Here is a 72,089-nt window from a genome sequence, read left to right as displayed (position 1 = left end):
AAATTTTCTCTGCTTTTTTTTTGTATTGGTAAAATTTCACTTGAAATATAAATATCAGACAACCATTGAATATTTTGCATATGTGCAGTCTATTGAGAAAGTTTGAGACCAGGCACATTCTTGATCTGAGTTTACTGGAGTTTCCATCTTTCATAAATGAAACTGTATGGACTCTTTCTGCACATCACTGAGTGTCTTGGTGCTTATTTAATCTTGAAAGGATTGAAATCATTCAGAGTAGGTAACTGGATCAAGTTAATCATTAAACTGGTCATCTCTAATCTCCAGGGTATTTTTGAGCTAATAGTTTGACTCAGGACTATGGGAGAGAAGAAAAGCTAATAACTTGATAAGTTAAGGGTCAAAGGTATCAGCCTGCATAAATATCGGATGGATTTCCTATGTATTGTGAAGTTGTTTAAACTAACTTTCAAGTTAAATATGGAAAAATGGCCTAAGCAGATTCCTGAAGTATAATAATAAAGTGCAGAAGTTAAAAAAGAAAAACATTTTACATCACTATTGGCACTTAGTAACCTTGATTAAAGAAGACTCCTTGACTGAGAAAAACGTTTGGGTTTGATTTAGAGAAGTCTCATTGCCTAATGGACTCATTATTTCTTTGCCCCAAAATGAGGGGGATCTATGTTTCTTTGTCAGTGTTCTGTGCATTTAAGAAACATGTTGTTCGTTGTCCCCTGTAAGGTAGGTACAAGATCCAATCAGCATCCTGCTTTTTCCACAATGTCATCTTTGATTGCACCTCAGTCTGTGGTCAAAGCTTCTATTTTGGAGATTTTAGCCGAATGCAGTTTTGACACTGTTTGCACTTGCTTAGACCTAGCAGCCTGTATTTCCTGGTCAGAGTGTTTCTGCGATTTTTCCAGGTATCTTTGTCTCCCTTATTAGCATTTTGCATCAGGCTATAGTAAAGATCTCACTAATATCTGACTTATAGTCAAGTCACAGCATTTTAGGCTTGGATATAATGAACCTGGTAAGCTTAGCCCAGCATGTTGCTATAAATTCTACCAAAGACATAGCTTTTTCCCTTTTGTACTTATTATGAAACAATCTGAGAACAGAAATTGCAGCCCAGATATCACAAGGGCATCACCCTATGTAATTTTTTCTTTCCTTCTTTCTTTCATTTTTTTGTTAGTTTATGGTAGAGTAATAAATGATACAAACTCAGGAGTGTACAATCGTGTAGTTACACAACTTACACAGAAATTTAATGCTCAAAAGCTGCAGTCTTTGTATAGTCTATGACTTTCAGCTGGAGACATCATTGAGAAAATTACTGACGATGCTCCTTTCCCTCACATTCAGCGTTACTGTTATCTAACAAGGCATGGGTGAGTTCTGTTGTAAGGTGTCTATTCTGCTGATTGAGTGAATGCCTCACTATGTGTGCTGTACTGACAGCCTGCCATCAAAACCACTAAGGGCCCAAAGCCTTGCTGCTGTGGTGAAAATTCTTTTAAGTGTTTATTTTTCTCCTAATCATCTTAATTGTATTGATACTTGCTTCTAACATTCAATTTAACCATAACGACACCCAATTATATGAAAAATGACTAGTTTTATTACACTGGCTTTTTAACTTTGGCTCTCTTTCATAACTCTTTTCTTAATAATACAGACCACAAAAAGATATGTCTGTATAAAGGCTTCACGGTGATATTGGCAAAGATAGTTGGATTTTTGTGAAAATTTTTATACTGACAACAGACATGCATTAAATGAGAGAACAAGCATTAGGGGCTTGGATACAATGGGCCCTGAAAGAGTGGTGACACTTATGTTTCATAGGTACTCAGAGCAACATATAGTGTATGCAGGAAATTTATTCTATGCCGCTATGTCATGGGGTAATATGACCAAACTGAAAACTGGAGGATTGCTTGGAATTGTCTAGAATGGTCAAAACCTGTCATTTAAAAGACCACAATGTAACACCAAATACATTAAATCTATTAGAACAGAAAGTAGGGAAAAGCCTTGAACACAATGCCACAGGACAAAACATTAACTGCTCAGGCTCTAAGATCAACAATTAATAAATAGGACCTCTTAAAATTGAAGTTTCTGTAAGGCAAAGAACACTGTCAATCCAAAAAAAAAAAAAACAGTCTACAGACTGGGAAAATGGGAAAAGATCTTCACCAATCTGACATTTGATAAAGGGCCAATATCCAAAATATATAATGAACTCAAGAAAACAAACACCAATAAACAACTAACCCAATTTAAAAATGGGGCCATCCAGAACTAAACAGAGTTCGCAACAGAGGATTCTTTTTTTCTTAATAAATGTAAAAAGAAATTTATTTTTAATACAGAATAAAAATATGGTTAATAAATGTGTCAAGTATTTCAGTGTGCAGCTAGGGATTAACCAACCATCAATGCCATACAAAAGTAAGCACCCTTCATAAGATTTCCTGAACTCTGCCCAACAGTTGGCCATAAGTCTCAGCATCTGCTTTGATAGTCTGCAGGACAGAGCCTTTCAGAAGCCCTCTGTTTCCGGTTTTCTTCTTCTTCTTCTTCTGATGTCCATCCTCTTTGCCTTTTGGGATGGGGATTGAGCAACAGAGGATTCTTAATTGGCAGAGAAGCACTTAAAGAAATGTTCAACTTTCTTAGTCTTCAGGCAAATGCAAATCAAAAGGACTCTGAGAGTCTGTCTCACACCAGTCAGAATGGCTAAGATCAAAACCACAAGTGACAGCACATGCTGAGGAGGATGTGGAGAAAGGAGAACAATCCTCCATTGCTGGGGGGAGTATAAACTTATACAATTTATTGTATAAGTTTATTTTGGAAATCAATTATTTATTTATTTTGGAAATCAATCTGGCACTTTCTCAGAAATTTGGGGATAGCTTTATCTCTAGACCCAGCTATACCACTCCTGGATATATACCCAAAAGACATGCTACCATACAACAAGGACACTTGGTTAGCTATGTTCATAGCAACTTTATTCATAACAGCCAGAAGCTGGAAACAACCCAGATGTTCCTCAACCCAAGAATGAATACAGAAAATGTGGTACATTTACACAATGTAATACTACTCAGCTATTTAAAACAAAGAAATCATGAAATTTTCAGGCAAATAAATGGAACTAGAAAATATCCTGAGGTAACCCAGTCTCAGAAAAACACACATGGTATATACTCACTTATAAGGGGATTTTAGCAATATAGTACAGGCTAAACATACTGTGAGGCATAGACCCAAAGAACATACATAACAAGGAGGATCCAAGGGAGGATGCATAAATTTCAATTGGAAAGGGAGAAAGAATATACAGAGGTAGTGGCTGAAGAGAGGGAAATAAGTAGGAGACAGGGCACAGAGAGTTAAGAGGGTGGAGAAAAGATATGGTGAGAGAGAGGACAAGAGGACATAAGGTCTGCAGAGAAAAGAAAAATGGAGGGTGGGGTCATCTCTGTGACAAGCTGGAGACCTAAGTCAGGGTAGGTCCCTGGGAGGATATGAGCGGTATTCAAACAGAGACTCCTAGTAGCAGAGGCCACAGAGACTGAAGAGGACACCTTCTAACTAGATTAGCCTCCTAGTAGAAGGAGGAGAACGCCAACCCACCACAAAACTTCAGCCCAAATTTACCCTGCCTAGAAGATGTGCAGGGATAAACATAGGGCAAATAGAGCAGAGACTGAGGGAATGCCCTACCAATAATTAGCACAACCAGTGACCTACCATATGAGAGAGTGCTAACCCCTGACACTATGAATGATACTCTGCTTTGCATGCAGAGAGGAACCTGACAGAGTTGTCCTCTACCCAGCAGCACCTCAAAACAGATGCTGAGAATCACAGTCAATCGCTGGGAGATGCTTAAGGAGTCTTGTGGAAAAGTGGAAGGAAAGAGATAAGGACCTGGAGGTGACAGGAGCTCCCCAAGAAAAACAACAGAACCAACTAACCAGGGCCCAGAGCGGATGGCTGAGACTGAGGCATCAACCAAGAACCATGCGTGAACTGGACCTAGGCTCCCTACAAAGATGTTGCATATTGACAGCTTGTGGGGACTGCACTGGATCAGACTCACTTGCCAGCTTTTTGATCACTGCCCCCTGGCAGGACTGCCTTGCCAGGCCACCGGCGAACATGACATGCTCAGTCTTGATGCATGGGAAAGGGGGCTCCCCTTTTCTGAGGAAGAGAAGGGTCAAGGAGGAAGAGGAGAGGGAGAGTGGGTATGAGAGGGGAGGAGGGGTGGGAAGACAACAAGGATGTAAAGTGAATAAAAAATACATAGTAATTGGAAGAGGGACGGCCTCTGACATAATCTGATTGGCCTGCTCTTTGATCACCTCCCCCTGAGGGGGGAGCAGCCTTAACAGGCCACAGAAAATGACAATGCAGCCACTTCTGATGAAAACTTATAGTCTAAGATCAGAAAGAAGGAGAGGAAGACCTCCCCTATCAGTGGACTTGGGGGGAGGAGGGAGGGGCTTATGGGGGGATGGAGAATGAATAAAGTGTAATTAATAATAAAAATAATAAATAATAATTTTTGAAAAACACACTAAAATATATTTTATTTCATTAGACAACTGACAATTAGATATTAGAAAAAACTGAGAAAAGCTTTGTATTCATTATGTCATTTATTTATTTTGCACTATTATTCTATAGCTAAGTAAGACATTAAAAAAGCTAATGATGCTTCATGATTATTGTATTGTTATCAATACCCACTTTCTTATCAATTACCCAATAAAGAAGATGAAAAGAAAGAGATAAGGAAAAAATTGCTGAAATGTTGCTATTTTCCTGACTAAAATCAGGTTCACAGGAAATCTTATTTATACACAGTAAGTTTTGTACTGGTCTCTTTCAAGGAAACATCATCATATAGCAGTTATTAAAATATCAGGAGTTTTGCTACATTAGTTAATAGAGGAAATTGGCTAAATTATGTAAGCAGGTTTTATTTGTGTAGAGAAAAAAACTAAGAAAATAGATATATTGCCATTATTAGAAACTCATTAATAATTGATTGTTTCAATGACTAGCAAAAAAATGCAAAATTTGTTTGAAAGTGTAAGGATGAAAAGAGTATTTATTTGATATAGCTGTATTGTCACCACAGTAAATTTCACTAAGAATAATGAAAATTATAACAACTGGATAACAGAAAACATGCTCAAAAAAAAGAAAGATAAATTTTCTAGTAATAATATGTCATGCACACCATGACACTAGGAGAAGCACATGCCCTAATGAGGAGAAAACATCAAACTGTCACAAAGTAAGGCAATTTTATAGAGTACATGTCCATTTCAATAGACATGTCCTGACTTATAAGAAATGAATGAGAAAATGCCCCAGATTGAAAGGGGTAAAGGAAAACATGATGACAAAATGAAATGGGAGATACTGTGTTCTTGAGGTAGGAAAAGCCTGAGTCTCGAGGCTGCTACATGAGAATTCATATCCTGACAGGTAAATGCATACTTCATAGCTTATGTGGCATCCAGCACTGCTTTCTTCCATGTTCCTACCTGAGTGGTCTGTTAAGTCCTTTTATAGTGTTGAATCTCTTTCATAGTCCAAAGTACTAATATCTTCCAAATTCCTCAGGAAAACAGCATGGTCAGACCTCATAGCAACAGATCATTCTCATATATACATCTGTGTATATACGTCTGTATCTCCTAGTCCACCCCTGGTGACATACGTTCCCGAATAAGGTCACACTTCCTAATGTTTCCCACGCAGTTCCACCAAATGGAAACCAAGTATTCAAACATTTAAATCCATGGAGACCATTCTCAATTAAACTACCACAATTATTGAGTAACTAATTTTGGCTTTTTTTTATTTTTTCTACAACTATTTGACAAGTATATATGTGAAAAATCATTTAACAAAATTTCAACATATCCGCATCCATTTATAAATTTTTAAAGGAATGAGACAGAAAAGCTGTACCTTGCAAGATATTCAACAGTAAGTTTTTGAATAAGATTGAAAAATTTGGAGGAAAGCCTATGTTCCCAGTAGGCAAAACATTACTGACATATTTAATAATAATGAAATACAAGCCTCAAGTAGGGTAAAACAAAAATGCATTTTGTATGACAAAGACATATATGAAACAAACTTGTTTATGTTAGTTAGGTGTTTGTGTCTGGGAGAAATTTAGAAGCTGGAAAAGACATATCTGTGAATGATCTTGTGGAAGCCAATATTTCTGCCCACCCCTATTCTGAAAGATTGCAATTGTTCTCTTCTCCATCAGGAGTGTGCTTACTTCCTTGTTTACTTTAAAGGCAAAACCGTTCAGTTTGCTTTTACATAATCTCGTCTTCCAGTTTTGCCTACGTTTCTAGAGACAGACTCTCATTATGAGTTTCCCATTTGACACATAATTGACCATTCCTTAGGAAACTTAAACAGTAATTTAAGAAACTTAATATTGAATGTATGGTAATTTAATAAAAAGCTACTAAACTCTCCCACTTAGGAAATAGATAAAGAAAGGCTTAACACAAAATAGATTTTTTCAGGTCAGGGATTATAGTTGAAAAACACATTAATTGTGTTTTAGTTGGCTTGTGATCATATAATTTAAAGGTATTTTTAAGTATGATGAAATATTAATCTTTATACATATTTCTGAGTATTTAATACAAATTATAATACTTGAATCTCTTCTGAAAAAATATAAAATAGAGAAAAATATTTTCAATGCTTTCTCTTAATTTCTTTTTTTCTTTATTAATTACACTTTATTCACTTTGTATCCCCCCCTGTGGTTCTCTCCCTCCTCCTGTCCCAATCCCTCCCTTCCTCCACCCTCTGCATGCATGCCCTTCCCCAAGTCCACTGATAGGGGAGGACTTCTTTTCCTTCCTTCTGATCCTAGTCAATTAGGTCTCATCAGGAGTGGCTGCATTGTCTTCTTCTGTGTCCTGCTAAGGTTGCTTTCCCCTCAGAAGGAGGTAATTAAAGAGCAGGCCAATCAGTTCATGTCAGAGACAGTCCCTGTTCCTATTACAATGGAACCCACTTGGATACTGAACTGCCATGAGCTACATCTGTGCAGGGGTCTTAGGTTATCTCCATGCATAGTCCTTGGTTGGAATATCAGTCTTGGAAAGACCCCTGTGCTCAGACTTTTTGGTTCTGTTGCTCTCCTTGTGGAGTTCCTGTCCTCTCCAGATCTTACTGTTTTCCACTTATTTCCTAAGATTCCCTGCTTTCTGCCCAAAGGTTGCCCCTAAGACTCAGCATCTACATTGATAGTCTGCAGGGCAGCTTTTCAGAGGTCCTCTGTGTCAGGCTCCTGACTTGTTCCCTCTTTTCTCCTTCTTCTGATGTAATACTCTTTGCCTTTCTGGATAGGAATTGAGCATTTTAGCAAGATTCCTCCCTCTTGATTAGTTTCTTTAGGTGTACAGATTTTAGTAGGTTTATCCTATTAGCCATCAGGGAAATGCAAATCAAATGGACCCTAAGATTTTGCCTTATACCCATCAGAATGGCTAAGATCAAAAACTCAAGAGACAACACATGCTGGAGAGGTTGTGGAGAAAGGGGAACCCTCCTCCACTGCTGGTGGGAATGTAAATTTGTACAACCACTCTGCAAATCAATCTGGTGCTTTCTAAGACAACTAGAAATAGCGCTTCCTCAAGATCCAGCTATACCACTCCTAGGCATATATCCAAAAGATTCTCAAGTACACAATAAGGACATTTGCTCAACCATGTTTGTATCAGCGTTATTTGTAATATCCAGAAGCTGGAAACATCCCAGATGCCCCTCAGTGTAGGAATGGATGCACAAATTGTGGTATATCTACACAATGGAATATTACTCAGAAATAAAAAACAAGGAATTCATGAAATTTGCAGGTAAATGGTGGGATCTGGAAAAGATCATCCTGAATGAGCTATCCCACAAGCAGAAAGATGTATATACTCACTCATATAGACATATAGTATAGGATAAACCTGCTTTCTCTTAATTTCAATTTAAAGATATTTGAGTGAAATATAAATGATTTTAAAATATCATTTCTATTAATAAGAAAGTTTTGGTTCCTTTAAGAAAATAATTCAATTAGCTGTGATATCCATAAGAAGAGAAAACTGATTTTCATGAGCATGTACCTCAAAATTTAATCTCTACAAATTGATTATATAAACAGCCATGTCCACAAATCAGAAAAATCACTCAATAAGTCCATGTCACATAATGTTTAAAATCACTATATCCCTGAAAATCAACCTATGTTTTGATTGTGTATATCTTAAACCTGGGATTGCAGCATATATTTTTATTGACTCATGACTGAGTTCATTTAAAATGGTGATATAGTAGTAAATTTTCTCATAGTAAATTCAGATAAGATTTAAGTTCATATTTTTTTCATTTACAGCGTTTCTGTATCTTTTATAAAACTCTGTTTTACAATTTCTATTCCCCACTTCTGTCTTCTGTCTGGGTCCTAGCTGTGTTTTTGCCTTCAGTAACTTACCTCAGGGAAATATCTGACCTACTAATATAAAAAGAGAGAATATCTTGGCTCAAACTTAAGCAATCAAACTGAATAACTACTCCAAGAGCTTCACTTAAAGAGAGGTATAGACTAACTTTCCAGCTGTTGCAAATCTTTTCTGAAATGTGCTTCTGTAGGAAGAATTAGGGTGTAGGTAACCTAATGCTAAACATAAGTTCTTCAGGAGATAAAATGGCACACTCTATGCGCACTTATTCTTTTTAACTCTTTTGTTGGATATAAAAACATCTTAATTTTTAGTGGACTTATGAGATCACTTTCATTTGCATAGTGCTTTTTGTAATTTGAATTTTGGACAGAGCAATATATGAGGCCACACATTTTGTTTTATTTGATCACTAGAGCACTGGAAAATGAAAAAGAAAGATAATGCTCTAAAAAATAATTACAAAAAAAGCTCATAGAATAAAACAAAACTAGAAAAAAAAAGACTTCTATTAATCCAAGCCTAAGTCACTGTTAGTTATCATATTTACTGAACAGAAAAATTTAAAAGCCCTTATAGAATTTCAGTAGAATTATTATATAATTAAAGAGTCAAGGTTTGTCTCAGATTTAGAATAGCTTCAGTATTGCCTGAAGTGTCCAATATACATTAAAAGGAAGATTAGTAACACTAAATATGAAATGAGATGAAATGATTAAATATTAAAGTTTGGATTTACTTTAAAATTTGAAATTAATGTGTGACAAATGACTCACAATTTTCTATGTTCTTACATATGCCTCCTGCCTAGAATTTAATATATACCCAAAAATACAAGAAAGAATAAATACAGATTACTCAACTTCATATCGTCAGAAAAAACTAGCATGAGATGATGGCTAGCTAAATCGAGTATGTAATTGAGTATAAAATTGCTCTCAATTATTTTCAGAAAGCACGTGAAGTACAAAAGCAGTGCACTTTGAAGATTAGATATTTGCATAGAATGATTGAGTTATATGCTACTGTAATGCTGAAGTATTTTCTGGTTTAATATAATTACTAAATTCTTTTTTTTTAATTTTTCATCAATTACACTTTATTCATTCTGCATCCCCCCATAATCCCCTCCCTCCTCCCCTCCCAATCCCACCCTCCCTCCTCCCCTCCCAATCCCACCCTCCCTTTATAGTTTATAGATTTGAATAATAGTCTCTTCACATGTTACAGGTAGTGGTGTGTTTAAAACTGAGGTGTTCAAAGAAAGCTGGTAGCACTCTGGCCCTTTTCACTGGCCCCATTCTATCTATTATGCTCACTCCCAGAATGTTGCCCATTATAAAACCATGTTTCTTACCAGCCCTGCTGTTCTTTCTTCTTTCACAGATAGCCCTAGCTATGCCCACTCTACTTCTTTTTCTTTCTGCTCTTGACTCTTCTAGATGCCTGTGACTGCTCTCTCTCTAATACACAATAAAATGCCTACCTCCCCAATCATGGGACAACTGTTTTGGTAATTTCTTTACTGGCGCCTTGCACGTATCTGGTGCTGAGAACCTAGGAAGAGGACAAATGGGCCCACATTCCCAGGCCCAGCCAGTCCTGACTAACCAAATTGATTATTTGACCCTCCTAAAGTATAGATTAGTTGTTTCTGATGGCTTCTGCCATCTATGATATTAGTCTCCAAATTTTAGAGTCTGTCTCTACAACTGTTTCTCCACCACCTGCTCAAAATGCCAGAAATCATGTAGTCCAGCTTGAGCTAAGCTCTGTCTGTCATTTCTGGAAATATGAACTTCCTAAAACCTAGTACTATTGATTTAACAATCAATCCATAAAGCCATTGACGGTTGGGATCATACAATATACTATTTCAGGTAAATAAATGCATTGCATTATATTAATTTTGTTTTAAGTAGCAATTGGAGGTATTTCCATACAGTCTTTCAAAGATTTGCACTATCTGATATGATAACAGAGGGATTTAGGTTTTTTAGAAGCAGACGCTATGGAGAGTTGTTACAGTTAGATGTAGGACATATAGGATACTCAAAATTATATACTAAGTAAATTAAGGAATGAATGAACTTAGTGCTTTTAATATGAAAAAAATGGGATACCTCAAACAATAGATAACTTTGTCAAATATATAAATTTTATTCTCAAGAATACCAATTAAATTTGAGGTGTTAGCAACTATGGCATAAAACAGAAAAACGTGTGTAGAAATCATAAGCAATAAACATGGAAATAAGGATGAGTATTTTAGTTTTATTGCTGCTTAATATTATTATTAACTTCTTAGCTCTTTATGTTGTGGATCAATAGAAGACATACGCAATTACAAAACTCTTCCTTCTGTGCAAAATGAAGAAATGAGTAATTATTTACTGAATAATAATCTACTGTCTTCAGCAGGTTGCACATGAATGCAAATCTTCAAGGAACCCATTATATTTGATATAGTTTTCTCTATGCAGTAATGCATCTTTGCATAGATATAAAGAAGTTTTTTTCTGCTGAAATCTATAAGGAAATTAGAAAAAAATTCATGTCTTTTTGAATAATGCCTTGTTCCTATAATCAGAATAAGAAACTAGGGATTTCTAAAATCTGAAGAATTATGTATTCATTTAGTTTTCAAAATTAGCCTTCTCTTCACTTTCCCCATTTTCACTTAACTTAAAGCTGCAATTTCTCATTGTCTGTGGTTAGATACCTTCCCTGTAGAAACACTGATCAATGAGCTGTTGCTACTGGATTGTAAGCATTATAAACTATTTAGATAGTATATCAGAAGGCTCAGTACATTTATCAGTAGATTTTAAGTTAATGTGGAAGCAATGCTATGGTGGGTTTAGTTGTCAACCTTATGCATCTGTGAATCTCATGGAAAGAATACCCCAATGAGAGACTGTCTGGATAATCTGGCCTGTGGGTGTGTTTGTAGGGTATTGTCTTAGAGGCATTTACTGAGATGAAAACGTTTGCTATTGATTGTAGCACCATGGTTGGTCCTGAAGTGCAGAAGTATAGGGAGAAGGCTTGTGCACATTCCAGTAGTTTGGCTGTGAGACAAAATTATATCATCTTGATTGTCCAGTGGGACCAAACAGTTTCTCCATTTTATACCTACATATACCATTCAGCCTTGGCTTTTGAAAATGAGATGTGAGTGAGCAGAGTCATTATCAGTGCATATCGAAGAATGTTAATCCAGCAATATGGCTACACTGTCAAGGAATCACATTCAAAGACCTAGGTCTGTGTAATGCAGACATACCATTGCTAGATACCTCTAATTCCTCTGGATGGAGTACAGACACACCTTTAGTATACATTCTTAATTCCAAACAATGTCTAACTGGAAGATGAACAAAGTGATGGATCAGAAAAAGATTTGACAGAATGAGTCAGAGATAGGATATGTCCAACTCTCACAAAAACAGACAGGAAAGAGAAACTGCTAAAGAGCAGCTCAGAGAAAGAGAGTTAATGGAGACAGTGCAGTAAAGTTTGGGAATACAGAAAAATTTGGTACAGTTCATGATTTCAGTTGAGTGCAATTAAGTTCATGCAGTTCAGTTTGCAGCCTTCAGAGGCAGTTTTTCCAAGCAGAACAATGCAGTCAGAAGTTTGAATCAGGCAGCTTGGGAAGAAATTGAGCCATAACAACTGAGTTGAACCAGCCAGACAAAGTTCAGAAAGAACTAGACATGTTGATCTTATTCAGCAGCTAAGTCTAGGAGGCTGAAAACATTCTAGAACTAGGTTAACAAATGGAAGCTGGAAGCTGAGGTCTTCAAAGTCTGGCCTTGCAAAAAAGTACAGAAGCTTCCAGGCCTACGCCAGGGATATTTTAGACAGAAACACTCTAAGCTCAGCCCAAGACATGTATTAGTAAAGCCTGGGTAAGGCTCTCATCTAATTCCCTCATCTGAGGAAGAAAAACTATATTTACAAGTGAACATGATAATTATATTGGTTTCTGTCCTTTTTAAGTCATATACTATAAAATATAGAAATATATGTAAAGTGTTGAAAGTGTACACTTTCATAGAAATCATATTCCAGAAAATGAATATTTCCTTCACCTTACAAAGTTTTATTGTACCAATTTAATATTCATATCCATGTACCCAGAGGCAAACATAGTTGGCTTCACTCACTTTACATTAATTTTGTAAGTTCTTCAAATTCCTTCACACACAAATTGAGAATTTCTTTATGAACACGTTTGAGAATTTTTTTTTTACTGTAGTGATTTGACATGCAAAAATAAGTTTGTTTGCTCATCTTTTGAGGCATTTGGATATTAAAGTGTGTGATGATTTTTTTAAAATTGAAAGCTGTCATGCACATCTTTTAAACACCATAAACTGTCATTTATCTGTACTAAACTAATAAAGGTCACAAAAAGAGTTATAATTAAAATAAGGAAAAAGATGAAAAATAATCTAAAGGTGTTTTAATATTTTATATACAGCCTCACTAGCTCCACGTACTAATGAACCAGCCAGACAAAGCTTTGGTCAAGTTAATTTCCTCATGTGAAATCATCTCTCTTGAATTTGGGGAATATCATTAATTGGATTTGGCATTTTATTTTTAGTCTATAAGTATTTCACAAATTCTATTCATAAGGTTTTAAACAGGTACATGCATTATAAGAAATTTCCAATAATGTATCTTAATTTTTTATTTACTATTTTTTAAATATTTATTTTAATTTTATTGATTGTTTTGCCTACATGCATGGACCTGTGCACCTGGTGCCTAAAGAGCCCTGGTCCCTTAGAGCTTGTGTGACAAATGAATGAAAGTCAGAAAGTGAATGCTGGGAATCTAACCCAGATTCTGCAAGAGCAGAATTGAGCCATCTCTTCAGCCTCTAAAGCTGAGGAAGCCTGTGGAAGAGAGGTAGGGAGATTGTAGGGGCAGAGGGGATGGAGGACACCAGGATAACATGGCCTGCTGAATCAGCTAAGCAGGGCTCATGTGGGCTCAGAGAGACTGAAGTGGAAACCACGCCTCCTGAAGGGTTTCTGCCATATTTTATGGCTGTTAGCTCAGTGTTTGCAGGGGGAGGACTTCTAACAATAGGAACTTGTGTATCTCTGACTCTTCTGCATGTTCTTGGGACTCTTTTCCCCCTATTGGGTTGCCTTGTCTAGTTTTGATACGAAGGCTTTTGCCTAGTCCTACTGTTATCTTCTATTGTCCTGTTTGTTTGTAGTCTCTTGGTGGCCTGCTCTTTTCTGAAGGGTAACAGTGAATCTAGGAGAGAGAGGAGTAGAAGGAAACTGGGAGAAGTGGAAGGGAAACTCTGGTCTGGATGTATTCTATGAGAGAAGAAACTATTTTAAGTTTAAAAAAAGTATTTTTTCTCACATAATATATTCTGATTAATGTCTGTTCTCCTCTAAGTTCCTCCTGTCCCCCAGCCCATCTAGATTCACTATCTTTATCTGTCATTAGAAAACAGGCTTCTGGGGGATAACAATAGAAAGAAAAGAAGAAAAGAAAAGAAAAGAAAAGAAAAGAAAAGAAAAGAAAAGAAAAGAAAAGAAAAGAAAAGAAAAGAAAAGCAATACTAACACATGTGATTTGGACAAAACAAACAAAGAAGGCACAAGAAACCAAAACCCACTCTTCACACACTGAGGAATCCCACAAAAGTACTAAGCTGGAATCTTAACAGATACAGAAAGGACCTCGTGAGACACATGCAGGCTGTTCATGCTGCCTCGGTCTGTCTCTGTGAGTTCAAACATGGATTGATGCTGTTGCTTTGGAGGGGTCTGTTGTTGACAAGGTGTTCTTCCTTACTCTTTGGCTTTTACAATTTTTCTGACTTCACTTTTGAGGTCTTCACTGAACTCCAGGGGTCAGGGTGTTTACAGTGTTCCAAGATCTCCAAAACTTTATGTAATGTTTGGCTGTGGGTCATTGTATTTTTTTTTCCAGTAGGCTGCAGGAGGGAGTTTTTTTTTTTTTTTTTGGATGGTTAAATAAGGCACCAATCTATGAGTACAGCAGAATATCATTAGGAGTCACATTAATTGCTGTGATTTGTTGTTCTGTCTTGTTTCTAGAACAGTAGTATTTGGTTTTACTTAGTTGTCTGGGCTGTTTAGGCTCAGGTTCTTGGTGACCTGAGAAGTATCCAGTGGGGCTCCATCAAGCAGAATGGGCCTTGAGATATTGGTTGGTTACTCATACAAGCTCTGTCACACCATTACAGGAACATATCTTTCAGGCAGGAAATCATTGCAAATCAAAGCCTTTTGTGGCTTGGTGGAGTCTATATTTTACTTTTGGTAGTGTGTCTGATACCTTCTGGTACCAAAGATACTAGAACATAGTGGTGAAAGCCCTAGGTTTTTGGAAATAAATGGTGTCATGCTAAATATATTTATTATTGGCCCCATGATTATCATGGCAGTTTTATTTAACCTGCTATCATAATCAAAATGACACAGACACCTGTTAGATTTCATAATTGCCTTATTTATTATGGGCTGGGTATATAGTTGCAACTTTCCTATTTAAATAACCTCACTATCCACCTCCCAGTCCCCATCCAGTGTCATCTGCCTTAACCCTTCTTATCTGGGCTACCTTCTACCCCTAAACTTGTAAATACTTGCTTATCCTTCATCTGGATAAATCCTTTCCACACTGCTTTTGGAGTCCTTTATCCCAACCAATGTGGTTCCTTTTCCAGGCTAACCCATGCTGATTTCCTCCTTTCTCCTCTTTTTTCATCTCTCTTTAAATCCTGTCAGCTGGTTTCTGCTCTGCCTCTTGACCTATGGTTAACTTTGTTAAATCCTATGTACAGAAATCTCTTGGATAAAAGCTGTGTGCTAGAGTTGTGAACCATATCATAATCACCTGTTTACAAAGAAACAAACAAAACAGAAAGTTCTTAGATTAAAGGTGTGGGATAAGGCTCAACCACATCAAGAAACAGTGTTTTCTGTTCATAATTTGGGGTTCACAAAGGGATCAACTCTCCTGCAACATTAGGTAGGTGACAGTGTACTCTTCCCTATTCAATGAGATGCATATGTGTTATTTTCACAGTAAGGTTTGCTGCCAGCCTGTGAAGAGCAACCTTTAGCCTTTGCAGTAGACTGGGTTGTTTGTTCCTGCAGGATGCCTTTGCTCAACAACTCAATTAGATGTAACCCACTGCTGGCACTAGAAGCTCTTTTTGGAGAAAAGAGATGTCTAGTTCACTCTTCTTCGTTATTTGGTGCTCACATTTAGATCACATTGATATATGTTTATTATTTTAAGAAGCTGCTAATGTATTGGGTTTCCATACAACCTCTTAAATGGATCTTAATGTTAGCAGTCTTTCCTTGTATCACCTTTCTTGTCCCCCTGTACTTCTTCTGTCCTATTAAGGCTTCTCTCTATCTATCCTGTTGTAGTCTATTTCCTTTTCCTAGGGAGGACTATCTGTCTACCCTAGTACCCTACTCTACACCTAACCTCTAATTTCTAGGGATTGTAGTTTGGTTATTACTGATTTAACAGCTAGTACCTACATCTAAGAAAATTAACCTTTGTGGCTATTCTGGCTTACCTCATTCAAGATATTTTTTTCTATTTCTCCCCATTTGCCTGTGAATTTCAGGATGTTATTTATTTATTTGTTTATTTGTTTGTTTTCACTTTACATCCCGGTCACACTAACCTTACTCCTCAGTAAAGGAGAGCCCCTGCTACACACAAACCAACCCACCCAAGTTCATCAAGTTGTACTAGGACTGAGCACATCCTCTTCTTCTGTTGTCAGGAATGGCAGCCCTGTCAGGGAGAAATGATCAAAAAGCAGGCAACAGAGTTCATGTCAGAGACACTCCCTGATCTCCTTACTAGGGAACCCAAATGAAGCCAAAGCTGCCCATCAGCCTCATCTGTGCAGAGGCCTAGGTCCAATCCATGCATTGTCCTTGGTTAGTGCTTCAGTCTCTATATGCCCTCCTGGGCCCTGGATAGTTTGCTCTGTTGGTCTTCTTGTGGAGCTTCTTTCCCCTCCCTTCTGCCCAGTGTTTGGCTGTGAGTCTCAGCATCTGCTTCAATTGCTGCTGGGTGTAGCCTCTCAGGGGACAGTTATGCTAGGCTCCTATCTACAAGCATAGCAGAGTATCATTAATAGTGTCAGAAGGTGGTTATCTCCCATGGGGTGGGTCTTGAGTGGGGCCAGTCATTGGTTGGATATTTCCTCAATCTCTGTTTTTTTTTAATTTATTGTTATTATTTTTTTATCTTTGCACATTTTGTAGGCAGCATAAATTTTGAGTCAAAGTTTTTGTGGATGGGTTGATGTTCCCCTCCCTCCATTAGGAGTCCTGTCTAGTCAGAGGGTGGACTCTACATGAATGGTATACACTTACTTATAAGAGGTTTTTAGCCATATAGTACAGAATAAACATAATAAAATTCACAGACCCAAAGACAGTAAGTAACAAGGAGGACCCAAGCAAGGATGCTTAAATCTCACTCAAGAGGAGAAATAGAGTAGACTATAGCAGAAGTGGCAGAACAGAAGGAAGTGGGTAGGAGAGAGAGTGATGAGAAAATGGAGGCTAGAATTCAGACCTGGATAGAGAGAAGGCCATATGACTGAGGCTGGCAGAGAGAAGAAAAAATGTGAGTGGGGTCATATCTGTGACAAGCTGGAGAGCAAAGACAGGGTAAGTTCCTCAGAAGATATAGGGGTGAATGTAGCTATAAATTCTAGTAGGAGGGGTCATGAAGACTGAAGACTTAATTTATTTCAATGGCTGAGTGATGCTCTGTTGTACAACTATACCACATTTTCTTTATCCATTCTGTTGAATGACATCTAGGTTGTTTCCAATTTGTAGATATTATGAATGGAGCAGCAATGAACATGGTTGATCAAGTGTCTCTCTTGTAAGAAGAATCACCCTTTGGGATAAGCCCAATAGTGCTATAGCTGGATCTTGAGGTGTATCATAATTCTAGCGTTGATATCTGGTCTTGTCTTTGTTTGGGTGTGTGTTTTGGGCCTTGGTTTCTGTTTCCTTCTCTGGTTTTTAGAAAAACGTAGTGGCTGTGTTTTCTGATAGGAAATTGGGGGCTCCTGATTGATAGTTGTGGCTGCTGGAGTCTTCTGGTAAACGTGTCTCTAGGTGAATCTAAGGAATGGGATAAGGTAAAAAAAAGTGTTGTGGTGTCAACAGGAGGAAGGGGAGCAGGGGCTTCCACCAGGATGTGCTTAGTGCCTTGGAAATGGGGGCAGAGAGTGGGGAGATGTTGTAACATGTTTGCTACAAATCTCCAAAGGAAACTAAGACACTGACTTTGGAGAAATGGAGGGAAAGGTGAAGATCTGCAAAACTATCTACTTTGGGGCCAGAGTGGCCAGACTCCCCAGGGAGTACCTAGTGGAGCTGGAGGCTGGGATACTGAGATGTTGGGGGAAGGGAAGTTAGGAGGGGATTTTCCCTGTGATCCAGAGAGGGGAGGGACAGCAACAGGTGTCTGCTCCATTGCTAAGGATGAGTCTCAGGGATTGGTCTTGTTGAAGGTCTGTAGCTAACTAACTAGCTCCCTGCTAGAGTCACCTGAGTCTATTGTTTTAATTAAGTTATTTATTTACTTTACAGATCACAGCTTCCCCTCCTTCCTTTACTCCCAGTCTTTTCCTCTCAACTCCCCTTCCCCCATCCACCTGTTCTTTCCTTCTCTTCAGAAAAGGGGAGACCTCCAATGGATATCAACCAGCCTTGACACATCAAGTTGCAGTAAGATTAAGTGTGTCTTCGATTGAGGGTAGAGAAGGCAGTCCAGTTAAGGGAAAGTGTAGTCGGAGATAGCCCCTGTGTCTGTGTTAGGAGTCAGACATGAAGATTCAGCTGCACAACTATTGCATGTGTGCAGAGGGCCTAGGTCTGTCCCATGCAGGATCTCTGATTGGCAGTTCAGTCTCTATGAGCCTTTATGGACCCAGTTATTTGTTTCTGTAGGTTTTCTTGTGGTGACCTTTGAAAAATATGAACAGGTATGTTGTGTAATGTAGTCTTTCTTACAATGATCTCATATTTTTTATTGTTATCTCTCTAATCAATCTATCATCTGTCTACCTATCTATCTATCATCTGTTTATCATGTATCTGTAAGCATGTTTTCATTATACACCCTTCACTGATCTGGAGCTCACTATGTAGATCATGTTGGCCTGGAATTCACAGAGATCTACCTGTTCTGCCTCCTAAGTGCTGGCATTAACAAGTACCCTCACACACACTTACCAATATTCTCTTTTGGAGTGGATATTTTGTGTTTAGACATTATTTTCTATAGTGATCTCTGCCCTAAGACACAGTGCTTTACCGTAGCATTTCTAGCCCCTGAACCAACTGTGTGCTCTATCTGCCGTGGACATCTCCATTATTCCATCAGTAAAATTTCTCCAAGAGTTGCATAGACTTTAATGTCATTAACCAGGTTTCAGTCTCTGTCAAAATTTCTGCTGGAAATCACAGTTTTGTGTTTCTATAGTAGGTTAATACCTAGGTTAGTATCAGGAGTGCAGGAGAGTTTATAAAAACTAAAAATAAAGTTATCCACTCATATTTTATTTTTATAATATCAATATTTAATGACTCTTGGATAATATTTATTTTTCATAAGCCTTCTGAAAGCAGTGTATGCTCACTTTTAACGGAAACACAGACCATACTGCCCAACACGGAAATGCCTGTCCAGAGATATTTTTCATTAAATGAATGTTTTATTATTTTACTAAAGGTTTGTATTTATTCTTTTGCTGAATTTAAAAATATACTCTAGGCAGTGGGAAGACATTGTAATTTGCTAGTATTTTGTCTATCTATTCTCTAATATTAAACAATGGTTTTTAATACTTTTGAAATCATAGAATTATAAACCTAACTGTGTAACATAAAAAGTTCTTATCTTGGGTTTGTCTTCAGTCTAATTCCTTCTCTAGCCTCTGTTTGTTATTTAATCTCTATTTTAAGCAACAGAACTGTGCCATAAATTCTACAAATTAATTTTGAGATATTTAAGACATATTGAGATATGTAAGACATACTGTTTTCTGTATTAAATTTAGATATTAAAGATGTATATACAAAGGGGCTTATGTCTGTAAGTTCCATGAGAACACAAAACTAAAACCTGACAGGATTCATTACAGCAACACATGTAATACATAAACAAGATATGCCATTAGAGGTTTTCTCTTCAGGTGTTTGATGAATTGTCAAAGACTAATAAAGGGGAAGCTTAGTAGATTTTCCTATTGGCTTTGATCATTTATAAACTTTGTAGCTTGAGCAAGGTATTCTGAGTATAATTTTTCTACATCAGGTGATTGTGCAAATAATACTAAATTAGAGGGATTTCCAGCCATAAGAATTAATAGAATACAAAGGAAATATTCAAGCAATGTTTCTAATTTCAAGTGAAACATCTCATTTCATTTTTATTCTTTTCACTAGTCTTTTTTGGACTGTTCATGGAATTGTGCAGGAGATATGAAGAGCCTCAGAGGAAGTTTCATAAATAAAGTTAATGTGGATTACAAGTGGCAGCATCATCAAAATGATCCATGTGCCAATAACATGAGTTGAATTTTACATAATTTCTCTCAGACTTTACTGTTGGATAATTTACAAAAAAAATTCTTGAACAGAGATTAAAATAAAATCTTTGAAATATGGAAAATAATTATTGCTAGCTTTTATTGTAGTGCCATATGTTGTCACAATGTGAGATAATTATAACTAGTCATGAGGGAAATTTTGTACAATTATGCTTAATTAGTTTTAAAGGATACTGTCTATTTCATAGTTTATCTCCAAATAACACTGGGACAGAGATGTTTATCTGGGATGTACCTACCTGTCTTTATTTTTTCCACTCTTTATAAATAGTGACACGCTAAGATTGCTCCTAATCTTATGACATGTAATATTTCAGTAGTGAATGTCTGTCAAATGCTAATAAAACTGAACCTCAATACCATAAGCAAGATAAAATTAGAACTGTTAATGAAGGCAGAAAGCTCACCAGTACGTGTTATAGCTTGTATTAGAAGGCCTGTCATGGTGAAATGTTTGTTAATGAGTAAATAGTGTTTTTAATGCCTTCTGTTTCCAATTTAAAAACATCAACAAAAACAGTGGAGGTAACAAAGAACAGACGTTTCTCTCATTCTGTTTAATAGCTACAAAAGCATTAACATACAGAAATTTGAAAATAACTTATTAGGAACACTTATCAATAGTTTTTACTGTCAAGTTAATTAATAATTGAGGGATACTTTCACGAGAGAAAACAATAATGAAATTGAATAGAAAACCACCTGCACTCTGTTTGAGGTCAGTGGAAACCAACTGTGTGCAGCTGAAGATTGACTTGCATGCTTGGAGGCTGTAAACACAAGATCCAGTCAAAAGGAGATCAGCGTTGTTTCCATTAATCTGGGGGCAGATCTCTTCTCAGACCATCTGCTATTAATAGTGAAACATTTAGTATTCAATGTTTCCCAACAATGTGTGTATCACATATTGAACATACACACACACACACACACACACACACACACACACACGTATGCATCAAAAGTTAATAAACAAAGAGAACAATTAGGGTTATATAAAGGCTTTGGGGGATAAAAGCAAACCGGAAGTGTTCTAATTATAATCTCAATATATAAAATGAATAATAAAATTATTCTTTCATATAGAAATGCATAGCAATGTTTATCACTTGAATTGCCAAGTCTGTCTGAAATTAGCAGTCATAGGAGCTGGAAGGTTAATCAATTCCAAGCTCTGGAACTATTTCTACAATCTTTTTTTTAATTAAATTTTTATTTTTTTAATACTAGTTACAGTTTATTAACTTTGTATCCCAGCTGTATCCCACTCCCTCATTCCCTCCCATTTCCACTTTCGCTCTTTCATCTTCTCCCTACCCCTTTCCAAGTCCCCTGATAGGGGAGGACCTCCTCTCATTTCATCTAACCATAGCTTATCAGGTATCTTCAGTACTGCAAAGTCCTCCTCTGTGGCCTAGCAGGGATTCTCCTCCCTTGGGGTTTGGGAGGTCAAAGAGCCAGCCATTGAGTTCATGTCAGAAATAGTCCCTGTTCCCCTTACTAGGATACCCACTTGGATACTGAGCAACCAATGGCTATATCCGAGCAGGGGTTCTAGGTTATAGCCACACATGGTCCTTGGTTGGAGATACAGTCTTACAAAAGACCCCTGTGCCCAGATATATTTGGTCCTTGTGGAGGTCCTTTCTTCTCCAGGTCATACTAACTCCTCCTTCTTTCATATGATTTCCTGACTCTGCCGAAGGTTTGGTTATGAATCTCAGCAACTGCTTTGATACTCGGCTGGGCAGAGACTTTCAGAGGCTGTCAGTGGTAGGCTCCTGTCCTGTTACTTGTTTTCTCCAATGTCCTTGGCCATCAGAGAGATGCAAATAAAAACAACCCTGAGATTTCACCTTAGGCCCATCAGAATGGCTAAGATCAAAAACTCAAGTGACAACACATGCTGAAAAGGTTGTGGAGAAAGGGGAAACCTCCTCCATTGCTGGTGGGAATGCAAACTTGTACAACCACTTTGGAAATCAATCTGGTGCTTTCTCAGACAATTAAAAATAGCGCTTCCTCAAGATCCAGCTATACCACTTCTAGGCATATATTCAAAAGATGCTCAAGTACACAACAAGGACATTTGTTCAGCCATGTTTGTAGCAGCTTTATTTGTAATAGCCAAAACCTGGAAACAACCCAGATGTCCCTCAATGGAGGAGTGGATACAGAAATTGTGGTACATTTACACAATGTAATGTACAGCAATGTAATGTACACAATGTAATTTTCAGCAATGAAAAACAAGGAAATAATAACTTTGGAGGCAAATGGTGGGATCTATAAAAGATCATTCTGATTGAGGTATCCCAGAAGCAGAAAGACACACATGCTATATATTCACTTATAAGTGGGTACTAGACCTATAAGATAGGATAAACATACTGAAATCTGTACACCTAAAGAAGATAAACAAGAAAGAGGATCCTGGGTAAGATGATCAACCCTATTTCTATAATCTTAATGCCAGAACTTGGGGAATGAGAAATGGGCTTTCATTCTTAGCAAACCCTCAACATAGCCAGCCTCCTTTCCATACCAATGGTAGGTTGCAGTCCTATTTCAAAAACATAGCTCTGGGGCCAGTGGGATGACTCGGCAGGTAAACACACATGCTCCCAAGCTGGACAACCTGACTTTGTTCCCCAGGACTCATTTGATAGAAGTAGAGAACCAAATCCTGCAGGTTTCCTTTGAACTCCATGTGAGCCAAGGAACGTGTGCATCACACCCACACCTATAACAACACATACACACACATACATACATATATACATACATACATACATACATACATACATACATATATACAAGCAAAAGGAAAGGAATAAGATTGTAAAATGTAAAACCAAATTCCTTGTTTCTGGCTCTCTGTAATTTACCTTCATAACTCTCTTGGCTGGTCGACAGCTAGTATTTCCATTATAGTAAATCCTTCTTTCTTTTTCCTTCTATTTATCTTCCTCCCCTCTATATGATTCTCTTTTATTCAAGAGCTATTTCTTTCTTGTAGCGTTCAGTACTCTCTCTTCTTTAGTTCATTTAGTGATGTAAGAAGTTCGTTATCTGTTCTTGCCTGTTTCGTTAACCAACAGCCTGTGAGCATCCTGGTAGTTATATCTTTGTTAGTATTTTAAATTTTATAAAATTAGAGCCAGTAGGTAGGATTACAAATTTATTTTAGTTTCAAATTTACCTAAACACTAACGATGAAAAATACTAGTGTGTATTTTGTTGAACAAGTGAGTAAATGATAAATGTCAGGTAAAAAAAAAAAAATGTTTAAATGAAAGAAGGTAGGACTGGTACACATGGATTGTGCATCATTTCTTTGAGAATGAATTATCTTTATTTTTAAACATTTTTTATATTTTATTTTTAGTAATTACAGTTTATTCACTTTGTATCCCCCGATAAGCCCCTCCCTCCTTCCCTCATAGCCCCACCCTCCCTCCCCCTTCTTCTCGATTGCCCCTCCCAAGCCACTGATAGGGGAGGTCCTCCTCTCCTTCCTTCTGATCTTAGTCTATCAGATACCATCAGGAATGGCTGCATTGTCATCTTCTGTGGGCTGGTAGGGCTGCTCTCCCCTCAGGGGGAGGTGATCAAAGAACAGGCCTATCAGATTATGTCAGAGGCAGTCCCTCTTCCCATTACTATGGAACCCACTTGGATACCAAACTGCCATGGGCTACATCTGTGCAGGGGTTCTAGGTTATCTCCATGCATGTTCCTTGGTTGGAATATGAGTCACTGGGGAGACCCCTGTGTTCAAATTTTCTGGTTATGTTGCTCTCCTTGTGGGGTTCCTGTCCTCTCCAGATCTTACTATTTCCCACTTCTTACATAAGATTCCATGCACTTTGCCCATCAGTTGGCATTAAGTCTCAGCTTTGATAGTTTGCAGGGCAGAGCCTTTCAGAAGCCCTCTGTGGCAGGTTCCTAGATTGTTTCCTGTTTTCTTCTTCTTCTGATGTCTATCCTCTTTGCCTTTCAGGATGGGGATTGAGCATTTTAGTCAGGGCCTGCTCTCTTGATTAGTTTCTTTAGATGTTCAGGGTTTTAGTAGGCTTATTCTATGTTATATGTCTATATAAGTGAGTATATTCTGTGTGTGTCTTTCTGCTTCTGGGACAGCTCATTCAGGATGATCCTTTCCAAGTCCCACCATTTACCTGAAAATTTCATGATTTCCTTATTTTTCATTGCAGAGTAATACTCCATCGTGTAGATGTACCACAAGTTCTGCATCCATTCTTCAGGTGAGGGGCATCTGGGCTGTTTCCAGCTTCTGGCTATTATAAATAAAGCTGCTACAAACATGGTTGAGCCAATGTCTTTATTGTGTACTTGAGCCCCTTTTGGATATATGCCTAGGAGTGGTATGGCCGGATCTTGAGGAAGTGTTATTCCTAGTTGTCTGAGAAAACACTAGATTGATTTCCGGAGTGGTTGTACAAGTTTACATTCCCACAAGCAGTGGAGGAGGGTTCTGCGTTCTCCACAACCTCTCCAGCATGTGTTGTCTCTTGAGTTTTTCATCTTGGCCATTCTGATGGGTGTAAGGTGAAATCTTAGTGTCATTTTGATTTGCATTTCCCTGATGGCTAATAGGATAAACCTACTGTATAGATTGTATTAGAACAAAATCATTTCTTCTTGTGTTTAGCTAGTAAAAATGATTGATGTAATGCTTGGGTAGAGTCACACCAAGGTACTTCATGCTATTAGTGGCTATTGTAAAGGGTGTAGTTTCCCTGATTTCTTTCTCAGCCCTTTTGTCTTTTGTATACAAGAGTGCTACTGACTTATTTTTTGAGTTAATTTTGTATACAGCCACTTTGCTGATGGTGTTTATCAGCTGAAGGAGTTCTCTGGTTGAATTTTTGGGTTCACTTGTGTATACTATCATATTATCTGCAAATAGTGAAACTTTCACCTTTTCCTTTCAGATTTGTATCCCATTGATCTCCTTTAGACCTATAACATAAGATAAACATACTAAAATCCGTACACCTAAAGAAGCTAAGCAAGAAGGAGGACCCTGGGTATGATGATCAATCCTCATTCAGAAAGGCAAACAGGATGGACATCAAAAGAGGGGGTGGCAGGGAATATGACAGGAGCCTGCCACAGAGGGCCTCTGAAAGATTCTACCCAGTAGGGTATCAAAGCAGATGCTGAGACTCATAGCCAAACTTTGGGCAGAGTGCAGGAAATCTTATGAAAGAAGGGGGAGATAGAAAGATGAAGAGGAGACAGGAGTTCCACAAGGAGAGCAACAGAACCAAAAAATCTGGGCCCAGCGGTCTTTTCTGAGACTGAAACTCCAACCAAGAACCATGCATGGAGATAATCTAGAACCCTTGCACAGATATAGCCCATGGCAGCTCAGTATCCAATGGATTCCCTAGTAAGGGGAACATGGGCTGTCTCTAAGATGAATTCAGTGGCTGGTTCTTTGATCACCTCCCCCTGAGGGGGGAACAACCTTAACAGGCCACAGAGGAAGGCAATGCAGTCCTGATGAGATGTGATAAGCTAGGGTCAGATGGAAGCAGAGGAGCATGGCCCCTATCAGTGACCTGGGGAACAGGCAAGAAAGGAGAAGAGGGAAGTATGTTGGGTTCAGTAGGACACGAGGGAGGGGGCTACAGTTGGGATACAAAGTGAATAAATTATAATTAATAAAAAATAAATTAATTTTTAAAAAGAAAAAAAATTATGTAATGCTGCCCTTTCCTTGCTTCACACCTGATTAAATCATTGTTACCTGGTTGCTTTTCTTATAAAAGGCTTGCCTTAGAAACAGACAAGCCAAAGGGAGAGAGGATGCAGGAGGAAGGGTGGGTTAGTGAGGAGAGGTGGGAGGGGCCTATGACTGAGATACCAACTGAATTAATTAACAAAAAAGAAAAAAAGTAAAGAAACAGACAAGCATCACAGTCTGACTCCTGAGCCCAGACTGTGTCCCTGACTGGTCAGTCTCTGATCAGTGTTCAATAAATTTCCATCAACCTGAGCCTGGTGTCCCTGTGGGTAGTATGCAGCTGTTGCTGAACCCTGACACTTTGATCCTTTCACTTATTTTTAGCTCTTTCCAAATTCTGGCTATATTTTAGAATGTTTATAAAGCATCTAATTACCAACTTTTGTAAGGTATTCAAATATTCAGAGTAAAAGAGTTTACTCTATTTTCTGTAAGTCCATTTCTTGAACAGCATTTTAGAGGCATTCTCATAACTATACTCTGAAACCTGCAATGAGAGTTTTTGTTTCTTTAAAAACTCAGTTATGCTAAGTGACTATGTTTTTGTTTTAATCCCAGGTGTGGGATATGGGGCTGCTTCAGATTATCCACAGAAGCAAACTCTAATGTGTCTCATGGCCTGATGGAGGTGTGATTTGTGCCAGCTGCAGATAATTCATTTCTGGAACTCTTCAGAGGGTATAAATGGGAGGTCCCTAAGAGGGCCTGTGGATGCTACTCTTCTTGCCCCCCAACCCTTCCCCTCATGACCCATGCTGGCTCTTTCTGCTGTGGCTTTTGCTGGTTTGCTGGTTTGCTGAATAGCCTGAGGACCAAAGATAGGACTTGCCCAGAATAGTGCAGAGCTTAATCAGCAGGAATTCCTCTAAAGAGTCTTTGCTCCTTTGCCCTCTCTACTTCTGTCTCTCCTACTTGGTGTTGGAAGGGATGGGGTGGAGAAGGATAGCAGATATAGGAACTCAAAAACAGTAGCATAAAAAAGTATACCAACAAAAACATTTAATAATTTTCTAGTGTTTCTTTTTAAAGGTATATTTATTATTATTATTTACAATTAATTCACATTGTATCCCAATTCCCTCATCTCCCAGTCTCACCATACCTCCTCCCCCCCCCATCCCTCTTCCCTAGTCTACTGATAGGGAAAGTCCTTCTCTTCCCTCTGAGTCCTTTTATATCTCCTGTCTTCCTTAAGACTCCCTGAGCTCTGTCCAAAATTTGACTGTGAGTCTTTGCATCTTCTTTGATCCCCTGCTGGTTGGAGTCTTTTAGAGGATATCTGTGGTAGTCTCCATTTCTTTTATCTCTCTTCTACCACCTCCAGTGTCTCTCCTTCTGAATGAGAATCATCTTCCCTAAGCTTTTCCTTTTCATTTAGCTTCCTTAGGTCTGCAGATTTTAATCTGTTTATCCTATATAATGTGGCTAATATCCTCTTATAAGTGAGTAGATACCATTTATGTCTCTCTGTTTTTGGGGTACCACACTCAGGGTGATCTTTTCTAGTTCCATCCATTTGCTTGCCAATGTCATGATTTCCTTGTTTTAAATAGCTGAGTAATATTCCATTGTGTAAATGCACCACAATTTCTGTATCCATTCTTTGGTTGAGGGACATCTAGGTTGTTTCCAGATTCTGGATGTTACAAATAAAGCTGCTATGAATATAGTTGTGCAACTGTCCTTGTTGTCTGGTTGAGCATCTTTCAGAGATGCCTAGGAGTGGTATAGCTGGGTCTTGAGGTAGCACTATTCCAAGCTTTCTAAGAAAGTGCCATATTGATTTCCAAAGTGGTTGTACAAGTTTACATTCCCATCAGCAACAGAGGAGGGTTCCCCTTTCTCCACATCCTCTCCAGCATCTGTTGTCCTTTGAGTTTTTTATCTATTCTGATGGGTGTGAGATCCAACTCTCTACACAATGAGAGCTGGATCAGGGAAGAAATAAAGAAATTAAAGGCTTCCTAGAATTCCATGAAAATGAAGGCTCAGCTTACTGAAACTTATGGGATGCAATGAAAGCAGAGCTAAGAGGAAAGTTCATAGCACTAAGTACATTCATAAAGAAATTCGAGACATCTCATATAAGCAACTTAATGGCACACCTGAAAGCACTAGGGAAAAAAAGAAGAAAAAGAGGAAGAAGATACACCCAAGATGGGTAGAGAGCTGGAGATGATCAATAAATTAGAAACAAAGAGAACAATTCAAAGAATCAATGAAACCAAGAGCTTGTTCTTTTAGGAAATCAACAAGATAGACAAAATCTTAGCCAAACTAATTAAAAGGCAGAGACACTATCCAAATCAACAAAATCAGAAATGAAAAGAGGGGCATAATGATAGATACTAATGCAGTCCAAGGAATCCTTAGTTTCTACTTCAAAAGCCTATATGCCACAAAATTTGAAAATCTAAATGAAAATAAACAATTTTCTTCATAGATTACGTTTACCAAAACTGAATCAAGATTGGGTAAATAAATTAAACAGGTATATATCCCCTAAGGAAATAGAAGCTGTCATCAAAAGTTTCCCATCCAAAAACAGCCCAGGGCCAGACAGTTTCTAGTGTTTCTTATTAAAGGGTTACAGCATTAGGAAGGTTGAGAATCACTGCTTGGTAGTTATGACCCATCATCTTTTCCTTCATTTGTTGCAGATACCCTAACTTGATTGCTTCTATTTTTCTGATTTCTATTTTTAATTTTTGTCAAATATATTTTATTTCCTTCCATATGTTTAGTTGTCTCAAATTTGCTTACTTTAATGTTATTCAGATCCAATATTAAAACATTAACTTGGGATGTTTTTGTTTTAAAATGAACATATTTTAAAAGGTTTTCAATATAGCTAATTGAGTTAATAAAGTTACTTCTTCCAAATTTCTACTAGTGTGGTCCTTTGTATTTCCCAAGTTGTTTTTTGTTTTTTTTTCCAGTTTGGAAACTTGATGAACATGATACAACACTGATATCAGACTAGAATAAATGCAGTTATGATAAATCCAGTTATTTTATATTCCAGTATAATGTCTTTTCTTGGTAAATTGATCTGTACTTGAAAGTAATGTGTTATGAGAAAGGTGATTGATGATGTTCCTCAAATATGTACATTGGTTTTCCTTCTGTAATATTTTAGTCATTTCAGGTTGGGGGTATTATTTTAATTATTAAAATATACCTAACATTTTGTTGTGTTTTTTTTTTTTTTTCAATGCAGTTTATTCAGGAACATTGAACAATCCTCGGACCCCAGGGAAAGCCAGCCCACAGCTTAAATAGCCTCTGGGTAGCCAACCCAGGCGTGCCACGGGGGCAATGCAGATAGGTCTACATACATGGAAGCAAGCCAGATCCTCAGCCTTAGCCAAATGTGGAGTTGTTCATGACAGAGAGCACTCACCATCGGGAAGGTGGAAGGCAGAAACCAGCTCCATCTTTAAGGCATAGCATTCCGCAGCTCTCTACAGTTCCCCCTTTTTGTTTTAGACGCATCAGGCAAGAGTAGAGGTCTGATCATTTTTAAAGTAGTGATTGTCTTTTCTTGTTAGTAATATGTTTCAATAGCACAGTATCTCCTCATTTTACACATTGTTTTATTTTCTCTGTGAAGAGATGTCCCCCGTTCCCCCCGCCTGTCCCCCCCCCCCAGCGAAATTTAGGAGTACTATTAAGTGCATTGGGATGTCAAAGAGACTGTAACCTTGTAATTGTGGGGTAGTGCATTTGTAGTAAGGACTGTTTTGCTTATAGCTGATAGTCTGAGACTCAAGCAAATTCTTATCAAGATTTCTTTTTTTATATATATAAGGCATATATCTCTCCGAATGACTGGGAACATAAATTATCATTTGGAAATTTTTTAGTTTCTAAGTTGTGACAAAGTATTCTGAGAACAGAAAGATTACTTCTTTGTAAGAGCTACTTATAAAAGTTTGCAAATTTGGATGACTATAATGTTCATAAAGAAGCCTTTTTAAAAATGTGTATGGGCATTTTCCTGGCATGAAGCATTTTTTTTCTCCCTTTGCTATAAAAAGAAAATAACAAAGCCTACTCTAAGAATCATACCTTGAAAACTATTCTGAGCTCTTATTTATTTAAAATATGCCATGAGGAGAACTGACTTTGCTGATCAGAATATGTGTGTGTGTGTATGTGTGTGTGTGTGTGTGTGTGTGTGTGTGTGTGTGTGTAATTGGTGCTCATGTGTACTTTCCATGAGCAATGGCAGCAATCGTAGGTGGGCGGAGAGATCCCACATCCTCTAAATTAATGGGTTGCTCCTGACTGTTTGCAGTTTCTTCCCCGTACAGTAATTATTTGAATTTTACATATAATGATAAAATGGAGAAATTTTTAACAGAGTTTTTTTTTTTTCTTTTTTCAGACATAGGTTATAATTGCAGAATTTCTTGTTGACAATCCTGGGCAGGAGAATCCTGACATTGAACAATAAAATAGAAATTAAAGAATAATTTTGTTTTATATAAGGCATATTTCATATTTCCTATAGTTAGAGTTTAGAAGTAGCTAACTATGTCCTTACAAGAACACAGAGAAAGATGAGACTGTTGAATATTTATCTTTAAGGTGAACATGTGGTACTTAAAGCTAAGGAAAAACAAGTTATTTGTTACCAAGGATAAAACTTGAGCTGAAGTAGGAAGCTCCTTGCTTCCTTTATAATCTTCCTTTTTGCTATCAATACTCAGTTGAAACGGGTAGATATAATCTTGAATATTTATATTATCATATTATTAAAGGGTAAATATTGATTACACTTAGACACTTTTTTAAAGTCATGACTAAAAACTGTTACATTTTGCAAATGACAGTAATTTCCTTCAAAAAGATGGAAAAACATTCTTAATTTTTCCTAACTTTTTCTGACTAATTCTTTTTAGGTCCCTAAGGTTTTAGTTGAAGGGCCAGTCTAAAACAGTTTGTAATTGTACAGTTCTTTTCTCCTTTAAGGAATATGCATAGAATCCTTCGGTGACACATGCATTACTAACTATTGTTTTATATATGGCTGTGTGTAATAACATGCAAGTGTAATGGGTAAAGAAAATCACTCTACTCATAGTCTTAGTAGCTGCAATCTGGTGAGCCTGCTCTAAGGACCAAACAACTTCTGTTGCCACTTCTGTAGTGCAAGGATACTATGCTATGGATATGCTATGGATACACTTGCTAAGGATACAATTTTTATTTTCAGCCTTACAAGACTGCTTTCTTTCATCTTGTTTATAATCATATTCTCTACCTAAAGAAAATAAGGGTCAAAGAGAATGGGGCATGCTTTCAATATATATATATATATATATATATATATATATATATATATATATATGAAGGCACATCCAGAAACACACATATAATTACAAATTATATAGTTTTGAGGATTGGCCAATACTGCCCAAATAACATAAAGTTTCCCTTAATAGGGAAATACAGGAGGACATATTCTGCATAGGCAATAAATAGTACCTAGCTGAATTTTTCTGACATGCTTACTATAAACTCTATGCTAATGGGCTCTGCTGAGGAGAAGATTTAATTCGTGAAACAATAAGCATTCATCCACATCTATTTATCTATTCTTCCAGAAAACATGAACTGGGTAGAAGGAACAGGGGAGTTGCAGAGCAGAGTAAGATTGTGCTACCTTTGACTATGCCATGGTTAAGTAAAGGTAAATGAATGGTTAGTTAGCAATGAGAAGCAGGCTATGAGAGGGCTAAGCTTCTGCTAAGGGGCACGGAGGAGAGTCAGCAACAGGGAAGGCTTTCCAGACGAGCTGACACTCTAGAAAGGTAACTTTAAAGGTCATGTCTGCCCAATTTATTCTAGAAAATTACAGAGTGATGTGAGGCCATTCATTCACTGCATAACCACGAGCAAACTGCTTTTTGTTTCTAAGCCTTATCTCTTCTCATTTATAAAATGCTAATAAATTAACAGTGCTGTTATGGAGCTAAATGCCTAATAGAAATAAGGCTGCTGGACAATGTGCGGCACATAATGGCAAATAATGGGTATTTCATGAATTTTTTTTTTTTACTGAATTATTGAATGCAGGTCACAGATGCTATTATCCTTATTTTATGAGGGTACAAATTGAAGCACAAAAATTGCATAGCCATTGTGTGACAGATACAGGTTTCTGATTGTAAGCATCTGAATATAGACCCAGAAAGCATGATACCTTTTTCTGCTTTGAGCATTTGAAATATTAAAACACCTGAGCATTGGTTATCCTACACTGTTTCTATGCCAAGGTACATGTTCTTTACCCTCTAGCCTTCTTGTATGAAGAGTATATTTCTCTGTGTAGCAAGGTCATTAGACACTGTCTGTCTGAAAGACACCATAGTAGACAGTAGGAAATACGTAACTAATTAAACAGTATTATCTTTTAATCATGAACTACATGATGTGTAGTTCACATACTACTTCTACAATGTATGATTCTTTCTATAGGTATATAGGTATCTATTAAAAATATTTGTATCTTGTGAATTTTCACAAAGAATTCGAAGAAATATAAGTAAAATAAGCCAAAAGCAAAACAGAGTTTCTCAAATCAAAACTATAAAAAAATACCTGAACAAGGAGCTGGTTAGAAGGCCCAGTAAATAAACTGATTACTGCACAGCCATGAGGACCTGAAATTATAATGCCAGGTTTACAGGACTCTCAGAGACCACCAGGAGACAACTTGGTGCAATAGCAAGAGAGCTTTATTATGAGAGCAATCAAACTCAGGACCCAAGTCTCACTGACGCAGCAGTAGAGAAGTGAGACCCTGAGCTCTGAGTGACCAGGATTTTTAAAGAAAGAGTCTGTGATCAGGGGGTTTCCATGGCAGCAAGTAGTGGGGGGGGCAAAAGGCTTGGCATTACAAAATTGGGTGAAGTTTAGCAGGGCGGGGTGACCTTTTCTGAGGCACAAAATTCCAATGGCTAAGGCATATAATCACAATGGCTATTTTTCTAAACCATATCTGAAACATTGGAGAGAATTTTCCCACCCGATTTCCAACCGATTCCCATTGATTATTGCCAGGAAGTTTGTCTCTATTTTCTATGAAGCATTTATTCTGTATTATTTCCTTAAGGCTGTTGCTAGGAGAGTTAACTTTGTTTTCTGCCAAGTGTACGTTCTGTGATATTTCCTGGTACCTTAATTCAGCTCCCAGTCAAGATGGCTCTTTACTCAGACTAACTATACTCAGGCTAACTTAAACTCTTCAACATGATACCAAGAATCCATGTAAAACAATGGGCATGCTGGTAGCTGATGGCAGGGCACTGACTGGGAGAGGCATATGCACATGCCTGGGACACACTGGCCAGTCAACCTCATAAAACTAGAAAGCTCCATGCCAGTAACAGACAAAACAAGAAACACGGCTCCAAGAAATGACACCAAAACTTTATTTCTTGTCCCCAAATACATAGGTGTAGACTAATACACCTGCTCATGGCACCTATACAGACATGAAAATGTATGCAAACAAGTGAACAAAAATTAAACCAATGATATTATAGAAACTAAGAAAAAGAGAAAATAAGAGAAAAATCAGGAGTTACTGCAGTCTTACACCATTTTTAGCTAGTGCAAAAGTGGCACTTTGGATTGGATTTGACGTGGAACCCATACCTGATACTACTAAAGTTATCGATAATCTAAGAAATGATAGGTAGTGGACCTTGGGGAAAGTCTGTAGATGAAGTTTAATTTTTCAGCATGGCTCCTCTGGCAAGTAATCACACCCAAAGACGTTCTAGTTCTATGTGATCTGGCTCGGATACAGATGGAACCTTAGTACACTCCTTTAATACTAAGCAATGAAGTTCTAGCTAGAATACAGACATGCTTTTGTACACCCCTTTAATCCCAAACTATGATATGATTAGTTTACAGAAGGAAGCATCAATGTTTGAAAGTGACATCTAATTGAGGGGCAGAGAAAGTTTTGACCGAATGAGTCAGAGATAAGATACCCCAGCTCTCATGAGAACAGCACAAGAAAGAGAGGCCACTTAAGAGCAGCACAAAGAGAGAAGAAGGTAATAGTAGTAATAGTACTACCACTACAAGCAGTAGTAGAAAATGTGTGGAGTGAGTATGTGTGTATGTGTATGTGTTTATGTGTATGTATGTGTGTACATGCCTGTGTGGCAGTTTTACCAGGACAATTTTCCAGAGACAAGCTAGACATAAGCAAGGATAGAATGAGCCAGAGAGTAAGAAGGAGCCAGAAGATGAGAACATATTGTCAAAGATAGTTAGGTCCCGAAGAACAATTCAGTCAGAAGCTGAGAGAGGCTGGTTTGAATCAGTCAGCTTGGAGAGGAGTCTGGGCCAAAAAAGCTGAGTTAAACCAACCAGCCAGAGTTCAGAAAGAACTAGAAATGGTGAGCAAATTCAGCAGCAATTCTCAGAAGCTGAAACAGTCTAGGCTTAGGTTAAGAGAAAGAGGCTGGAAGCTGAAGCCTTGAAGGTTCTGGTTACAGAATTTAGATTTTTATGGAGGCTAGAAGATTGTAGACCTAGGCCTAACAATAGCTAGAACAGAGAAAGAAAAAGAAACACTGTGGGCTCAGCCAAAGCCTTACATTGGTACAGTTTGGGTAGACCCCTCGTCTTATTCCTCCATTGAGGAAATAAAAATTACATTTACATCTGGCCGCCAACATTTACAAAATCCTACTACAATTATTCTGTCAAAGGAAGATACCAGCCAAAACATTTCTTATGCCATGTTGTACCTAGATCAGTGCATCATTCAATCCTTATCAGAGAAGCTTCCTGCAATAGACAGTAATTAACACAGAGATCTGCAACTGGACAATGTGGAAAGAGTAAGAGGCTTTGGAGTAATCAGCCCTAAATGAGATGTCCTTATCAAAGTCCTTCCTTCAAGGTTCAGAGATATATGAGGGAAGATAAAGCAGAAAGATTGGTCAAGGCCCATGTTGAGTGATAACACCAAGGAAACAGTGTCTTTAGGACACAATAAGACTGAGGCTCATAGGAGTTCATAGACAATGGCAGCATGCACAAGTTCAAACCAGAAAAAAATCTCAGCACTGAGAAGTGTAAGTGAATATCAGGTCCCACTCTTAACCAAGATGATATTGCCGTTGATACCTGCTTAGAAAGAGAAAATTAGTCAGGGTAGAGTAACCACACTGCATGGCAGGCCCTGTGGCCAACAATACATGGCAAACAGAAAACAGGTTAAGTTTTAAAACAGTCCTGGGTGTTTTGGATGTGTTTCTTAGTTAGATGTGTATTCCTGCCTAAAGTTCTGAATAGGGTGGCAAAACTGCCACACCCATATTTGGAAAGGGCTGGAGTGTTTTAAAAGCAATCTCATTTGAGAACCCATGACCAAGAAAAGATTCAGAGGATGCCTATTTACATCAAAACACAGAAAACCAACAATCTTTAGGTGCTGTACAGACTCTAGCTTCATTTACTTGCTTACTTACTTACATATTTTGACCTTGAGACCTTCGTTTAAGATCACTTTCCCCTGGTATGGCTGCCTTGCTAGGCCAGAGAGAAAGAACATGCACTCAGCCCTGATCAGACTTGAGATGCTGGGATGGGTTGGTGGTGGTGATGGGACTCCCCTTTTCTGAGGAGTAGGGAAGGGGGAGGGGCAATAATGGAGGAAGGTGGGACTAGGAGGAGAGTGGGAGGAGTCAGGATCCAGATGTAAAGTGAATGAATAAATACACAAACAGATACCATTGGCAGTCTCCTAGCAGCCACTGGCCTGGTGATCTGCATGTGAATGACAGTCAACCTGGTTTAGGAAAAGAAAAATGGCAGTGGAAGGTCATAGTGAAACTGGTGTGTTGCTGTGGGTACCCAGAGTGAGTGATGTTGAAACTGGAAACCATCTTTAAATTGAAGAGGGACTGAGGAGAGCTTGTAATTCATCTACAGGGTTGATCCCATTGCCCTCCTTCACTCCATTCCAGCCTTCATTTTGTCTACCCACCATTTCTTGGATCTCTATCTCCTCACTTAAATGTTCTCTTAACTTTAATCACCTTTCCTAAGTGCCTTTGGTTTAGTGTAGTTTTCCAAGTAGGTAAATCTTTACATTCCTGCTCTAAGACAGCCCTGACAATCCCATCACAACATGCCTCTGTTCAAAGAAGTGCATCAATAGTGAACTTTTTTTGTGTGTGGCTCCTCAAATACAGGTAGCTCCCTCCCTATCCAAATCTTACTCTTTCCTCTATGCACAACATCCATATATTCTGGTGGGCCATCATTTTGGTGTAGACCTCAGTACTGTGATTATTTCCTCAAATCACAGCATAGATAGTAATGCTATTTTGGTAAACCTCATTAACTTATTTGTATGTTTGTGACTTTATAAATGCCCACCTGTTCTATTTAGATACATATAAATTGGAAAATTCCCAAATTAACATCCATGAAGACAAAAAACCATCTCTGAACTGACAAATACATCTCCATAATGTAACAATTCAATATGTGCCTTAATGAATAATTTCTGAGACAGGGATATACAAAAGACAATGACAGTAACAATCACTTTTCGACCATGTTTTTTTCCTATACTTTTCACTTACCATGTTTTAGTTAAATGCAGGAATGATATCATGTGGGGGCTCTCTAACACTCATGGTTGTATAACTCCATACAGAAATAAACTGTGTTTAACAGTGGTTTCACTGCTTGTTAGAGTAGTAGAAAATAAAATACAATCTCCTTTCTTGAACATGCTGTAGTCTTTTGGAATCATACAGAGAAACTAGATGTAGCATGATACAGCACAACACAAAACACCTAACCTAAGTAGTACTGTACTCATAAAGTATAAGCAAATTGTTGTGGCGTAGATGTCAATGTGACGATTAATTACTGCCGAGTGTGAACTGCAATATTACCAGGTAGATCCCATTTTCAGAACACTGCAGGATGAGTTGGCATTTGCTGGGTGAACAAACAGGAGCAGACATCACACATCAAAGGAACAGTAAGTTCAGAAAGACAGGGAGTCATAAAAAGGTAATATTACATGCTCTGAGAAAGGTGAAAATTACAGCTTGCCCAAAGCCCAGAGGCCTGTGGGAAATTACAATATAAGGAAATGAAGCTAGAGAAGTAGTTTTGGGCCAAGTGGTAAAAAGATTTATGCCTCAAATAAAGACGATGATCTTGTACAAGTCAGTTTGTGTTACCAGGGGAGCCACATAACCAATTTTTTTTAAGGTAATGGAAGCAGAGTTGCCAGTCATTGAGTGCTTCCTAAATCCCCTATCCTTTCTTCATAGGCGCTACACTGTTGTAATCTCATAAAATTAATTCTCCAGAACCGCACTATGAAGTAGAGAACATGAATTTCATTTTACAAGTGACCAATCTAAGCCCGATAGAAGTTAGGAAAGTTACTCCTTTTCCCAGGTCTCATAGGCACTGAGTTATCCTCTGGGTAAGAGTGCTAAATTTTCATCAGGGGACAGAAGCAAGTCTTCAGAAGCAGAGTGACTGGGCTATAAAATTTGAAGATTTAAAGAAATACTCATTGTCAAGGTCTTTCAAGCATGAACCCTAAACTCACACTACCTCATATACCTAGTTCTCTCTATGCCATCTTATCAGCTAATGACAAACTTGATTCATAATATTTTTACTTTTTAAAAGTTTCGTCAAATGATTTTTCTCTAATCCCAGATATTTTCAATTTTCACCCCTTGACTCTCAGATCTTTATAGTCTTACAAAGGTTCTTCTCATTTTCTACCAGAAACGTAATGATTTTCACATTTTAATGGGTCTGTCAATCTTAAAATCCAAGTCCAAATGTGGTGAAGTTGTAAGTAGGTGGAAACTTTATGTTGCTCTGAAACAAGGCTTTTGAGGTGAGATTAAGATGAGATAAGGTCACATGGAGGCAGCAGGAATGAATATTGATGCTTTTAAGATTAGAGGAAGACTAGAGGTTTCACGTGGCCTCCCTACATCTTGTCTATGTTGTTCTTCACTGACGAGGGCCTTCACGGCCTGGAGTTCCATGACTTTAGACAAGATTCAGAGCCAAAATACGCCCCTGTTATTCAGCACTCTCACAGCTGGGACACTGCATTATTAGCAATGGAAAGTGAGATAATCCAATGGAATTTCACTGAAAATAAAATTTTGTTAAACTGATCAACTGCACATATTAAATATAGAAGGAATATTGTGTCTGAGAGGAAAGATTTTAAAACTAGCATACAGTCTCAGGTCTGTCTGCAAGGCTGAGACTAAAAAATAAATAAATAGTATCTGTAGCAAACTATTTCAACTATGAGGAAAAATTGTGAAGTATAATTATATAATCTTAGATATTTAAATGTTTTTTAAATTTAATCATATATATTTATTACAGTTATTCACTCTGTATCCCTGCTCTATCCCCTTCCATCATCTCTTCCCAATCCCACCAAACTTCCTTCTTCTACTATGTCCTTTCCTTAGTACCCTGATAGAAGATTTCCTCCCCTTCTATCTGACTCTAGCTTATCAGGTCTCATCAAGGCTGGCTGCATCATCTTCCTCTGTGGACTGGCAAGGCTGCACCCCCCAGGGGGAGATGATCAAAGAGCCAGCCACTGAGTTCATGTCAGAGACAGCCCCTGTCCCCCTTACTAGGAAACCCACTTGGAAAGTGAGCAGCCAATGGGCTTCCTCTGAACAGGGGGTCTAGGTCCTCTCCATGCATGGTCCTTGGTTGATTCATCAGTATCTGAAGGACCTCAGGGCCCAGGTTTTTGTTTCTGTTGGTCTTGTGGAGCACTAGTCTTCTCCAGGTCTTTCTATAACCCCTTTCTTTCATCAGATCCTCTGCACTCTGCAGAAAGTTTAGTTATGAATCTCAGCATCTGATTCCATACCCTGATGGGTAGAGTCTTTCAGAGGCAGTCTGTGGTAGGCTGCTGTCCTGTTCCCTGTCTTCTGCTTCTAATGTCTATCCTGTTCGCCCTTCTGAATGAGGATTAAGCCTCTTCCCTAGGGTCTTCCTTGTTGTTTAGCTTGTTTAGGACTATAAATTTTAGTATGTTCATCCTATATTAATTAGCTAATATCCACTTATAAGTGAGTGTAAACCACATATGTCTTCCTGCTTCTGGATTGTCTTTCTCAGGATTATCTTTTCTAGTTCTATCCATTTGCCTGCAAATTTGATGGTTTCCTTGTTTTTAATTGCTGAGTAGTATTCCATTGTGTAAATGAACCAAACTCTCTGTATCCATTCCTCTATTGAGGGACATCTGGTTTATTTCCAGATTCTGGCTAGTACAAATAAAGCTGCTATGAATATAGTTGAGCAAATGTCCTTATTGTATGGTGGGACATCTTTGGGAACATGCCTTGAAGTGGTATAGCTGAATCTTGAGGTAGAACTATTCCTAATTTTCTTGAGGGAGCACAAGATTGATTTCCAAAGTGGAAACACAAGTTTACATTCCCACCACGAATGAAAGAGGGCTCCCCTTTCTCCACATCCTCTCCAGCATGCATCATCCCTTGAGTTTTTGATCTCAGCATTCTGAGGGATGTGAGGTAAAGTCTCAAGGTCATTTTGATTTGCATTTCCCAAATGACTAAAGATGCTGAACATTTTTTTAAGTGTTCTACTGCCATTTGATATTCCTCTGTTGAGAATTCTCTGTTTAACTCTGTACCTCATTTTTTAATTGGATTACTTGGTTTGTTGGTGTTTAAACTCTTCAGGTTTTTTTTAGAGTTTATTTTTTAATTTTTATTATTAGTTACATTTTATTAACTCTGTATCTCAGCTGAATCCTGCTCCCTCATTCCCTCCTAATCTCACCCTCCCTCCCTCATCTCCTCCCTGCCCCTTTCCAAATCCACTGATTGGGACGGACCTCCTCCCCTTTTGTCTGGCCCTGTTTTATCAGAGGAGGACCTCCTCTCATTTCATCTAACCATAGCTTATCAGGTATCTTCAAGACTGGCTGCAAAGTCCTCTTCTATGGCCTAGCAGGACTGCTCCTCCCTTTGGGATGGGGAGGTCAAAGAGCCTGCCATTGAGTTCCTGTCAGAAAGAGTTCCTTTTCCCCCTACTATGGGAAACCAATTAGTTACTGAGCTACCATGGGCTATATCTGAACAGAGGTTCTAGGTTATATCCATACATGGTCCTTCTGGATATTAGCCTTCTGTTGGATGTAGGGTTGGTGAAGATCTTTTCTCAGTCTGTAGGCTGTCGTTTTATTCTGATGACAGTGTCCTTTGCTGTTCAGAATCTTCACAGTCTCATGAGGTCCAGTTTATTGTTGATCTTGGAGCCTATGCTGTTGGTATTTTGTTCAGGAAGTTGTCTCCTGTGACAATGAGGTCAACGCTCTTCCCTACTTTTTCTTCTAAAATATTTAGTGTGTCTGGTTTTATGTTGAGGTCTTTGATCCACTTGAACTTTAACACAGGTTGATAAATATGGGTCTATTTGCATTTTTCTACATGTAGGCATCCAGTTAGACCAGCACCATTTGTTGAAGATCCTGTCTTTTCTCCATTGTATGGTTTTGGTGTCTTTGTCAAAAATTAAGTTTCCGTAAGTGTGTGGGTTTATTTCTGGGTCTTCTATTCAATTCAATTGATCCACCATTCTGCTTCTATGCCAGTACCATGCTGTTTTTATAACTTTTTCTCTATAGTACAGCTTGAGATTGGGATGGAGATGCCTCCAGAAGATGCTTTATTGTACAAGATTGGTTTAGCTAGCTATTCTGTTTTTTTTTTTTTTTTCCATATGAAATTGAAAATTGTTCTGTCAATGTCTGTAAAAAACTGTGTTGGTGTTTGATTAGAATTGCATTGAATCTGAATAGATTGCTTTTGGTAGGATAGCCATTTTCACTGTTTTAATCCTACCGATCCATAAGCATGGAAGATCCTTCCATCTTTTGATATCTTCTTTGATTTCCTTCTTCAGAGACTTGAAGTTTTTTCAAACAGGTCTTTCACTTGCTTGGTTAGAGTCACACTAAGGTACTTTATGTTATTAGTGGCTATTGTGAAGGGTGTTGTTTCCCTAATTTCTTTCTTTTTTTTTTTTTGTTAGTTAGTTTTGTATCCAGCCACTTTGCTGAAGGTGTTTATCAGCTGAAGGTGTTCTCTGGTAGAATTCTTAGGGTCGCTCTTGTATACTATCATATCATCTGCCAATAGTGATTTGTCACAAATTCTCAAAGTGAAAAACAAGCTTTCAAAAAGCCCAGGTTGGATTAAAATAATCCTCATTTCCTTACCTCAGGTAACTTCCAGGAGAAAGAAAGCCCTCAGGTGTTTAAATTCTCCTTCTTTGGATTACAAATTTTCATGCTAATTTAGAAACTATATGTTTCCAATTTTCAGTTAGGGTACATAGCTAAAGGACAGAAGTCAACACAGAGGGTATCAACTGAATTTTGAAAGTTAAAGTGGTACTTGATTCAGGGATAAAGTAGTATAATAATGAAAATTTAGTGAAGACTTTCCATAAATTTGAAGGAGAGCAGGGAGTGGGAAATGGATGGACTTAAAAGGAAGAAATGGTGTAATTATTCTACAATATAAAAAATAATGTCAGTAATTTCTGAATAAAAACACTACAAGAGGGCTATCAACCTGATAGTGGGGCCTTACTATCTGTGGGGTTTCAGGAGGTTATCTCGGATGGGCTAGGGGAGGGAAGGAAGGAAGAAAGTGAAGTAATTTTATTTCAATTAAAAATAAAAATACTTTTAAATCAAAGTAAGAGTCTGACTCTTCACAATCCTAAATTATGTGTAGAAGAATAAATTATAAGCAGTACATCATCAGATTACTTTGCTATCATCTGATCCATCAGCTAGGATCCAGAAAGATACACGAACAATAATTTACCTGCCAAATAGAGTTGCCTCTTTATGGCTTTTTCTATAAAGTTGCAAAGGGGCTATCTTCCATTGTCTCTACTGAATGTAACCAAAATCTCGGTGACACATATGAATAAAAATGAAGTTAACATGGTTAACTGACATCCCAGGAAGATTATATATTATTGGAATTATAAAAATGATTTTTAAGAACAAAGTCATTTTTAATTATCTCAATAGAATTCATAAAACACGAGTTTTAGAGACAGGACTGATCTTGTCTGTGCCAGGGTCCTGGAAAATATTGTCAGATTTGCAGTTCACTTGAACTGTTCTTCTCGTGGTTATAGTATATGACATAAGAATCAGGTCAGAGAAATGAGAAGAAAATGAGGGCAGAGCAATGGTGTAGCAGGAAAGCACTGATCACGCAAGCATGAGGACTGGAATAGGGTTTATCAAAGCCCACAGAAAGGCATGCCCTGCATTGTATCTGCAACCCAGTGCTCTCATCAGGACACAGGAAGTGAGACAAGAAAGTTTCTCTGGAAGCTTGTGGGCCAGCTAACCTGATGTACACAGAGTGGAATAGCTAAAGACCCAGAAGTTGCCTCATGCAAACTTCCTGGTGCCCAATCTTCATATGCCTACAGAAAAACTACTTTCTTTGTCTAATGATATTTTGACATCTGTGTTAACTATCCCAGAGGAGTATAGTTCACCTGATTTTTGCTGTCCAGAGTTTTCAATAAGATCTCTTGGGTAGGTATGTTCTACTACCTTTCCAGCCTTGATGGCCGAAGGAATGTCCATACACTCCACATAACTAATATTTTTAATATAAATTGCCTTATGAAAGTGGTACGGTGTGCCTCAAGGCCACAGATATACCTTAACTACAGGCAGACCAGTCATGGTTCCCAGAGCTCAGTTGTGAGGAAGGAGGCAATAGCCACTTTGTCAACCAGCTTTTATTGTTAGGTGTGCAGACTTGAGGGTAGTATGAAGCCAGCTTTTCCTTCATAATCTTGATGTATTTTGGTTACCCAGTTATGTTATTAACATTCCTAATATGTTAACTAGAATGCCTGGAAACCACATGACTGTTTCTTTGTGTCTGTAAGAGAGAAAATAATATTTAGAACCCTTCTCCATCTCTGTGTCTCCCAGTCTATTTCTCCCATGCCCGTCCCTCTGTAGCTTCAGAACTCTGTGGGTAGCCTTCACTGGCCATTTCTTTGGCCTGGCCTGTTTGATTTTAAAAATTGAATTTATTCTCAAAAACAGCTATTAAAAATCATTTTTAGAAAGAGCTATTAGTATTTCTATTTTACAGGCAAGAAATGAAAGTAAAATAATTTGTAGTCAAATTTCCAATAGCACATTTTTTTTTTAAGTGTGGAGATGGGAATAGACTGTAAGCCAAGGCAGAGACTAAAGTTGTACTTAACCACAGAGTTTGCTGGTCCATTAATGATAGTTTATATCTACAGTGCCATCATGGAAAATAATTCGTTTACCTATTACTCCATCTTGTTCCACACTGAAAAATATTGTTGGCTTTTGATTACCATAGTGTCTATGTGAGGTGTGTGTGTGTGTGTGTGTGTGTGTGTGTGTTTGTGCGTGCGCATGCGCATGTATGATATCTTTACACTCTGTTGTTTGTTGAAGGGCAGGGTCATAATATTTAATGAACAACATATCAAGATACCTCTTTGATGAAACTAAGCTTTGGTTTTAAAATACAATTTAAGATCTTTCAAAGAAAAATGAATACCTTATGCATAGGAAGAGACATGAAAATATATTTGATGTAAACCCATGATAAAAGAAGAGTAATGTGGATAGTGTGGAAGACAGATGCCACCAGGAACCAAGACTGACCGAGGATGCTAGTCAGGATGGGGGGAGAACTAGCATCAGGGAATAGCTGCTGTAGTGAGTGGTGTGCTTAATATTCAGAGGCTGGGGAGGCTTGACCGATTCACCCTTGGGAGGAATGCACTAAAATGTTTTCTTCTGAAACAACTCAGGGCTCAGCAGTCGTTCATAAGATGACCAAATTTTATTCATGAATTATAGCCCACCCTTTCGGGGAAAATTTCAAAGAAGGTTGTTGCAAAAGAATATGAAAGAGATGAAATCAAAATGTTCCTTAGAGAAGGTCAGATAAGTGCTTGTAAATCTTCCTGAACTTCCCACATGAAAGAATATTTCAAACAATCTTTCTCCAAGTTTTCTTGTTCAAGGCAATATTGTTCTTTGTGAAAGAAAGGCTTGTGGGGATACAGAAGTTGGTTTTTCAATATCTAGTTTTCAAGCCCTGTACAAAAACTGCCAGTGAGTTTATTCAGACTTGGTATTTCTGTGCATCAGGTTTCATAAGCAAGGAAAGGGATCCATGTGAGACAATATATCATTATATAGTAGGCACTCATCTACCCAGGGTAAAAATACAATCTGAGAATTTTAGCACATATAAGTGGCGATCTCTCTTCCTGGAGCTTTTTTTGCAAAGAAACCCCATTATTCTTTGGGACACCCAGGACACTTCAATTGCCTCTGCCTGAGAAAGAAAGAAAGAAAGAAAGAAAGAAAGAAAGAAAGAAAGAAAGAAAGAAAGAAAGAAAGAGGAAGGAAGGAAGGAAGGAAGGAAGGAAGGAAGGAAGGAAGGAAGGGAAGAAATGAAGAAAAGAGGAAGATAGAAAGAGAAAAAAGAAAAAGAAAAAAAATGCCCCCAAACAGTCTTTGAATTACTTTCACTATCTTTTTCATCATTTCATTTTATAAATTTTATATTAGGGATTGTATGCTTTGGAGTGACCAAGTACTTGAATCGGGCCGGCCTTTTGATGGTGTCCCTTTCTAGAAATAAATGAGAACTTTGATTTACTGTTCACACTCATTACTCATGCACATTGGGTGTTTGTAGGTCAGCAAAATTCCACTTCCCTGACTCCAAGCATGAGTGCTGAGGGTTAGGATCATTTCAAAATCTAGAATGTGGCTCTATTAAGGAATTTACTAAAACTGTTTTATTCATTTCTTTAGAAAGTGGAAAATATTCTTCAGAATTTCAGACAAAAAGTATTTTCAAGGCCCAGTGAAATGTAACCCTTGGAAGCAATAAAAAGGCTTTACTTTGGGGGTGGCAATGAAGCTTTCAAACTACGGCTTCCTTAATCCTGACAGATAAGAAGAGCTAAAATCTGTCAGCAGTGTGGGACAACCTTTCCTTCATCAATCTCCTGCACATATCATGCTTGTAGTCACCTACCTGGGAGCCCTATCCTAGATCTTATAATCTCATCCTAGATCTTAAAATCTCATATGATTTTAGTTTCCTTCTCCTAGTTTTCCAGGAGAAGGAAAATAGCAGTAAATTTTTGAGCCTTTGTATGAATCATTGTGATAGCTAGTGTACATGTGTTATCTAATTAAACTTTATAGCAAACTTATGGCATGAACATTGTATTTTTTATATTTAATAATCTATTCTATATAACTATACTAGTTTGTCAAGACTCATATGAATTAATTTTGCTCCAATCATCCATATATTTGAATGTATATATTTGAAGCCATTTATTTGAAAAGTTTCAACAACTCCTCAGCTTCCAGATACTCATGGCAAGTCAGCCATGACTTGAAAAGTATTTGTAGATTTAGAATTAGGGGGACTGAGAGCAAATATCAGTTCACCAACGTAATTTTCTGATGCTGAGCCTGTAAGTTATCTAAACAGGAACCTCTGTTTTTTGAGGATAAGGAATGCGTCAGATTACAATGACTTTAAACTCTGGAGCTACCTGAGCTGTCCAACAACAAGCTATGCTTGCTAAAATATATCAGATCATTTGGCAACAATGAAACAGATTTTGTGAGGTGCTTAAACGCCTTCTAATTAACTGTACGACCCTGCTCACTGCTGGAGAGAGAGAGCTCTCTTCTAGCAACTGAGGTATGTGGGGAAACAAGCATCTAGAACGATAATCATATGGACCAAGACAAAATTTCAAAGAGGGCTGGACTGAAAGAAAATACCTGAATTTGTAGCGCAGAGACAGGTGTGCACATAACCTATTATAATAGTCACTCTGTTTCTTTTACTACCTAAATAATTTTTTAAGTCACAGTCATAAAATAAAATATGGGATGCTACAACATTTGGTTTGACTCCAGATATTTCACAAAGAAACCCATGCTGGGAGAAAGCCATTATGTCTGCAGACAGTGGTCTTCTTCTGTGTCATTGCATCTGGAGTCACAATGAGTTCTCCCTCTGGATCAGGAGAAGACAAGTTGTATAGGGCCACACCATTTTCTTCACATCACAAAAATATTTCAGAACGGAAGATACTGAAACACTGCAAGAGTCTGGCAACCCCTGTTCAATTTTAATCACAGATTCTCTATGCCAAAGACCTATTTGTAGACCAGTTACTTTGTTCATTAGGAGGTATTATAAATTCAAGCTGCTACAGCTAAAGACTTAAGAGCTTCTCTGGTTTCAAGGTTAAACATTGAGGTTAATTAAATTTGGATGAAAAACTGGTTAGAGGGCATCCCTAGAGACACCAGCTGACCCACATCAGCATCAATTCTTAATGTATTTACAGTCACTCAGGTTTACCAGGTACCATACTCTGTGTTCCGAGATGCACATTGTTATTTAAAATCGTGAGTAATAAAATGTAATATGATTTAAATGAGCTGATCAAGGCACAGAGCTGGTACGTGGCCTAGACAAAGTTTATGTTAAACTCATTGTCAGATCATCTGACATTTAATAACATATTTGTGGTATCTATAATTAATCATCTAATTATGAGATACAGTCTCCATAAAATAACTAGTAGGGGTTAAGAAACTGTCTTAGCAGTAAAGGTAAAGCCTTTAAAACACATAAGCATAAAAACCTGAGGTCCAAATCCCAGCAGCCAACTAAACACCAGACATAGAGAGTGGCATATATCTCTAACACAGCACAGAAGAAATGCATGAAATTCCAAATCCATATTATCTACCAAAGTCAAAACCACAAGATATGGATAACCAATGAAAGTGAACCTGCAGTTAAAACTCTTCACATAAACGCAATCTCTGGATCAGATATGTTCACAGTTGAAATCTACTAAACTTTCAAGGAAGATCCAATGTATACTTTTTAAGTTGTCCCACAAAAGAGAAAGGGATTGAACACCACCAAATTCAGAAGCCAGTATTATCCTGATACGTGATACTCACAATATGAAAGGAAAAAGAGTTTCCCTGCTGAACATCGATGCAAATTTTCTCAACAAAATACTTACAAACTGAATTCAAGAACATATAAAGATTGTGGAAAGTTGGACCATCAGTAAGTATAATATACCATGTAAGCAGACTTAAGAGCAGAAGTCACATTATCAGCTTAAAGAGTACCGAAAAGTCATTTAACGAAGTTCAACATGACTTGACATTAAACATCACTCAGACATTAAGGATGGAGCATACCTCAAAAGAATGTAAGTTATGGAAAACAAAACTATAGAGAACATCACACTAAGCATAGGTAAAACGAGAATTTCCTTTAAAATCATGAATGAGACAAAGATGCTGACGTTGGCCTCCGTTGTTCAGGATAATCCTCATATATTAGCTATAATGATCAGACAAAAGACATAAACATGTGAAAAATAGAAAGGAAGAAATCAAACTTTCCTTGTTTCAGATGATATGGTTCTAAGCTTAAAAGTTCATACAAACCACTAGTAAATTCTGAGATCTAATAAACACATTCAGTAAATCTGCAGAATGCAAATATCAATTTAAAAAACAGAAAAGAACCTTTCAGAGACCCTCTGTGGCAGGTTCCTAGGTTGTTTCCTGAATTCTTCTTCTGATGTTCATCCTCTTTGCCTTTAGGGATGGGAATTGAGCATCTTAGTCAGGCTCTTCTCTCTTGATTAGTTTCTTCAGATGTAGAGATTTTAGTAGGTTTATCCTATATTATATGTCTATATGAGTGAGTATATACTGTGTGTGTCTTTCTACTTCTGGGACAGCTCACTCAGCATGGTCCTTTCCAGGTCCCACAATTTACCTGCAAATTTCATGATTTCCTCATTTTTCATTGCAGAGTAATACTCTATTGTGTCAGTGTACCACAATTTCTGCCCTGCAGACTATCAAAGCAGACGCTGAGACTTATGGCCAACTGTTGGGCAGAGTGCATGGAATTTTATGTAAGAAGTGGGAAATAGCAAGAGATGGAGAGGACAGGAACTCCACAATGAGAGCAACAGAACAAGAAATTTGAACACAGGGGTCTTCCCAGACACTCATACTCCAACCAAGTACCATGCATGGAGATAACCTAGAACCCCTGCACAGATGTAGCCCATGGCAGTTCAGTGTCCAAGTGGGTTCCATAGTAATGGGAAGAGGGACTGCCTCTGACATAATCTGATTGGCCTGCTCTTTGATCACCTGCCCCTGAGGGTGGAGCAGCCTTACCAGGCCACAGAAGATGATAATGCAACCACTTCTGATGAGATCTGATAGACTAAGAGCAGAAGGAAGGAGAAGAGGACCTCCCTTATCAGTGGACTTAGGGAGAGGCATATGTGAAGAAGGGGGAGGAAGGATGGTACCAGGAAGGGAGGAGGGAGGGGCTCATGGGGGAATTAATGCTCAACTAAAAGGAGGCTTGATGGTGTTCAATCAGAGGATTGACCTCGTGCAGGAGCAAATTGATACCCTATGGCAAATCGCTCCACTTGGCTGTCAATGAAAGTATGCTGGACTTTGAGTCACTAGCATACAACATGAAAATTTTCCCTGTGCTGCAAATATGTCTAAACAATTGTCTAGCTATATTTTAGGTAATTGGACTGGAGAATTCGATACTACGATGGAGCAGCTGAGAGTGGCCATTGTCATGGTAAATTCTACCAGAGTGGACGCAGGACTAGCCACAGGATTATCATCATGGATTGCTGCAGCCATGAATCATCTGAAGGAATGGGCGGACATGGGAGCGTTAGCAGGCCTTCTGGTGTTGGTCACCTTGGTTTGCCTGTGGTATATATGCAAGATTAGAGTCTCACAACAGCGTAATGCAGCCATGACCATTCAGGCCTTTACAGCCATTGAAGCAGGACAGTCTCCCCAAGCATGGTTGGCTACCATAAAAAGCCAAAATGTTACGCTCAGGATGCGAGGCTAAGCACTGCACTCAGGGTCAGCCGCTTTGGACCCAGAGAAGAGCATGCCTGATTGCATGCGGGTTGATGCCCCAGGTCCCGCCTCTGAGAAAAAGGTATCGGATGGGTCTGATGCTCTTTGGGTGGATGACACCTAAATGAACATCAGTACAAAGTCCCAATTTATTTCTAATATCAGAGATCAGACCTCTACTCTTGCCTGATGCGTCTAAAACAAAAAGGGGGAACTGTAGAGAGCTGCATAATGCAGTGCCTTAAAGATGGAGCTGGTTTCCGCCTTCCACCTTCCCGATGGTGAGTGCTCTCTGTCACAAACAACTCCACATTTGGCTAAGGCTGAGGATCTGGCTTGCTTCCATGTATGTGGACCTATCTGCATTGCCCACGTGGCATGCTGGGGTTGGCTACCCAGAGGCTATTTAAAGTGGGCTGGCTTTCCCCGGGGTCAGATGATTGTTCAAGGTTCCTGAATAAACTGCATTGAAAAAAAAAAAAAAAGGAGAAAAAGAAAAAAAAAAAAAAACAAAAAAAACCCAAAACCCAAACCATAAAAACAAAAACAAAGGCAAACTTCATTTTGTTAACAAAAGTAACTATTGTTATAATTAATGTTCTTGGAGTATTGTCATGAAAACTTGTAAACGTAGTATTGGTTGTTATTTCACGTACAGCATCACAGTTCAGTGATTAGAACAGAGATTAGACAGCGTGCAAAGCATGAGATTTGTGATACAACAGAATCAGTGATAGAGTTTACATGACTTTCATTCTGCCATAAACAGAGGATGGATTTTCCATTTTGTACACTTGTCTAATTCTTTATTTCACACAAACTCTTAGAATTGGAGTTTCTAGTTCAAAGAGCATACATATGTCTTTCTCTAGAATATTGAAAGTGTTTTTGCTCTAAAAGAAGAGGTAATTAAACAAGCTCAATTCTTTAAAAAATACTAAGCCAAGCAAAATATGACATAATTTTTGAAACCAGTTGGTAAGAAATGCTGATGTCTTCAGTAAAATGTTTTTTTTGTTTTGTTTTGTTTGTTTGTTTGTTTGTTTGTTTTGCCTTCACATCTGTGTGCCTTCACAAATGTGCCTCAGTCTCAAGGCCAAGATTTAGATAGAGACACTATAGCCAGTAGCCTGACTGACGGAAGGTAAGGTAGGCTTTGAAAGGAACTTTAGCACATGCCTGAGACTGGTTCCGACTGTGTTACAACACAGCGGGGTCAGGACCAGCACCACTAGGAAGGCTTGCACAGTGCTCAAGGGAGGAGACCCCTCCTACTGTCAATTTTAGGGGGAGGCAGTCAACCTTCTCATTTAAAATGTCAGGAAGGATCACGAGTAATTCTTTGGGTTTTTATCCTTCCCTAGCCACTCTTGTTTGTTTCCCCTTCTTTTCTGTTAAAAAATGGCATTTTTTTTGTGTTGATTTGCATCATACTTGTCCTATCTAGATTGCATTTTACATGGTTTAATCATTGATTCTTTAGGTGACTAACATTTCTGTTATTTGAAGTTGTCTTCAATATTTTAAACAGGCTCCAAATACCACTGACTAATGCAGGCTGTGTTGCATGGCAGGGAGAATGTCATCGACTGTGCTATCATTATCCAGACCATTATAATTTAACACACTACCGACTCTAATGACGATTTAAAATATTGTCACATGATAAAAACCTCTAACTTTTGGAATAACCCACCATTTATATTCAAGATGTAAGCATACAGTCTGTTATCTATTTTTAAACACTCTGATAATTACATTGCTCTTGAACTCTCAGTGAGAGCTGCCTATACTTTTAAACCAACAATCACATTCCATGGGATGCATCTTCATAATTCTCAACTCTCCTCCCATGCAGAATTAAGGGGCTTGAATTTACTACTTCTGCTTATTTTCTTCATCTTAATCATTGATGATTCTGCAAATTCTTATGTAACCATGACCAAGACTGATACAATTGTGAATCAACCTCAAACTGAAATTCAGAATAGGTCTTTAAAGAATTTCTGTTTCCCCCGCCAGCTATATTTTTATTTAAAAACAAAAGAAAAATGAGGTTATAGAAACACAGGACAGAAATGTAAGGTGCTTAGTTCTGGAGAAAGGGAAGGCTTTGAAAGGTTTAGGAAAAAAGGAGTTGAGTCAACAAAAATTCATACTCTGTCTATACTGAAAACATAAATTATATATATTTTTTCTTTTTAATTAATTAATTAATTAATTTTTATTATTAGTTACATTTTATTAACTCTGTATCGCAGCTGTATCCCACTCCCTCATTCCCTTCCAATTTCACCCTCCCTCCCTCATCTCCTCCTTGCCCCTTTCCAAGTCCCTGATTGGGGAGGACCTCCTGCCCTTTCGTCTGACCCTGTTTTATCAGATGTCTTCAGGACTGGCTGCAAAGTCCTCCTCTGTGGCCTAGCAGGGCTGCTCCTCCTTTGGGGGGTGGGGAGGTCAAAGAGCCTGCTATTGAGTTCCTGTCAGAAATAGTCCCTGTTTCCCTTACTATGGGAAACCAATTGGTTACTGAGCTACCATGGGCAACATCTGAGCAGAGGTTCTAAATTATATTTTTATACACCCTTTAAGAAAAAAACAATTACAACAACAAGTTATAAAGACAAGGAGATTTAAGTACTTTGGTTAATGGAAAATGAACTACCTTTTGGTTACTGAATAATTCCATTCCCAATCGCAATTCACCATTTCCATAGCACAAGAGACTCATTTTCTCTTTCTCTTCAGCACAATTCTGAGTCCGTCCAAGTGGGTTGTGCATGAGCTATTTACATCAAGATCATGAAAGAACAACCATCTCCACTGGTATTTACTAACAAAAAGTGATTTTGTAAAATTCATGAGTATCATATTAACAATTTATTTAATTCTTACTTTTCAAACATTTTATTGATATTCTACCGTTATGTATGTTACTTAAGTACAATATAGCCATTTTATTATTTTCCTCTTCTTTTCTTTGTTTTGAATGGGTATCTAAATATAAATTCACCACCACATTTAGTAATGCTTGATTTTTTATTTTTTATTTTAAATAGATTTTTATATGAGAGTTTAATATCATAGTAAAATAATAAAAGTTTCATATTCCCCTTAAGATAATTTTAAATCATTTTAATGTATTAAAATAATTTACATTATTTAAAGCATTAAATAATTTAATACTTGAATAATGTAAAGTATTTTAAATTATTTTAATTGATATTCTTATATTCTTGTTAATTTGATGAAGGAAATGATGTTTAGACACTGAACTTAATTCTTAGTTTCTTAAAACATAGTAAAGCAGGTGATGTTATAAGAGGAGTTTTTGAAGACTGGCATAAAACAACTAGAAAAATGCCTCTTACTCTAACGTTTATAAATAAAGAAAAGAATGGGACCACCTACAGACAAATACTCCAATTAGTTTGTTATTAGGAGAATGGTATGTATTCTGAAATACAGGATAGGTGAGCTAAAAAAAAAAAAAAAAAAAAAAAAAAACAGAAGAAAACGTAAAATGAGTACTTTGAAAGAATTTCTAGAGTTTTTCTTCTTGCATAGACATGATATCTAGGTTGCATACAAAACATAGGTGAAAACAAATGTGAATTATGGGATTTAAGCATTAAATTAAGTAAACATTTAAATGATTGTAAAAATTATATTCATTTTTATTCCTTAGAGATTTAACTACAGAGAATTACTTGTAAAAAAGATAAAGTAGGCATGATATATTTTCTAACACATTATTTAAAAGTTGTTTTTCAGTAGACACTGATAGCTTAGCACGTGTTTGGCATGCCGTTTTGAAAAACAGGTATGTTTCCAGTGAACTTCCAAATATTGGCATGCATGGAGTTGCTTCTGACATTGCAAATGCAAAACTTTCCACACTCACAAATTTATGCCAAGGCTTTTAATTTGTCACATTTTTAGTAGTTATTTAATATTTTTGTGTAAGTCTTGTTCCACCTAACCCTCTCAAAAGCCTAGATAAGGACAAAAGATTTAAAACTTCTCCAAGGACATAATAGGAAAACGGAATCTTGTTTTGTTTCTTCTCTGAGTTCCTTTTTTTAGAATATTTATTTTCTAAGACCTTATAGATATTCTAAAATCCCAAAGCTCTCTACAATCATGATAAATTGAATTTTATACAACACTAAGATTTTATTATCACTGTTTCAAAAATATGAAGAAATCATAAAGGAAAAGTTCTTTAAAAAGATCCAGATCCATCTTATTTCGGTGAAAATTTTAATGAAATAAAATTACAATTCTTTTTGAAAAAAAAAAAAAACAAAACTAGATTGTTGAAAATAAGATTAAGTCTGATTCTAACATAAACAGGTTTGTTCCTAATCAGATAATACAGTTCAAGAAAATATCCAGTTTCTCTGTATAAATTATTAATACAGTTCTTTTCCATAATACTGTTTATATTAAAAAAGTAGTGGTTAGCATTACATGTAACCTCTGTAGTTGGCATACTATCAAAGAATGAAATTGTTGTATGTTGGAGTAAAACATATTTGCATAAGTAGCTTATAACACAAAAAAATATTTTAATTCAAGGATTCTTGGTTTTCAGAGCATGGCAAATGAGAATGTTTCAGTAACCCATCTTTTCATATGTTTTTAAGTTTCTCAAATAACTAGTTTTTGTGTTTGATAAACTGAAATGTATTTTAAAAATGAGTTTAATACACATCTATGAATTGATCTGGCTCTACTGAATAACAACTGGAAAAATATAGGCTTGTATTTGTAGATGTTCAATACCATAGAACTGGGGAATATATATATATATATATATATTTAATCTCAAACACACACACACACACACACAGATACGAGTCCAAGAATAGCACAAAATTAATATTATTGAAAGACTTCAATCACACAGAAAAATGAACAACAGAATTCAGGGTGATAACAGTTGTCCTTTGTATTGGATGGGTGAACTCACTCACCCTATATCTTACCTGTTGGATTATATATACCTGTTCATCTCTCCCATAGATTAGTTATTGATTCTCCAAATTACTATGCAGGGAGATAAAAGATAAAAATGACTAGTTAGACATAATAATTTTGCATCAGAGTTCAGATGAGTTCTTCATCAAGAGAATTTGAATAACAACAAAATAATTCTCACATAGCTCGAAGAAACCAAAACCCCTTTAACTAATAAGAATTAACTTCCAAAATATTTTAAAAAATGGATACCCACAACACCTCTTTAGAGTTAAGTCTCTGAAGACATACAGGTGGTGTTAATTTGAATCTTTTTTTTCTGGAAAAAAAGTAATTAACACCTGTATTTGCTAATAGGGATTGAAGCACTCCATACATGATGTTCTGCATAAAACCCTGCCCAGATGTCAACCATCGGGTGTCGTTCCCATTGGTGTTAGTCACATGAGGTTAAATGGGAATGGATTTCCCAATCCATAATATGACATTTTTAATTAATGATATGTATATCATTTTCCTCTGTGTAAGCAAACCAATCCTTCTTGAGATGATCATCAAGTGCCATGCAGACACCCACAGGTGATATCCTTTATATCAGTGGATTGCTAACACTGTAGTCACATAACTGTCTCATTATCTGCTACTTCAGGTTGTCTTTATAGACCTGATTCCAAATCACTTTTCAATCTGAAAAAAACAAGTACAATTTTATAATTTTAAAATTTTTACAATTTTATAATGCACTATTGTCTTGCTTCACTCCTGTCTTTTTGTTGGCATTTGCACTCTAATTCTCACTGGGATGTTCCTAACTTCCTAAATAGAACATTTTAAACTTCCCTTGCTAAAAACATGGATTTCTCATGTGGGTCTACAAAATGACTGACGGGAGGGTGAGAGCCTGTGTCTCCGCCTTCATTTTGTGTGTGTTGCTTTTACTTTGGGTCCAGTTTCTGCCAGACGATGCACAGGCATACCCATTCACTTGCAAAGCAGTTTTCTCTGACTCAGGTCATCACTGTTTACTGAAAAATATAGAGCTAAATCACTGCCTTAAATCTAAAGTTGGCACATATTCCATGAACAGCAAAACTCTCCCAGGAGAGAACACACCCTACGTGATCATTATCATCAGTGAGGCCAAAACCAAAGTCCTCACCTCAAAGGGGAGAAGCAAGAGTTTATTCTGGAGCCAAATATGGGAAACATAAGAGTTTCATAAAATTTTTATAGGAACAGAAAAAGTCATAAAGAAATGTGTTTTTCAAATACATCCTAGAAAATACCCAGGTAGGTTGGTGAAAGAAAACCATGGATATACCCACCTGTTGCTATCTGATGGCATTCTTTTTTTAAAATTATTTTTATTGTTATCATTTATTATAGTTTATTCTATTTGGATCCTAACTGAAGCCCCCCTCCCTCATCCCCTTCCAACCCCACCCTCCTTTCCTCTTCTCCACCCATGCTGGTCCCCCAGTCTGATGAGGGTGGTCCTCCTCCCCTTCCATCTGATCCTAGTTCTTAATCCAACAATAGTATGGCCAGGGCAATCATATATTTTTAGAAGAAAAAGGACCATTTAAGATCACAATTAAGGCTGAACAATGGTGGCACATGACTTAAATCCTATCAGTAGGGAGGCAGAGGGAAGTGGATATCTGAATTCAAGGCAGTCTGATCTACAGGTCTAGTATAGAACTGCCAGGGCTACATAGAAAACTCTCTTTCAAAAAACAAACAAACAATTAAAGAAGAAAAGATGTAAGGTATGTTTTTGTAGGTTTTCCTTAATTTGGTTCCAAAATTTTTGAACCTTCAGTTCAGTCATGAAGCTCATGACAAAGGGATGAAAGGGTAGGCAAGGATGCTTCTGAGTAGTGTCAGATTTAAAAAAACAAAACACAAAAAACAAAAAGCAAAAAACAAAAAACAAAACAAACAAAAAAAACCCAAAAAACATGTAGCTAAAACTAAATGAAACAAGGCACTTCAGGAACACCTTAGAAAATAGTTTGCCTAACTCATTTAGCTGCTAATGCAACATTTTGATGTAAATTTTTACTTATTTTTCCTATAACTATGAATAACATAAAGAATAACAAAAGTTTTTGTTCACGGCTTCTCTAGCCAACATAATATTCCAAAGCCACAAATGACTAATGGGCATTTAATACATGAAATTAACTGATTTTTAGTGAAACAGACAACATTTCAAGTATTTAAATTTATGTGTTGATATTGTGTGTGGTATATATGGTTCAAAATGAAAATACAAATTACCTGATTATTTTTGCTCTTCTCAATATGGCCATTAAAGAAATATAAATTAATGCAAAGTTTATTGTATGTTTTAATGAAATTGTTTTCTAGAGTCAATCACGCATTAAGAAGTCTACTGAGTTTCTGTCTCTCTGTGATTCTAGAAGCAGAAAGTGAGAATTTCTTATGATTAATGAAAGAACATGTATAGTAAAAAAGCAGCTGTCTAAACAATTGTCTAGCTATATTTTAGGTAATTGGACTGGAGAATTCGATACTACGATGGAGCAGCTGCGAGTGGCCATTGTCATGGTAAATTCTACCAGTGGACGCAGGACTAGCCACAGGATTATCATCACGGATTGCTGCAGCCATGAATCATCTGAAGGAATGGGCGGGCATAGGAGCGTTAGCAGGCCTTCTGGTGTTGGTCACCTTGGTTTGCCTGTGGTATATATGCAAGATTAGAGTCTCACAACAGCGTAATGCAGCCATAACCATTCAGGCCTTTACAGCCATTGAAGCAGGACAGTCTCCCCAAGCATGGTTGGCTACCATAAAAAGCCAAAATGTTATGCTCAGGATGCGAGGCTAAGCACTGCACTCAGGGTCAGCCGCTTTCTACCCAGAGAAGAGCATGTCTGATTGCATGCAGGTTGATGCCCCAGGTCCCGCCTCTGAGAAAAAGGTATCGGACGGGTCTGATGCTCTTTGGGTGGATGACACCTAAATGAACATCTGTACAAAGTCCCAATTTATTTCTAATATCAGAGATCAGACCTCTACTCTTGCCTGATGCGTCTAAAACAAAAAGGCGGAATGCCACGCCTGAAAGATGGAGCTGGTTTCCGCCTTCCACCTTCCTGATGGTGAGTGCTCTCTGTCACAAACAACTCCATATTTGGCTAAGGCTGAGGATCTGGCTTGCTTCCATGTATGTAGACCTATCTGCATTGCCCACGTGGCATGCTGAGGTTCGCTACCCAGAGGCTATTTAAAGTGGGCTGGCTTTACCCAGGGTCAGATGATTGTTCAAGGTTCCTGAATAAACTGCATTGAAAAAAAAAAAAAAAAGAAATAATGGAAAACCTACTGTTTCATTAAAATGAACAATGTTTTCAATTCTGACTCTACCAAATCCTGCTGCCTGTGAAAATATGGACAATGTCCACCACTCAGAAATCTTCAACTTTTCTATAATTAAAATGAGACCCACACACCAACACCTTCCACCAAATTCTTTCTTTTTTTTTTCTCATTTTTATTGTTTTCTTTGTCTTGTTTTTTTTATTTTTTATATTAATCACAGGTTATTTACTTTATATCCCAGCTATATGCCGCTCCCTCATTCCCTCCCAATTCCACCCTCCCTCCCTGATCTCCTCCCTGCCCTTTCCAAGTCCACTGTTTGGAGAGGACCTCCTCCCCTTTCATATGACCCTAGCTTATCAGGTCTCTTGTGGAAAAAAGATAGTATCTTCAACAAATTGTGCTGGTCCAACTGCATGTGTATATGCAGAAAAATGAAAATAGATCCATATTTATCACCCTGCACAAAACTAAAGTCCAAGTGGATTAAAGATATCAATATAAAATCAGACACATTAAATCGGTTAGAAGAAAAAGTGGAGAAGACCCTAGAACTCATCCACACAGGAGACTATTTCTGAACTGAACGTCAACAGCACAGGCTCTATGATCAACAATAAATAAATGGGACCTCATAAAACTGAAAAGCTTCTGTAAAGCAAAAGACACTGTCATCCAAACAAAAGGACAGCCTACAGACTGGGAAAGGGTATTCACCAACCCTATTGACAGAGGGCTAATATCCAGAATATATAAAGAACCAAAGAAGATAAAAAACAACAAATTAAGTAATCCAATTAAAAAATGGGACACGGAGTTAAACAGAGAACTCTTTGTACAGGATTGTAGAATGGCAGAAAACACTTAAAGAAATGCTCAACGTCATTAGCCATTAGGAAGATGCAAATCAATAGGACCCTGAGATTTCACCTTACACCCATCAGAATGGCCAAGATCAAAAACTCAAGTGACAACACATGCTGGAGAGGTTGTGGAGAAAGGGGAACCCTCCTCTACTGCTGGTGGGAATGTAAACTTGTACACCCATTCTGAAAATCAATCTGGCATTTCTCAGACAACTAGGAATAGCGCTTCCTCAAGACCAGCCATACCACTCCTAGGCATATATCCAAAAGAGCCTCAAGTACACAATAAGGACATTTGCTCAACCATGTTTGTCACAGCTTTATTTGTAAAAGCCAGAAGCTGGAAACAGCCCAGATGCCCCTCAACTGAAGAATGGATGCAGAAATTGTGGTACATTTACACAATGGAGTATTACTCTGCAATGAAAAATAAGGAAATCATGAAATTTGCAGGCAAATAGTGGGAACTGGAAAGGATCATCCTGAGTGAGCTGTCCCAGAAGCAGAAAGACACACAGTATATGCTCACTCATGCAGACATATAACATAGGATTAACCTACTAAAATCTGTACATCTAAAGAAACTAATCAAGAGAGAGGACCCTGAATAAAATGCTTAATCCCCATCCAGAAAGGCAAACAGGATGGACATCAGAAGAAGAAGAAAACAGGAAACAGGAAACAACCTAGGAACCTGCCACAGAGGGCCTCTGACAGGCTCTGTCCTGCAGACTATCAAAGCAGAAGCTGAGACTTATGGCCAACTGTAGGGCAGAGTGCATGGAATCCTATGTAAGAAGTGGGAAGTAGTATGGGCGGGAGAAGACAGGAACTCCACAAGGAGAGCAACAGAACCAGGAAATTTGAACACAGGAGTCTTCCCAGAGACCCTGGTACTCCAACAAGTACCAGGCATGGAGGTAACCTAGAACCCCTGCACAGATGTAGCCCATGGCAGTTTAGTGTCCAATTGGGTTCCACAGTATGGGAATGGGAATTCCTTAGTAATGGGAAGAGGGACTGCCTCTGACATAATCTGATTGGCCTGCTCTTTGATCACCTGCCCCTGAGGGGGGAGCAGCCTTACCAGGCCACAGAAAATGACAATGCAGCCACTCCGGATGTAATCTGATAGACTAAGATCAGAAGGAAGGATAGGAGGACCTCCCCTATCAGTGTACTTGGGGAAGGGCATTCCTGAAGAAGGGGGAGGAAGGGTTGGATTGGAAGGGGAGGAGGGAGGGGCTTATGGGGGGATACAAAATGAATAAAGTATAATTAATAAAATTAAATTAAATTAATAAATGGGGCACGGAGTTAAACAGAGCACTCTGTGTAGAGGATTGTAGAATGGCAGAAAAACACTTAAAGAAATGCTCAGTATCCTTAGCCATCAGGGAGATGCAAGTGAAAACAACCCTGAGATTTCACCTTACACCCATCAGAATTGTTAAGATCAAAAATTCAAGTGACAACACATGCTGGAGAGGATTTGGAGAAAGGGGAACAGTCCTCCTTTGCTGGTGAGAATGCAAACTTGTACAACCACTCTGATAAACAATCCGGCGCTTTCTCAGATAATTGGGAATAGTGATTCCTCAAGATCCATCTTTACCACTCCTAGGCATATATCCAAAAGAGGCTCAAGTACACAACAAGGACATTTGCTCAACCATGTTTGTAGCAGGTTTATTTGTACTAGCCAGAACCTGGAAACAAACCAGATGTCCCTCAGTTGAGGAATGGATACAGAAATTGCGGTACATTTACACAATGGAATACTACTTAGCAATTAAAAATGAGGAAATTGTGAAATTTGCAGGCAAATGGTGGTATCTAGAAAAGATCATTCTGAGTAAGGTATCCCAGAAGGAGAAAGACACACATGGTATATACTCACTTATATAGAACTAAAATACGATAAATATATATACCTGAAATCTATACACCTAAAGAAGACAAACAAGAAAGAGGACCCAGGGTAAGATGATCAATCCTCACTTAGACAAATGGGATGGGCATTGGACAAAGGAGAAAACAAGTAACAGGACAGGAGCCTACCGCAGAGGGCCTCTGAAAGACTCCAACTAGCAATGTATCAAAGCAGATACTAAGACTCATAACCAAACCTTCAGCAGAGTGCAGGGAATCATATGAAACAAGGGGAAGTTAATATGACCTGGAGAGGACAGGAGCTCCACAAGGACCAAATATATCTGCACACAGGGGTCTTTCATGAGACTGTTTCTCCAACCAAGGACCATGTATCAATATAACCTAGAGCCCCTGCCCGGATATCGTCATGGTAGCTCAGTATCCAAGTGGGTTCTCCAGTAAGGGGAACAGGGACTATTTCTGACATGAACTCAATGGTGAGCTGTTTGATGCTCCCCCTCCCCTTGAGGGAGGAGCAGCCTTGCTAGGTTACAGAAGAGGAATTTGCAGCCAGTCCTGAAGACACCAACTTCTTAAAAAACAGCGCTTCCTCAAAATCCAGCCATACCACCCCTAGGCATATATCCAAAAGAGGCTCAAGTACACAAAAAGGACATTTGCTCAACCATGTTTGTAGCAGCTTTGTTTGTAATAGCCAGAAGCTGGAAACAACCCAGATGCCCCTCAACTGAAGAATGGATGCAGAAATTGTGGTACATCTATACAATGGAATACTACTCAGCAATGAAAAGCAAGGGAATCATGAAATTTGCAGGTAAATGGTGGAACCTGGAAAGGATCATCCTGAGTGAGTTGTCCCAGAAGCAAAAAGACACACACGGTATATACTCACTCATATAGACATACAATGTAGGACAAACCCACCAAAATCTATGCATCTAAAGAAACCAAGCAAGAGAGAGGACCCTAACTAAAATGTTCAAACCCCACCTGAAAGACAAAGAGAATGGGCATCAGAAGAAGAAGAAAATAGGAAGCAACCTAGAAACCTGCTACAGAGGGCCTCTGAAAGCCAGAAGAAGAAATCAGGAAACAAACTAGGAACATACCAGAGAGGGCGTCTGAAAGCCTCTGCCCTGCAGACTATCAAAGCAGATGCTGAGCCTGATGGCCAACTGTCAGGCAGAGTGAATAGAATTTTATGTAAGAAGTGAGAAATAGTAAGAGCTGGAGAGGACAGGGTCTCCACAACAGAGCAACAGAACAAGAAAATTTGAACACAGGGAACTTCCCAGAGACTCATACTTCAACCAAGGACTATTCATGGAGATAACCTAGAACCCCTGCACAGATGTAGCCCATGGCAGTTCAGTGTCCAAGTGGGTTACATAGTGATGGGAAGAGGGACTGCCTCTGACATAATCTGATTGGCCTGCTCTTTGATCACTTCCCCCTGAGGGGGGAGCAGCCCTACCAGGCCACAGAAGAGGACAATGCAGCCACTTTTGAAGAGAACTGATAGACTAAGATCATTAAGGAGAGGAGAACCTCCCCTATCAGTGGACTTGGGGAGGGGAATGCATGCAGAAAGGGGAGGGAGGGTGGGATCCGGAGGGGAGGACTGAGAGGCTTATGGGGGGATACAAAATTAATAAATTGTAATTAAAAAAAAGAAACAAAATGTTTAGCAGAGTGCTTGCTAACTAAATGGTATTATTCAGAAATTAATTTTCATCAAGGAGTGCATCCAAATAGGAAGATTACTAGGGTTTGGTCACAAGGGCACTACCCAGTGGCAGGGTCTCCACTTGACCTGGGAAAAAACAGCATTTACAGATTTTCTGCAAAACTTAGGTTTGGGGAGGTAGGTATTTTAATTAATCCTTACACAGGACTCCTATTGGTTAATTATGCAGGATGGGGTTTTAAGTGATTTTTTTCATATGAAATTTATTTGGGAAATTTAATTGTAACTTTGTAATTCTCATGTTAAGATGTTAATTAATGTCACATCAAGTTATTCCCAGCATTATTCAGCATAAAACTCATCAAATTATGAGCATACATAACTCTAGGCTTGGCTCCTGCAGCTGCCACCTCTCAATAGTTACTTTTTAAAATGCACGTATTATACATTTCAATGCCTCAGATGTTCCGTAGGTTGACATAAGCCAACTACAAGTGTTTTGGAGCTTGTATCACAGGACTTACGGCCCTCTGTTCCGCAAGAGAGAAGCGTTCATTCCTTTACAACTGTACCATGTTGTTAGATTAGTCACAAGGTGATGCCACCAAGTAGGTGTCTGAAACAACGAGGATTTGTTGTGTCAGCATTCTAAATAATGTGACTGGTAAATGCAGATCCATAGTGCTATTATATGACTTTCTTCCAGTCTAGTTTCTGCAATGAAATGCATGTGTGTATGGATTGGGAAGGCAGCTAAATGGTAGGGTGTTTCCTAACATGACCCATCCTCAATTCCCAGCACTGTAGAAAAAGGTATATATCTATATCTACCATCTTCTAGCATGGACTTTTGCTACTGTGGTCTAGTTATCATTTGTTTTTTTAAAGCAGGTTCTATGTTCCAGAAATATCTTAAAGCTACGTGAAGGGGAATTAAAATCTATACTTTCACAGCTAGAAGTTCTAGTTTTCTGTGATTTTGAGAATATTCTCTTGCAATCTTTGGTTTTAAATTTATTTCTATATTAAATTATCTAGAATTAATAATGTTGGACATGCATTGTGGCATTTTTAAAATTAACTAAATAAAAATACAGTTTAGCCTTAGTTACTTGAATATCAAAGAACACATTTCTAAATTTTTTATTATTTAAAACAAACAGAACTATTCCTTTCTCATTTTATACTGCATTTCTGTGGCGAACATGTAAATCTCTTTTTATAAATGTTGAATATTTTATCTCAGAACCGACTATAGAGTAAGCTATTCATGCTGCCTTCTCAGAAGTGAATGTCTGGAAGAGAGAAGAAGATCAAAGATAAAGGTCATAACTGACTCAGCCACAAAGCTAACACAGATCATCACTGGGAAAAAAAAGTATGTCTGGCTGCCAAAGTAAACCCAGATATGTAGATTTTTCAGAGAGCTAACATGGGAAGTGTTTCTGCTATGTCTGAAAGGCTGGGATCCTGGTGTTCAGCTCCGTCAGCTGTCCAGAAAGCACACTGGCCAGGCATCCAGTCATGTGATGACTGCTGTATCTGAACAAGGAGAATGCCATCTTCCATTAGCTAGCCTTCTAAGACAATAGCCAGCTTCAATGTTATTGAGATATTCCCCTCAAACACAGTAAGATATTATTAGGATCTAGTTCCCAAGAGTTGTGCTGAAAATCTCTGCAAATTTGGGTGGCTTACGGTAACAGAAAGTTATATCTTTGCAGAATTAGAAGTGCTGAATTCTTTCAGCTGCTGGAGGTCTAGGCTTTCCTTCCCTGTGATGTTAACATCACTGTTGTCATTGTCTCAGATTTTAAAGGCCCCACCCACTGTCTTTGGTTTATATTTTTATATTCTATTAAATATACTTCTATGTAAATTTATACAGACTCAGACAGTTAAAAATGGACTCATTCTGAAATTTCAAGTTATATTCACAAAAATGCCTTATGACATCTTTGTGATGTTGGAATGACACATCATTAATCTCTCTGGCTGGAAGCCAAACAGGTGCTCAATACACACCTTTAATCCCAAACAATGAAAGTAAAGTTAGTTGGTAGAAGAAGGCAGCCAAGTTATAAAGTGACATCTTATTGAGGGGTAAACAAAGCAACAAACAAGGGAAAGATTTGACAGAAAAGTCAGAAATGGGATATGCCCAACTCTCACGAGAACATCACATGAAAGAGAGGTGACTTAAGAGAGCAGCACAAACATGGTTGAGCAAATGTCCTTACTGTGTACATGCCTAGGAGTGGTATGGCTGGATCTTGAGGAAGAGCTATTCCTAGTTGTCTGAGAAAGTGCCAGATTGCTTTCCAGAGTGGTTGTACAAGTTTACATTCCCACTAGCAGTGGAGGAGGGTTCCCCTTTCTCCACAACCTCTCCAGCATGTGTTGTCACTTGAGGTTTTCATATTGGCCATTCTGATGGATGTAAGGTGAAGTCTCAGGGTCGTTTTGATTTGCATCTCCCTAATGGCGAATGGCATTGAACATTTCTTTAAGTGTTTCTCTGCCATTCAATAGTCCTCTGATAGCATATTTATTTGTAATAGCCAGAAGCTGGAAACAACCAGGATGCCCCTCAACTGAAGAACAGATGCAGAAATTGTGGTACATCTACACAATGGAGTATTCCTCTGCAATGAGAAATAAGGAAATCATGAAATTTACAGGTAAATGGTGAAACCTGGAAAGGATCATCCTGAGTGAGCTGTCCCAGAAGCAGAAAGACACACACAGGGTATATACTCACTCATATAGACATATAACATAGGATAAACCTACTAAAATCTGTACATCTAAAGAAACTAATCAAGAAAGAGGACCCTGAATAAAATGCTCAAACACCAGCCCGAAAGGCAAAGAGGATGGACATCAGAAGAAGAAGAAAACAGAAAACAGGAAACAACCTAGGAACCTGCCACAGAGGGCCTCTGAAAGGCTCTGTCCTGCAGACTATCAAAGCAGAAGCTGAGACTTATGGCCAACTGTTGGGCAGAGTGCATGGAATCTTATATAAGAAGTGGGCAATAGTAAGATCTGGAGAGAACAGGAACCCCACAAGGAGAGCAACAGAACCAGAAAATTTGAACACAGGAGTCTTCTCAGAGACCCTGGTACTCCAACAAGTACCAGGCATGGAGGTAACCTAGAACCCCTGCACAGATGTAGCCCATGGCAGTTTATTGTCCAATTGGGTTCCATAGTAATGGGAAGAGGGACTGCCTCTGACATAATCTGATTGGCCTGCTCTTTGATCACCTCCCCCTGTGTGTGTGTGGGGGGGGGGAGCAGCCTTACCAGGCCACAGAAAATGACAATGTAGCCACTCCTGGTGTGAGCTGATAGACTAAGATCAGAAGGAAGGATAGGAGGACCTCCCCTATCAGTGGACTTGGGGAGGGGCATGCATAAAGAAGGAGGAGGGAGGGTGGGACTGGGAGAGGAGGAGGGAGGGGCTTATGAGGGGATACAAAGTGAATAAATGGTAATTAATAAAAGAAAATAAAATTTAAAAAAGAGAGCAGCACAGAGAGAGGAGAGTTGAGTCGGTTCAGTCAGTTCTGGCAGTACAGCTGAGCACACAGTTCAGTTAATCTCAGTCAGCTGGGAGTCCTGTCAGTTGAGTTCAGGGAATACATCAGTGAGTTGATTTGAGGTCAGTTCACCAGTTGAATACAGTTTGAGCAATTCAGTGAGATGGTGAGTGTGGCCAGACCGAATCAGCCAGGTTGGAGAGACATTTGAGCCAGAAAAACTGTGCTGAACCAGCTAGCAAGAGTTCAGAAAGAACTAGAAATGGGACAGTTATTCAGTAGTAATCCTCGGAGATGATAAGTTGATCTGGTGAATGAAAGTTACATTTATATAAATTGGAATTGGTGCTTCTCTTCATGGAGGTGGGAGGGTGGGCCTGGGAAGAATGAGGAGCGAGAGTGATCACACTGAACACAATTCCTAACCAATAAAAAGTTCATGTTGGAGAGAAAAAGTAAAAAAAAGTTCCACTTTAGTTATCCTTCACCTTATAACCCTTCCTAAGAGTTCACCTTTAAAATAATTTTGTTATAGAGAGGAAAAATCAACTTCTTCCATCACTCTCAAGGCAGTATTCATCTAAATCATAATTTGCCCAATATGTTTTAAAATAAAAACTATTCTGTTACCATGTTTGATAAACTATAAGCTTTTAAATAAAATAGTGGGCTGTTTGTGTTACTTACTATTGTCTCTATAACAGCTTTCTAAAAATAATTTGAAGAAAATAATTTTGACTCAAAGTTTCAAAAGTTTCAGTCCATGGCTTGCAGGCTCCGTCCACTTCAAGACTGTTACAGGGCATAGACATAACTGGGGGCATGAGCAGAGGAAAGTGTCTCACCTTGTGGCAGTCATGAAATAAATAGAGAAAATGGGACCCCAAAAGTTTACCATTCCAAGTCGTGTTCTTGTGACCTTCTTCTTCAAACTGGGCCCACTTCATCCCATCCAGTTCAGCTGTGAACTTAGTAAAGCACTGATCCATTGATGATATTAATGATCTTGTAAACCAACTTCTTCTCCACGGTCTCACCAGCTGAAGTACTTTAATCTGAACCCAAGACAAGTGACTTATATCCCCTATAATATATAAAACATATAATACCTATGCAAACAAAGAGATATTACTTCCTACTGAAAGTTTCGTTTGTTTTTTTTTTAATTTTTCATCAATTACACTTTATTCATTCTGCATCCCCCATAAGCCCCTCCCTCCTCCCCTCCCAATCCCACCCTCCCTCCTCCCTCTGCTTGCATGCCAGTCCCCAAGTCCACTAATAGGGGAGGTTCTCCTCTCCTTTCTGATCTTAGTCTGTCAGTTCACATCAAAAGTGGCTGTATTGTCGTCTACTATGGCCTGGTAAGGCTGCTCCCCCCCAGAGGGAGGTGATCAAAGAGCAGGCCAATCAGATTATGTCAGAGGCATGTGAAGAAAGTTTCGTTTTTATGATTGGTCAAATGCTGGTGCCTGGAATACATATTTATTGCATTTCAATAGCAACTCACCTGGTCATGATTCAATTGCCAGTCATCCCTGAGACAACTGTGCTACTGACAGCCTTCATTTCATGATTGTCACTTCTTTCTAACATCTTGAAATGAAGACAAATCATACCCAACTATGAAGTTATCTTTTCTTTTTTACTTTTTAAAAACTGTCATGTGACAGGCATAGCAGATAGTTTTATGGAAACATTTTACTGTTTTTACATTTAGAAGTATCTTTTTTCATTGTGAACAAAATTTTTGCAATTCTGCTGAGTACAAATTTGTAAAAGTATAAAATCTTCCCCAGTGAACCAACTGTAAAAATAAAACGATGTCCACTCCGTATATTTTTGGATCCATGAGACCATGAGATCATAAATAACAAAATGGGAGAAAGATTTGTATGTCATAGAATAAAAGATAAACGTAATACATTTTATAAGACATGACTTTAGAATCTCAGGGTATTATTGTCTGGCACCACAGTCCATCTTAAATCAACACCCTGAATTCTGTGGAGCCAGCTTCTTGCAGAAATGGAGGGTGTCATTAGATCAACAAATCCTGTGAGTTTTAATCTGAAGCCATACATTGTCTTCTAAAAAAAATGAGTTTCCTGGCTACAGTCAATGATATGTAGCTTGTATGACTCTGGTTAAGGAATTCTCTTCATCTTCTGTCAAGGGCTCAGCAGAATCATTACTGTCAAAACGGCAAATTCACATCTAAAGAAAGTGTTTATTCCAATGAGAGAAAGGTATTATTGCATCTTTTCCAACAGAACGCCATAATGTGATCAGTTCATCCCTTAGTGATTTGTCATTCACTTCAGCCTCTGAGAATTTAGGAGTCAATTTTAATAAAACAATGCCCAGTGCAACTGGAACTTGATGTGACTGGGTAGCAAGGGAATGATAAAGGAACAGACGCACTTACCGAAAAGCAGGAATCAGGTGGGCTGTGCAAACGCTGATGGAGTGGCACCAAATAGCACAAACCAGAAACTCCGAACATTTGTTATGTACAGCACATAAAGGAGTTAGCTAGTACAAATAAAGCTGCTACAAACATGGTTGAGCAAATGTCCTTGTTGTGTGCTTGAGCAAATTTTGGGTATAAGCCTAGGAGTGGTATAGCTGGGTCTTGAGGAAGCTCTATTCCTAATTGTCTGAGAAAGCACCAGATTGACTTCCAAAGTGGTTGTACCAGTTTACATTACCACCAGCAAAGGAGGAGGGTTCCCCTTTCTCCACAACCTCTCCAGTATGTGTTCTAATTGAGTTTTTGATTTTAGCCATTTTGATGGGTGTAAGGTGAAATCTAGGGTCGTTTTGATTTGCATCTCTCTGATGGCAAAGGATGTTGAGCATCTCTTTAAGTATTTCTCTGCCATTCTATATTCCTCTACAGAGAATTCTCTGTTTAGCTCCATACCCGATTTTTTTAATTGGAACATTTGATTTGCTACTTTTTAACTTATTTAGTTTTTTATATATTCTGGATATCAGCCCTCTGTCAAATGTAGGGGTGGTGAAGATCCTTTCCAAGTCTGTAGGCTCTTGTTTTTGTTTTGATGACAGTGTCTTTTGCTTTACAGAAGCTTTTCAATTTTATGAGGTCCCATTTATTTATTGTTGATCTTAGAGCCTGTGCTGTTGGTGTTTTGTTTAGGAAGTTGTCTCCTGTGCCAATGAGTTCAAGGCTCTTCCCCACTTTTTCTTCTAACCGATTTAGAGTATCTGGTTTTATGTTGAGGTCTTTGATCCATTTGGACTTTAGTTTTGTGCAGGATGATAAATATGGATATATTTTCATTTTTTCCATGTAGACATCCAGTTGGACTAATAGTCAGAACCTGGAAACAACCCAGATGTCCCTCAGTTGAGGAATGGATACAGAAATTGTAGTATTTTTACACAATGGAATACTACTCAGCACTCAAAAACGAGGACATCATGAAATCTGCAAGCAAATTGTGGGATCTAGAAAAGATCATTCTGAGTGAGGTATCCCAGAAGGAGAAAGACACACATGGTATATACTCACTTATATAGACCCATAAGATATAATAAACATAATGAAGTCTATACACCTAAAGAAGATAAACAAGAAAGAAACCAGGGGTAAGAATATCAATCCTCACTTAGAAAGACAAATGGGATGGACATTGGACAAAAGAGAAAACAAGTAACAGGACAGGAGCCTACCGTAGAAGGCTTCTGAAAGACTCTTAACTAGCAATGTATCAAAGCAGATACTAAGACTCATAACCAAACCTTTGGCAGAGTGCAGGGAATAATATGAAAGAAGGAGGAGTTAGTATGATGTGGAAAGGATAGGAGCTCCACAAGGACCAAATATATCTACACACAGGGGTCTTATATGAGACTGTTTATCCGACCAAGGACCATGTATGGGTATAACTTAGAACCTTTGCTCGGATGTAGCCTGTCGTAGCTCAGTAACTAATTGGCTTTCCCTAGTAAGGGGAACAGAGATTATTTCTGACAGGAACTCAATGGCAGGCTCTTTGACCTCCCCCCCCAAGTGAGGAGCAGTCCTGCTAGGCCACAGAGGAGGACTTTGCAGCCAGTCCTGAATACACCCGATAAAACAGGGTCAGAAGAAAGGGGAGGAGGTCCTCCCCAATCATTGGGACTTGGAAAGGGCAGGGAGGAGATGAGGTAGGGAGGGTGCGATTGGGAGGGAATAAGGGAGCAGGATACAGGTGGGAGACAGAGATAATAATAATAATAATAATAATAATAAAAGAAGTTAGCTAGTGTGTGTTGGTGTTCCTCTCCAATGGAAAAGCATCCTTGAATTTGGAGCCCAGGAACCACACAGCTCTAGGTGGGACAATGCCCCAATGGAAGGGCATCTTGAGACCCAGGAGCCCTAGGACCACAGGTCTCTGAGAGGAAGCCTCCTCAGTTGCAGCCCTGAGGGCGAGTATCCCTGACTGAGCTGGAATGCTCCAGTGTAACAGGCGCCCTCACCCTCCTCCTCTTCAACCCTGTAGCCCCCAGGGAAGGTTGTCCCAAGCCGAGCAGATGTTCTCAGTAGTCTTGACCCCACCCGCTTCTTCTGGGCAGAAAATCTCATAAAAGAGTCCAGGATGTGGAGGGACACATCCAGGGGTGGCTGCCTGTTTTCCTGGAAGACCACATCAGGGACCTGAACAGTAGGCAGGGCTTATGTAGGGATGCTTAAGGGGTGGAGATTGCAATGGTGTAGATTTCCATGATGAGAATAGGTGAGATTTCAAGTCCTGATCTTGGGAGTGCTCAGGAGTTGGTAGTTTTTGTTTTTGTTCATCTGTTCAGGAATTGGTGGGGTTTTTCTTATAGAGTGGGGTCTGTATACTTTCCAGGCCCTGGGCAGGGATGACTGTTATAGTCATTAAAAAGTGACCATTAGGGCCATTAGGGAAGTCTAGTTGTTGGGGCCTGGCTGCTGGAGTGTCTCAGGTGTGTGTATATGAGGGAAGGGTAGCACTTTCCTGTCTTGAGGGTTTACAAAGTTTATACAGTAAAAAACGTTTACAAGGGGAGGACAGAGCAGGGAAGGCTTTTCCTGCTTCTGGAGTCCCTGTGAATAGTCCCTGTGAAGAGTCTGGGTAAGGGGTAGGCCAGTAATCTCAAGTGATGAACATCTGGGAGGATGAAGCTGTGATTGCTTCTTTTTACACAGACTTGTTAAGAGTGCATACATGTCAGATGTTGAAGGTCAACATTGCACTTGTTCCAGAGGAAGGCTTTAGCATCCCTCTAAGACTTACCTGAATACTTTATCATGTTCCCATAGGTCTGAGTCATTGGTTTCTTGACTTAGTTGTGCCCATGCCAGCAATACGCATTCACTCAGGACTTCATTTGCTCTCAGCACATTCACTCCTGGTTTCCTCAACTCTCCACACTTAATTCTTGGTTACAAATTAGAAGGTGCTACTTCTGTGCTGATTCCACCTTGAGCAGTGAGATCCGCCCTACTAAATCTCAGAGTGACAAACCCATTTCAATCTCTTCCTTAGTAGAATACCTTTTCATACCAGTTTCAGAATCTCTCGAATCTTTGGTCATAGAGTAGAGTATTATTGAATTCAGCAATTTATTTTAAATGATAGGCCCATAACTGAATCTGGATAATAAAACTCAGAAACAGAGGACTATAGGCAATATGATTACTATTAGCCCTGAAGGCACTGATTTAGTTTAATAAGTCAGAACTATAGTGAAACCTGCAAATCCAAGCAGCATCCACTGCTGGTAAAATGGCTGAGGCTTGAAGAGATTAAAAGGACACTGTGCTGCTATGTAAAGCTAGCACAGTAGCTTTACCTAGGTTTGTGTACTAGAAGACTTCTGTTTAAGTGAGCACCCTGGAACACAAGCCAAATGCAAAGCTCGCTGCATCTAAAGCACAATGGATGAGCTAACTTTTCTGAAATTCAAAGCCCTCGAGCTCAGCTCAACCTCCTCCTATGAAGGACAGCTTTTTCTCTTTTGGCCAAAATGAGGTTGAGATAATGTGACCAAAGGGATAAATAAATTTTCACCTAATCAATTTGACTTGAAAAATTTCAGCTCAGACAAAAAAAAAAAAATTGTTAAATAAATAATCACTGTGTATGCTGGTGTGCTCTTGTAGGTATTATTTACAACAAAACATGGTTTTCTGTGAACTATGCCTGACCTCTCATATTTCAATCAATATTCTCCTTGACATTTTTGAACACTGTTTGTATCTATTGATTGGTATATGTTTTTCTTTTAAATACCCACTAGATAACTTACAATTTTCAAGCAAAAAATTGTTGGTCCTTTATATACTATATATACAGACGATGCTGTTCTGTTTACTTAATGCTGATTCTTGATTCTTGATTTCTTTCATTAGTTTCTTTTATTTCATCCATTAAGTTGGGTACCATTCTTGGATACATTTTTGTTTGATCAATTATTATTTTTCTTGTTTTTATTAATTATTACTATTTATTAAAATTTATTCACTTTGTATCCCAGATGTGGCTTCCTTACTTGTCTCCTCCCAATCCCAACATCTGTCCCTCTTCTCTCCCTATGTCCCTCACCTAGTCCAATAATAGGGGAGGACCTCTGCCCCTTCTATCTGACAGATGATTGAGGAAAGGGATAGAGAGGAAGAATTGAGGGAGGAGGCAATGAAAGT

Source organism: Meriones unguiculatus, chromosome 1 (genome assembly GCF_030254825.1).
Source record: "Meriones unguiculatus strain TT.TT164.6M chromosome 1, Bangor_MerUng_6.1, whole genome shotgun sequence".
In the NCBI taxonomy this organism is placed as follows: Eukaryota; Metazoa; Chordata; class Mammalia; order Rodentia; family Muridae; genus Meriones; species Meriones unguiculatus.
Note: the sequence above shows the minus strand (reverse complement) of the source record.